We start from the raw sequence: 72089 nt of genomic DNA, 5'->3' as shown, positions 1-72089 counted from the left end.
CCAGTCAACCTTGCGATATGGATCGGTTTATCAGGAAAGCAGCGGCTGCTGCTGTGAACAGAGAGCCCAAGATGGCGCCCGGCACTCCTAGGAGCGGCAACAACAGAGCAGCCAGAGAGGCGGCCGAATCTGATGGGGTAAGAGATGATTCTCCTGACCACGATAGCCTCCCCATATCCCGCTCCTATCTTAAAGAAGCCTTACTAGACGCCCTGGGCCCCATCAGCCTGGATTTAGCCTCCATCAAGGAGGACATCCGCCACATAGGCAGAAGAGTGGAGGGCCTAGAAGAAAATCAGGCGGTCATCATCAGTCACCAATCGGAGGCAGCAAATAGCCTCACGATATGCCAGAACCACCTCAACTCCCTATATGCAGCCATTGAGGATCAGGAAAACAGAGGGAGGAGGAACAACCTGCGATTTCGTGGGATCCCTGAGTCTGTGTCCCCAGTAGATGTGCCACACACAGTCATCCAAATTTGCCTGCAAATCCTGGGCCCAGACTCGGTCCATGAAGTGATTATAGAGAGAGCCCACAGAGCCCTGCGTCCCAAGCCACAAGCCTCTGAGCCTCCCCGAGACGTCATTTGCAAATTTCTGCACTTTCCTGTCAAGGAGGCCATCTTATCCGGAGCCAGGCAAGCTGAACCTCTGAGGTGGGAAAATAACCATATATCAGTCTTTCAAGACCTATCACAGTCTACCTTGAAGAAAAGTCGTTCCCTGAAGCCACTAACGGAATGGCTCCGTCAACATAACACCATATACAGATGGACCTTTCCATTTGGTCTGTCTTTTGCATACGAAGCACGACGGGTCAACATCTCCTCCTATGGGGACTTAGAAAAGGTCTATGCCCATTTGAAAATTCCTCCTCTGGAAATAGAAAATTGGGAGATGGTCCAGAGCCTTCCACCTTTAACCTCACTACCTGTGATATCTTCCTGGGAGACCTTGCGCACCCCAAGAGCGCATAAGACCAAGAAGAACTATCCTGCTTCTACCCCCAAGAGACTCTCTCTGCCAGATAAATAATTACCTGTCCTCCCCCTATTACCTAGCTATCCAGTACTATTGGCCCTCTAAGGGTATTATCTACATAATTACATGATGTTTAGTCTAATTCCCCCCCTGACGTCAATGTCTCTGTTAAAATTACTGTATTTTGCTCTATTATGCGTTAACAGTAATCTCAGGTTTAGGCTTGATCTCAGGCTTTTGTTGTGTTTTCTGTTATTTGTTCTCAATTTTTTATTTTCTGACAGGTACTCCTTCTCTAATCACAGGATAGCCCGGTGCTGCCTTGTAGATGCAAGGTTCCAGAACACTGCTGCATACCCAGGGACTTCTTTCCTCTTCAAACAGGTCGTTTTTGTTTTATTTGCTGGTCCTTGGCCCCTCGCCTTGACAGGCAGCACCCTTATTGGGGGAACCAGGTTGGCGTCCTTTAATCTTTCCCTTACCTCGCTTTATAAATGATGATGTCGGACGTCCACCTGATTTCCTACAATGTCAAGGGACTGAGATCCCCCTCTAAGAGATGTAGAATATTCTCACTATTGAAAAAAGCTAATGGCTCTATTATTTTCCTCCAGGAGACCCATTTTAAACACGGCCACTATCCCAATCTCTCCTATGCCAAATATCCTACTTGGTTCCATTGTGGGGCCGGTGGTGCTGCCTCGAGGGGTGTGAGCATAGGTTTCCGTAAAAATTTTCCTTTCACCCTCCTTTCACAAATTTTGGACCCAGAAGGTAGATACCTTATCCTGAAGGGCACAATTGGGCAGCAAACTGTCACCCTGGTGAATGTCTACGCCCCAAATTCAGGACAGGTGGAGTGGCTTCTCTCCCTTATTAACCTAATAGAGGTCCATGTTGAGGGCTCTTTAATCTTGGGAGGAGATTTTAACCTTACCCTAAATCCACTTTTGGATTCCTCTTCTAAAAAGTCCTCAATCTCTCATAAAAGCCTTAGATCCCTTCAAGTCAAAATATTTAATTTGGGCCTGGTAGATGTCTGGAGGTGTTTACACCCAGACGAATTGGACTTCTCCTTCTACTCGGCAGCAAATGACACCTACACCAGGATTGATTATATCTTCCTACCTAAAGAAAAACTGCAACTATGCAAGCTAGCCAAGATTGGTGACATTACATTATCTGACCATGCCCCAATCTCATGTGAACTGCATCTTCTATCCTTCCCTCCTAGATCCCCAGTCTGGCGATTTAATGAATCGCTACTTAGCAATACCTCTCATAAAAACCAGATAGCCTCCCATCTTGAAGAGTACTTCTCCATTAATAACACCCCGGATATATCGCCCCAAACGTTATGGGATGCCCACAAGCCCTATATCAGGGGCAAACTCATAAGCCTCTGCTCATTCCTCAAAAAAGAAACAGAGAAAAAATTGAATCTCCTTCTGTCTCAGATCCACACTATTGAGAAGAAACACAAACAATCTCACCTTGCCTTGCACCTATCGGAACTCCTTTCTCTAAGGACTGAGCTTAAGAACCTCCTGAATGAACGCTCTGCTAAATACTTCTTATCATCCCAGCAGAAGTTTTACGCTCATGGCGATAAAGCTTCTAAGTACATGATGAGGAGGATTAAACAGAGGAGGGAGTCTCGATTTGTTCAATGCATTAAAAACCCCCAGGGCTCGTCCTTGTTTAAATCTGAGGAAATCGCGGACCAATTTAAGCTCTTTTATGAGTCACTATATAATCTCCCCTCCCAAGAGCTAAAATATTCCCCTGAGGAGAAAATACCCCATATCAACCACTTTTTGGAGTCCCTCACTCTCCCAACCCTAACCCCCTCCCAGAAAGAGTCTCTCACTAGGCCCTTCTCGACCCAGGAATTAGAATCAGCCATAAAATCTACCCCCAATGGGAAATGCCCAGGTCCGGATGGCCTCCCGATTCCATACTATTCCGCTTTTCAGAGCATTATGACCCCCTTCCTTCTCCCAATCTACAATTCCTCTCTGGAGGGTAAGCCAGTATCCTCCGACATGACTAGGGCCACCATCACTATAATCCCTAAGGACGGGAAGGATCCCTCCTCCTGTTCCAACTATCGTCCCATTTCCCTACTTAATGTGGATTTGAAGCTTTTAGCCAAAATGCTCGCCCTTCGTTTGAACAACTACCTTCCCTTACTGATCCATCCGGACCAGGTTGGTTTTGTTAAGGGCCGAGAGGGCAAGGACAATACTGCCAAGGTCCTGAATTCCCTTTTCTAAGCCTCTTACAGATCCTCGCCCTTAACCTTGATCGGCACGGACGCTGAGAATGCTTTTGACAGGGTGGACTGGTCATATATCCGTCTCACTCTGCAAAAATTTCAATTCTCAGACTCTTTTGTCAACTCAGTCTTCTCGATGTATACCCACTCCTCGGCGTCCGTGTCGGTCAATGGAATCCTCTCATCTAACTTCCCAATTAGCAATGGGACTAGGCAGGGATGCCCTCTTTCCCCTCTTATCTTTGTCCTTATTATGGAGACACTTCTGCAGGCTTTGAGGCAGGAGAGAGACATCCGAGGCCTTCATGTAGGGGGACTGGAGTTTAAGTTGGCTGCCTTCGCGGACGACCTCTTGATTATCACTACTAACCCCTTGAAACCCATGCCCATAATTCTCTCGCTTTTGAGCAGATTTGGGTCCATATCCAACTTTAAAGTTAACCCCACTAAATCCCAGGTGATTCACATGGGCCTGCCCCGCGCGACTCTCTCCTCCATCAAAGCTTCCACCCCCTTTAACTGGAATACCCAGCAATTAACATACTTGGGTGTTAAACTTACCCCTTTTTTAACCGACCTTTGCACCTTAAATTTTAAACCCTTATTATCATCCATTTCTGCCCAATTAGACTCACTTGACTTCCCCTTTCTATCTTGGTTTGGGAGAAAAAACCTTCTAATGTCCCTCATTATGCCACGGCTTACATATCTAATGCAGACTCTCCCTATAGAATTGCCTAGGTCATTCTTTAATCTCCTGAACAAACTAATACGTAAGTTTATTTGGCATGGCAAGGCTCCCCGTATCTCCTTATCTACCCTTTCCAAACCAAAAAAAGCTGGAGGAATAGGGTTGCCTGACCCTGAAATATACATGAGATCTATTCTCCTCTGTAGGATTATAGATTGGATTAGATCCCCCCCCCTCCAAAACATGGGTTACACTGGAAAACTCATACCTAACCACTCCTTTAAGGGCCCTATTATTATCAGGAAAACCTCTCCCTGGCCTGCGCTCTATTCCTAATAGTGTGATTAGGAATACTTTAAAAACCTGGAACTGGTTTATAACTAATAAAAGTTCCATGTCCCTCCCCTCCCCCTTGCTACTTATTAAAGACATAATCTCCCTTGCTCCGAAAGAACTTAGAGATAGCTTTCCCCCCTCCCTGCGCGCCTCTGATTCCCCTATAGAGACACTGGTGGACACAGAGGGGACCTTGCTACCTGACCAAAAGTTATGTGACCTCCTAAAAGTTAAGCTCAGCAACACCATCACACTGAGCTTCTTGAAAGCAGAAACTCTCTCTTTACTCAAAAGCACTCCGACCCATACCGAACTCTCCTGGTTTGAAAAACTTTTAAATACTAAGCTATACCCTCCCAAGACTATCTCCACAATATATAGGAATCTAAAAAGCCCAGTTTCTGATCCCAAACCAGCTATAGTAGGCCTATGGGAGAGAGATCTACAACGCTCCCTATCAGAAGCTGAAATTTCCTCCATGCTGATCTCCCCACATAAAATCTCTAGATGTACCCGAGCCCAAGAAAATAGCTATAAGATTTTATCACGCTGGTATAAAACCCCAGACAAAACCTGCCTATACAGCAAGGACTCTTCAGATCTCTGTTGGAGATGTCAACCAGAGAAGGGTTCTTATTTCCACATGTGGTGGTCTTGTGGTGTAGTCAAGGGATGGTGGGAAGAGATTCTGAGGACCATCAACAAAATATGCCAGACAAATATTTCCTGTACCCCGGAAATAACCCTTCTCTCTCTGGGAGTCCAGAAAATCCCTAAATATAAAGCCTCTCTCTTCTTACTTATGTTAAGCGCAGCTAGACTACTTCTCCCAAAACTATAGCTTACACAAGATAATCCCAGCCACGAGAGTTGGTTTGCTAAGATAGACCAAATATATAGAATGGAGGAAATCTCCCATTGGGAACTGAGAACAAGATCTGTTTTTCTAAAAATCTGGAACCCTTGGAAGGAGTTCAGACATTTCTCATAATGTTCTTCAAATGAGTGTGTGATATCTCTTACCATAGAATTGCCTCCCCTTACCTCCCCCCGTCCCCCTGTCTATTCTTCATACCTCCCCTTTCACCCCCCCCCCTCCTCTTGATCACTATGTCGACCGACTTATACGTATTGTGCTGTTTCTTCAATATCTGACCCACCAGTACTACTGTAGTAGTATACAGATGATAACATCTCTACTTCACTGAATTCTCTTAAAACCATTTTGTGCATGAGATATGTGTACCTGTATTGTTACATGTTATATGTTCTTTCTACATGTATGTTTTTTATGAAAATAAAAATTATTAATAAAAAAAAAAAAAAGAAAAACACCCATTTTGGGCAAAAAAATAAATTTTGTAGTCTTTGCTGCATATGTCATTGTTAGATGCACCCTTTAGATACTGTTGTTCTATTCTGCTATTAGAAAAACACCCATTTTGGCCAAAAATCTTCAATTGCGGCCTAGTCTGCATCTGTACGTGTGAGATACACCATTTAGATACTGTTGTTCTATTTTGCTATTAGAAAAACACCCATTTAGGGCATAAATCTTAATTTTGCAGCCTTTGCTGCATATGTCATTGTGAGATACGCCCTTTAGATACTGTTGTTCTATTCTGCTTTTAGAAAAACACCCATTTTGAACACAAATCTTAAATTGCGGCCTAGTCTGCATCTGTACGTGTGAGATACACCATTTAGATACTGTTGTTATTTTCTGCTATTAGAAAAACACCCATTTTGGGCAAAAATCTTAAATTGCGGCCTAGACTGCATCTGTACGTGTGAGATACACCATTTAGATACTGTTGTTCTATTCTGCTATTAGAAAAAAAACATTTAGGGCAAAAATCTTAATTTGCAGCCTTTGCTGCATATGTCATTGTGAGATACACTCTTTAGATACTATCGTTCTATTCTGCTATTAAAAAAACACACATTTAGGGCAAGATCCTAAATTTGAGAAATATGAGGAGAGCATCAAATAAGGGATGTGGCCCCGGTCGTGGTGCTGCTGGTGGAGCTCCTGTTGCAGTTAGAGGATGTGGTCGATCTGTGCCAGCTACAAGCACAAGTGAAACACCTTCCTCAGGTGCGGGTAGGCGACAGAACCTGCAGCGGTATTTTGTCGGGCCTAATGCGGCTCTACGAATGGTGAGGCCAGAACAAGTACAGGCGATAGTAGATTAGATTGCTGACAGTGCTTCTAGTTCCTTCACATTGTCTCCCACCCAGTCTTCTGCTGAAAGATCAGAGTTGGCACCTGCAGCCGATGTCCATCAGTCTTTCACCTCACCCCCTTGCAAATCAGCCAAGCAGTCTGAGCCCTAAGTCATGCAGCAGTCTCTTCTGCTTTTTGATGACTCTGTTAGCAGGGTTTCCCAGGGCCATCCACCTACCCCTGCCCCAGAAGTGGAAGAGATTGAGTGCACCGATGCCCAACCACTTATGTTTCAAGATGAGTACATGGGAGGACCATCGCAGCACATCCCGGATGATGACGAAACACAGGTGCCAACTGCTGGGGCTTTCGAAAGTGTGCAGACCGACAAGGAGGGCAGGGGTGAAGACTGGGTGGAAGATGATGTGGAGGATGATGAGGTCCTCGACCCCACATGGAATCAAGGTCATGCGAGTGACCTGTGTAGTTCGGAGGAAGTGGAGGTGGTCCCACAGAGCCACCAGCACAGCAGAAGGAGCAGGGTGCAAAAGCGGAGAGGCCGTCCCCTAGACAGTACGCCTGCTACTGCCCACCGCAACAAGGGACCGAGCACACCAAAGCCAGCTCCAAGGAGTTCCCTGGCGTGGCAGTTCTTCAGACAATGTGCTGACGACAAGACACGAGTGGTTTGCACGCTGTGTAGACGAGTCCCTAATACATTTTACCGGGCGCCTTGGCTTCAAACAATACATCCCAAGCAAGCGCGCCCGGTATGGGGTCAAATTGTATAAGCTCTGTGAAAGGGCCACAGGCTATACCCACAAATTTCGGATCTATGAGGGAAAAAATCAGACCCTGGAGCCGGTCGGTTGCCCTGACTACCTGGGGAGCAGTGGGAAGACAGTCTGGGACTTGGTGTCACCCTTATTTGGCAAGGGGTACCATCTTTATGTGGACAATTTTTACACAAGTGTGCCCCTCTTCAGGCATTTGTTCCTAGAACAGATTGGCTGCCGTGGCACCTTGCGACCTAGTCGCGCGGGCTTCCCCCAATGGCTCGTTACCACCCGTCTTGCAAGGGGGGAGAGGGCTGCCTTGTGTAACGAAGAACTGCTCGCAGTGAAATGGAGAGACAAGCGTGACGTTTACATGCTCTCCTCCATTCACGCAGACACGACAATACAAATTGAAAGGGCAACCCGTGTCATTGAAAAGCCCCTCTCAGTCCACGACTATAATGCGCTCATGGGAGGAAGGACTTCAATGACCAGATGTTGGCTCCCTATTTAGTTTCCCGACGTACCAGACGCTGGTATAAGAAGGTGTCTGTATATTTGATTCAATTGGCTGCATATAATAGTTTTGTTCTCTACAGTAAGGCTGGGAGAACAGGATCCTTCCTCAAATTTCAGGAAGAGATCATCGAGAACCTTCTGTATCCAGGAGGTTCCGTGGCCCCATCCACCAGTGTAGTTAGCCGTCTACACGAGCGACATTTCCCCAATGTCGTTGCTGGTACCTCAAACCAACCGTCACCCCGAAAAAAATGTTGTGTCTGTAGCAGGAGTGGAATAAGGCGTGACACCCGCTATTTCTGTCCTGACTGCCCTGACCACCCTGCCCTATGCTTAGGAGAGTGTTTCCGGAAGTACCACACACAGGTACACTTAGCATAGGGATTGCATCTCACAGGACAGGCACACAGGGCTATTAGGGCCCTTTTACTCACAGCTGCTGCAAACCTCTCCTTTCACCTGGGATAAAGTGCATAATGTACTTCGCCACATCTTTGGGCGATTTGCGCTTTGCACATTGTCCCATGGGGAAGGAGAGGTTTGTCCTATAAAGGTAAAAAAAAAATAAAAAAATCACGGGTAAGTAAAAAAGTTAACGTTCAGTTCAAAAAGTTAAATAAAGTTTCTATGTTCTGTTCAAAAGTTATTATAAAGTTAATAAATTTATTGCGTTGCGGCCTGTTTTTTTCTTTTTTGTTTTGCTTTTTTTACCTTCCAGGTGGACCAACCGATGAACCAGCTGCAGCACTGATGTGCATTCGGACAGAAGCATTGCGCTGCTGTCAGATTACACAAAAGTCGGTGTATGCGGCGCTGCAAGACGAGATTTCTCCTCTGCAGTAAAAGATACGTTTGCCGAGGCATATGAGCTGAGGAGGTGGCGGTGTTCATATGCTTTGGCAAACACTTTGTATATATAAAAAAAAAAATCCCGGCACTGATTTATTCATCCACATCGATTGATGTGAATGGAGAAATCTGGTTTGCCAGTGCATACGAGCTAAGTGGGTATGGATGTTGGGCGGAGCTCCTATGTCCTGGCAGACGCCTTTCCCCTTCTTTTTTTTTTTTTGGCAGAGATTTTTTCATCCACATTGATCGATGCGAATGAAGAAATCTGTGCCGTTCATTTTTTCTTTCAGCCCAGCGGCTGAACGGAAAAAAAATAATCTCATTACCCGTATGCTCAATATAAGGAGAATAGCATAAACTCCTAATGCTGGCCATACATGTAATGATTGCGGAGACCCTCAAATGCCAGGGCTGTACAAACACCCCACAAATGACCCCATTTTGGAAAGAAGACACCCCAAGGTATTCACTGAGGGGCATATTGAGTCCATGAAAGATTGAAATTTTTGTCCCAAGTTAGCGGAAAGGGAGACTTTGTGAGAAAAAAAATATATATATCAATTTCCGCTAACTTGTGGCAAAAAAAAATAAAATTCTATGAACTCGCTATGCCCCTCATTGAATACCTTGGGGTGTCTTCTTTCCAAAATGGGGTCACATGTGGGGTATTTATACTGCCCTGGCATTTTAGGGGCCCTAAAGCGTGAGAAGAAGTCTGGGATCCAAATGTCTAAAAATGCCCTCCTAAAAGGAATGTGGGCCCCTTTGAGCATCTAGGCTGCAAAAAAGTGTCACACATGTGGTATCTCCGTACTCAGGAGAAGTTGGGCAATGTGTTTTGTGGTGTCATTTTACATATACACATGCTGGGTGAGATAAATATATTCCACTAACTTGTGACAAAAAATAAAAAATTATATGAACTCGCTATGCCCCTCATTGAATACCTTGGGGTGTCTTCTTTCCAAAATGGGGTCACTTGTGGGGTAGTTATACTGCCCTGGAGTTCTAGGCGCCCTAATGTGTGGTAAGTAGTTTGAAATCAAAATCTGTAAAAAATGGCCGGGGAAATCCGAAAGGTGCTCTTTGGAATGTGGGCCTTTTTGCCTACCTAGGCTACAAAAAAGTGTCACACATGTGGTATCTCCGTACTCAGGAGAAGTTGGGCAATGTGTTTTGGGGTGTCATTTTACATATACCCATGCTGGGTGAGAGAAATATATTGGCAAAAGACAACTTTTCCCATTTTTTTATACAAAGTTGGCATTTGACCAAGATATTTCTCTCACCCAGCATGGGTATATGTAAAATGACACCCCAAAACACATTTCCCAACTTCTCCTGAGTACAGAGATACCACATGTGTGACACTTTTTTGCAGCCTAGGTTGGCAAAGGGGCCCACATTCCAAAGAGCACCTTTCGGATTTCACAGGCCATTTTTTACAGATTTTGATTTCAAACTACTTACCACACATTAGGGCCCCTAGAATGCCAGGGCAGTATAACTATCCCACAAGTGACCCCAATTTGGAAAGAAGACACCCCCAAGGTATTCAATGAGGGGCATAGCGAGTTCATAGAATTTTTTATTTTTTGTCACAAGTTAGTGGAATATGAGACTTTGTAAGAAAAAAATAAAAAATCATCATTTTCCGCTAACTTGTGACAAAAAATAAAAAGTTCTATGAACTCATTATGCCCATCAGCGAATACCTTAGGGTGTCTACTTTCCGAAATGGTGTCATTTGTGGGGTGTTTGTACTGTCTGTCTATTGTAGAACCTCAGGAAACATGACAGGTGCTCAGAAAGTCAGAGCTGCTTCAAAAAGCGGAAATTCACATTTTTGTACCATAGTTTGTAAACGCTATAACTTTTACCCAAACCATTTTTTTTTTTTACCCAACCATTTTTTTTTTATCAAAGACATGTAGAACAATCAATTTAGAGAAAAAATTATATATGGATGTCGTTTTTTTTGCAAAATTTTACAACTGAAAGTGAAAAATGTCATTTTTTTGCAAAAAAAATCGTTAAATTTTGATTAATAACAAAAAATGTCAGCAGCAATGAAATACCACCAAATGAAAGCTCTATTAGTGATAAGAAAAGGAGGTAAAATTCATTTGGGTGGTAAGTTGCATGACCGAGCAATAAACAAGTCAAAGTAGTGTAGGTCAGAAGTGTAAAAAATGGCCTAGTCATTAAGGGTGTTTAAGCTAAGGGGGCTGAAGTGGTTAAGCTAGAAATACAGCTATAATTTTCAGGGTTTTAAAAAAACTCCATTTTTGGGCGAAATACACAATTTTACAGCCCTTGCTGCATCTGCACGTGTGAAATTCAAGCGTTATATACAGCTGTCATATTCTGTTAGTAAAAAAACACCTTTTTGGGAAAAATACTTAATATTGCTTCCTTTGCTGCATCTGTCATTGTGAGATACACCCTTTACATACTGTTGTTCTACTCTGCTATTAAAAAAAACACCCATTTTTGGAAATAACCCTTATCTTTGGCCTCAACCGCATTAGTCAGTGGGCAATTTAAGCTAGAAATACAGCTATAATTTTCAGGGTTTTAAAAAAACTCCCTTTTTGGGCGAAATACACAATTTTACAGCCCTTGCTGCATCTGCACGTGTGAAATTCAAGCGTTATATACAGCTGTAATATTCTGTTAGTAAAAAAACACCTTTTTGGGCAAAATACTTATTATTGCTTCCTTTGCTGCATCTGTCATTGTGAGATACACCCTTTACATACTTTTGTTCTACTCTGCTATTAAAAAAAACACCCATTTTGGGCAAAAAAATAAAATTTGCAGTCTTTGCTGCATATGTCATTGTTAGATGCACCCTTTAGATACTGTTGTTCTATTCTGCTATTAGAAAAACACCCATTTTGGGCAAAAATCTTCAATTGCGGCCTAGTCTGCATCTGTACGTGTGAGATACACCATTTAGATACTGTTGTTCTATTTTGCTATTAGAAAAACACCCATTTAGGGCATAAATCTTAATTTTGCAGCCTTTGCTGCATATGTCATTGTGAGATACGCCCTTTAGATACTGTTGTTCTATTCTGCTTTTAGAAAAACACCCATTTTGGGCAAAAATCTTAAATTGCGGCCTAGACTGCATCTGTACGTGTGAGATACACCATTTAGATACTGTTGTTCTATTCTGCTATTAGAAAAAAAACATTTAGGGCAAAAATCTTAATTTGCAGCCTAGACTGCATCTGTACGTGTGAGATACACCATTTAGATACTGTTGTTCTATTCTGCTATTAGAAAAAAAACATTTAGGGCAAAAATCTTAATTTGCAGCCTTTGCTGCATATGTCATTGTGAGATACACTCTTTAGATACTATCGTTCTATTCTGCTATTAAAAAAACACACATTTAGGGCAAGATCCTAAATTTGAGAAATATGAGGAGAGCATCAAATAAGGGACGTGGCCCCGGTCGTGGTGCTGCTGGTGGAGCTCCTGTTGCAGTTAGAGGATGTGGTCGATCTGTGCCAGCTACACGCACAAGTGAAACACCTTCCTCAGGTGCGAGTAGGCGACAGAACCTGCAGCGGTATTTGGTCGGGCCTAATGCGGCTCTACGAATGGTGAGGCCAGAACAAGTACAGGCGATAGTAGATTGAGTTGCTGACAGTGCTTCTAGTTCCTTCACATTGTCTCCCACCCAGTCTTCTGCTGAAAGATCAGAGTTGGCACCTGCAGCCGATGTTCATCAGTCTTTCACCTCACCCCCTTGCAAATCAGCCAAGCAGTCTGAGCCCTAAGTCATGCAGCAGTCTCTTCTGCTTTTTGATGACTCTGTTAGCAGGGTTTCCCAGGGCCATCCAACTATCCCTGCCCCAGAAGTGGAAGAGATTGAGTGCACCGATGCCCAACCACTTATGTTTCAAGATGAGTACATGGGAGGACCATCGCAGCACATCCCGGATGATGACAAAACACAGGTGCCAACTGCTGGGGCTTTCGAAAGTGTGCAGACCGACAAGGAGGGCAGGGGTGAAGACTGGGTGGAAGATGATGTGGAGGATGATGAGGTCCTCGACCCCACATGGAATCAAGGTCATGCGAGTGACCTGTGTAGTTCGGAGGAAGTGGAGGTGGTCCCACAGAGCCACCAGCACAGCAGAAGGAGCAGGGTGCAAAAGCGGAGCGGCCGTCCCCTAGACAGTACGCCTGCTACTGCCCACCGCAGCAAGGGACCGAGCACACCAAAGCCAGCTCCAAGGAGTTCCCTGCGTGGCAGTTCTTCAGACAATGTGCTGACGACAAGACACGAGTGGTTTGCACGCTGTGCAATCAGAGCCTGAAGCAAGGCATAAACGTGAGCACAACCTGCATGACCAAGCATCTAAGTGCAAAGCATGAGCTGCAGTGGAGTAGACACCTCAAAAACAAAGAAAGGTCTCTGGCTCCTCCTGCTTCCTCTTCTGCTGCAGTCTCGGCTTCTTCATCCACCTCTGGAGTGACAGTGGCACCTGCCACCCTGCAAACAGAGGATTTGTCAGCAACACCACCACCTGGGTCAGCAAGCATCTCCACAATATCCCACTGAAGCGTTCAGCTCTCCATCCTCCAAACACTGGAGCGGAAGAGGAAGTACCCCCCTACGCACCCACGATACCTGGCCCTGAATGAAAAAATTTCAAAATGACTGGCCTTTGAAATGCTGTTATTCCGTTTGGTGGAGACGGAGAGCTTTAAAAGCCTTATGGCGGTGACTGTCCCACATTAAGTCGTGCCCAGCCATCCCTTCCCTGCACAACCAAGTGGGGGACAAAATCAGGTGTGCACTGCGCAACGCCATCTGTGGCAAGGTGAACCTTACTACGGATACGTGGACCAGTAAGCACGGTCAGGGAGGTTATATCTCCCTAACAACACACTGGGTAAATGCAGTGGCGGCTGGGCCTGAGCCAGATAGCAGTTTGGCGCATGTCCTTCCACCATGAGGATTGCAGGGCGCTTCAGTTTGCCTCCTGTTGCTTCCTCCTCCAACTCCGCTTCCTCATCCTTTACCGGCTCCTCATCCGGTCAGCGTAACACCTTCACCACCAACTTCAGCACAGCCAGTGGTAAACGACAGTGGGCAGTTTTAAAATTATCTGTTTGGGGGACAAACCCCACACTGCGCAGGAGCTGTGGACGGGCCTTGAACAACAGACCGATGAGTGGTTTGTGCCAGTGAGCCTCAAGCCCAGCCTGGTGGTGTGCGATAACGGGCGAAATCTCGTAGCAGCTCTGGGACTAGCCGATTTGATGAATATCCCTTGCCTGGCGCATGTGCTGAATTTGGTGGTGCAGAGATTCCTTAAAAATTACCCCGATATGTCAGAGCTGCTGCATAAAGTGCGGGCAGTCTGTGTGCGCTTTCAGCGTTCTCACCCTGCTGCTGCTCGCCTGTCAGAGCTGCAGCGTAACTTTGGCCTTCCCGCTCACCGCCTCATATGCGACATGCCCACAAGGTGGAACTCCACCTTGCACATGCTGGCCCGACTGTGCAAGCAGCAGCAGGCGATAGTAAAGTTTTTAGCTGCAGCACGCACACGTGAGTCGCTCTGCGGAACAGCACCACTTCACCACCAATGACTGGGCCTCCATGCGAGACTTGTGTTCCTTGTTGCGCTGTTTCAAGTACTCCACCAACATGGCCAGTGCCGATAACGCCGTTCTCAGCATTACTATCCTACTTCTATGCCAACTTGAACAAACGCTGCTGACGATGATGGAAGAGGATGTGGCACAGGAGGAGGAGGAGGAGGAAGAGGGATCATTTCATAGGGTTTCTGGCCAGTCATTCACAAGTGGCTCCGAGGGTGGGTTCCTGCACCCACAAACGCCAGGTACACAATTGTCCAGCCAGGGCACAGTTCTAATGGATGACAAAGTGGAGGATGAGGAGGAGGAGATGGAGTAGGGGGAACCATGTTCACAGCAGGGTGGCACCCAGACCAGCGCATGGCCATCACTGGTGCGTGGCTGGGGGGAAACAGAGGACACAGACGATAAACCTCCCACAGAGGACAGCTTTTCGTTGCCTCTGGGCAGCCTGGTACACATAAGCGATTTCATGCTGCAGTGTCTCCGCAATGACCGCCGAGTTGCCCACATTCTAACTTGTGCTGATTACTGGGTGGCCACGCTGCTGAATCCCCGTTACAAGGACAATGTACCTTCCTTATTCCCTCACTGGAGTGTGATCGTAAGATGCGCGAGTACAAGCGCACGCTGGTAGACGCGCTGCTGGTGGCATTCCCACCTGACAGCGAGGGCACAGTGAAAGCACAAGGCGAAGGCAGAGTATGAGGAAGAGGTCGCCAACGCAGCTGGGGCACTGCCAGCACCTCAGAATGCAGGGTTTGCATGGCCGAAATGTGGAAAAGCTTTATCAGCACGCCACAACAACCAGCACCACCAGCTGATATGGAACGTCTTAGCAGGAGGCAGCATTTCACCAACATGGTGGAGCAGTATGTGTGCACACGCCTACACGGACTGAATGACGGGTCTGCCCCTTCAACTTCTGGGTCTCCAAATTGGGCATATGGCCTGAACTTGCCCTTTACGCCTTGGAGGTGCTGGCCTGCCCTGCAGCCAGTGTATTATCTGAACGTGTGTTTAGCACGGCAGGGGGCGTCATCAGTGGCGTACACACATTCTATGGGGCCCTAGTGCAAAACTGATCTATGGGGCCCCCTCCATCCCCCAACCCGCCGCTGCCCCCCCTCACTACCTCCCCTACCAATTACCCAACATGCCTCCCAACAGTACCGCTTTGTGCGGGACAGGCCGATTTTGGATGGCAATCCTTCTGTACTGTGATCTGTGGATGACGCACTGTTATGGGGGGGATCTGTGGATGACGCACTGTTATGGGGGGATCTGTGGATGACGCACTGTTATGGGGGATATCTGTGGATGACGCACTGTTATGGGGGATATCTGTGGAGGGCACTTATGGGGGATATATGTGGAGGGCACTTATGGGGGATATCTGTGGATGACACTTATGGGGGATATCTGTGGATGACACATATATAGCATCTTATGCTATATATGTGTCATCCACAGATATCTCCATAACAGTGCCATCCACAGATCCCCCCACAACAGTGCCCTCCACAGATCCCCCCCACAAAAGTGCCCTCCACAGATCCCCCCACAACAGTGCCCTCCACAGATATCCCCATAAGTGCCTTCTAGTAAAGTAATGTACAGGGTGGGCCATTTATATGGATACACCTTAATAAAATGGGAATGGTTGGTGATATTAACTTGTTTGTGGCACATTAGTATATGTGAGGGGGGAAACTTTTCAAGATGGGTGGTGACCGTGGTGGCCATTTTGAAGTTGGCCATTTTGAATCCAACTTTTGTTTTTACAATAGGAAGAGGGTCATGTGACACATCAAACTTATTGGGAATTTCACACGAAAAACGGTGTGCTTGGTTTTAACGTAACTTTATTCTTTCATGAGTTATTTACAAGTTTCTCTTTGTTTACAGCCATTGACATGTCGCCGAGGTTAACACGTAAGGAGCGGATAGAAATTGTGTTGATGTCTGGTGAACGCAGTAACCGGGTCATTGCAGCAGATTTCAATGCAAGACACCCTAGTAGTGGGGCCATTCTTCATCAATGGAAACCTCAAGGCCTCTGGATATTCAAAATTGCTACATGATGATGTGTTTCCCTCTTTATGCACTGAAGCTGGCACATTCCCTGAGTTTTTCCAGCAAGATGATGCACCACCACATTATGGGTGTCAGGTCCGAGCATTCCTAGATGAACAGTTTCCTGGAAAGTGGATTGGTTGTCGTGGGCCAGTTGAATGGCCCCCAAGGTCTCCTGATCTGACCCCCTTAGACTTTTATCTTTGGGGTCATCTGAAGGCAATTGTCTATGCTGTGAAGATACGAGATGTGCAGCACCTGAAACTACGGATACTGGAAGCCTGTGCTAGCATTTCTCCTGCGGTGTTGCTATCAGTGTGTGAAGAGTGGGAGAAGAGGGTTATATTGACAATCCAACACAATGGGCAGCACATTGAACACATTTTATAAGTGGTCAGAAACTTGTAAATAACTCATGAAAGAATAAAGTTACGTTAAAACCAAGCACACCATTGTTTTTCTTGTCAAAATGGCCGACTTCAAAATGGCCGCCATGGTCACCACCCATCTTGAAAAGTTTCCCCCCTCACATATACTAATGTGCCACAAACAGATAGTTAATATCACCAACCATTCTAATTTTATTAAGGTGTATCCATATAAATGGCCCACCCTGTATTAGTGGGGGGAAGTGAGGAGGCAGGGACACTTGCGGCGGGGCCGGTGCAGTGCCCGGCGCTGTGCACACACCGGGGGCAGCTCCTACCTTCTGGGAGTTAATTCTGCTGCAGGACATTTTGCTCCACAAGTCTCCTGAGCGGCGGCCGCTTCAGCACTCCACTACTACTCACATGGCTGGCAGTGGGCAGCCGAACTAGAGCGCCGCTGCCCGCCCTTCTGCTTCTGTGCTGCCTGTGCGTGACATCTCTCCCTCCGTCATGCGCCTCCTGCCCCGCCTGCCTGCTTCATTCATAAAGTGGAAGGAGCAGACAGACGGGGCAGGAGGCGCATGACAGACATTTTGCAAGCAGCTTGAGCGGCGCGATATGGCTGCGCGGCCGTTCACCCGCGCCACTTAGACGTAAGGGAACACTGACTGCAGGGGCCAGGGGGGTCGACAGGCGACTGGGCCCAGGGCCCCTGGAGTGCCGGGCAACTGCGACCCCTGCATGTATGCCACTGGGCATCATCACAGACAAGCGCAGCCGCCTGTCCACAGCCAATATGGACAATCTCACGTTCATTAAAATGAACCAGGCATGGATCCCACAGGACTTGTCCGTACCTTGTGCAGAATAGACATCTATACCGGCCTTAACCAGCCATTGTTATACTACAGCACAATTGCTCATTCTTGTATTTTGGATATTTCACACTCTTTTGGAGTGTACCCTAATTTAAAAAAATATATAAAATTTTAAAAATTTTAACCAAAAACCTGTGTTGGCTACCTCGTCCTCCTCCACCGCCGCTTCCACCTACGCCGCTACGTCCACCCCCTCCTCAAACTCCTACTCCATATGGACCTCCACATCATAAATCTATATTTATTTTTTTTGTACGTATTTCACTAATTTGTCTGTTACATATTCGGGTGAAATTTGCCAATTTTTGGGTGTGATATACCTAGTAGACAGGTAAAAAAAAAAATCACAAATTTTTCTGTTACATTTTAGGGTGAAATTCAAAAATTTTTGGGTGTGATATACCACTGCTATACCTAGTAGACAGGTAAAAAGAAAATCACTAATTTGTCTGTTACATTTTAGGGTGAAATTCTAAAATTTTTGGGTGTGATATACCACTGCTCTACCTAGTAGACAGGTAAAAAGAATTCACTAATTTGTCTGTTACATTTTTGGGTGAAATTCACCTATTTTTGGGTGTGATATACCACTGCTATACCTAGTAGACAGGTTAAAAAAACACAAATTTTTCAGTTACATTTTAGGGTGAAATTTACAAACTTTTGGGTGTGATATACCACTGCTCTACCTAGTAGACAGGTAAAAAAATAAATCATTAATTTGTCGGATACATATTTGGGTGAAATTGAACAATTTTTGGGTGTGATATACCCTTGCTCTACCTAGTAGACAGGTAACATTTCACTAATTTGTCTGTTACATATTCGGATGAAATTCACCAATTTTTAGGTGTGATATACCACTGTTATACCTAGTAGACAGGTAAAAAAATTCACAAATTTTTCTGTTACATTCTTGGGTGACATTTGACAATTTTTGCCATGATTAAACCCCTGCTCTGCATAGCTGATAGGGACCTAAATTTAAAAAAATCGTCTGTTACAAGGTGACATTTTACCAATTTTGCCGTATACTGTACAAGACCTCTGCTCTGCATAGGTGACATGGAATTAAATTTCAAAAATTCTTCTTTAATTGATGCGCGCCCCCCTCCATTCATTCAATGCTTAAACTTTAAGAACTTGTCCCACATTTGCGCTTCAATAATTTGTCCCACTTTTATGCTTGATCATATTTAATTTAAAAAAAATTACCTCCCTTTGATGTGGTCTCTTTTTCTCACGCTCCCTCTCCGGCGTGAAACCCTGATTCGCCGATAACCGTGATCAACATAGGCTCAGAAAAGAACATCGAAAGTTGATAGAGAAGATATCCAAATGCAACGTGGACGTCACGTGGACGTCACGGTGACATGCGATCAGGCAGAAGTTATCTAGAGTCAACAAAGCGGCAGCAGGGCCTCTCCTGTCTAATGTTTCCAAATCCTAAATACCCCAGTGACATTCCCTATAATTTTTTATTAATCATTCCAATAACAGGGCATCTTAAGAGTCCTGTATTGTTATTTATCATCACTACCTCCCCAAGTCGGGAGTGGGTAATTGCCGCGCGCCCCCTCCTTTCCTTTCCTTTGATTTTTCTGCTTTAATAACTTTTCCCATATTTCCGCTCGATCACAATAAAATTTCATCCATTGATCTCCCTTGGATGTGGTTTCTCTTTCTCACGCTCGCTCTCCGGAGGGGAACCCTGATTCGCTGATAACCGTGATCAACATGGTAGGCTCAGAAAAGAACATCGAAAGCTGATAGAGAAGATATGCAAATGAATCGTGGACGTCACGGTGACGTGCGACATGGTGGGGCAGTATGTGTGCACACGCCTACACAAACTGACTGATTGGTCTCTAAATTGGGCACATGGCCTGATCTTGCACTTTACGCCTTGGAGGTGCTGGCTTGCCATGCAGCCAGTGTATTGTCTGAACGTGTGTTTAGCATGATTGGAGGGGGTTATATCACAGGTTATATTTCCCAATGTTTTGGGGTGTACCCTAATTTTGTTTTTAAATAAAAAATTTAAAACCAAAAAGCAGTGTAGGCCACCTCCTCCTCCACCGCCGCTTACACCTACACCGCCACATCCACCTACACCGCCACATCCACCGCCTCCTCAACCTCCTACTCCATATGGACCTCGTCCTCCTAGATCAAGAATATTATTTTATATTTTTAAGTATTTTATGTTATTTGAAGTCATTTCCCTATCCACATTTGTTTGCAGAGCACTTGCCATGCTCTTAACCACATTTTGATGGCATTTGCAGCCCTCTAGCCCTTTCCATTACATTTTTACAGCCATTTTAGTGCTCAAAAGTTCGGGTCCCCATTGACTTCAATGGGGTTCGGGTTTAAGTTCAGGTCAAGTTCGGGTCCCAAACTCGAACTTTTTTGTGAAGTTAGGCTGAACCCGTTGAACCCGAACATCCAGGTGTCCGCTCAACTCTAACTACAACGACAGCCGCCCCTCTGTCCAGGCTACTACTCACCTCCTCATAAAAACAAATCAAGTTAGTCTGACAACTTCTGTCCTTAGTGAACCTATGTTGGTTATCACTTATAATATTATTTACAGTCACATACTCTTGTATTCAGTCCCTTAACAGTCCTTCAAACAGTTTTCCGTCAACAGAAGTTAAACTAACTAGTTTATAATTACCTGTGGAGGACCTAGATCCTTTTTTGAATATGGGCACAACATTTGCCTTGCACCAATATACACATACAGTATCTATACCACAAAAGCAAAAAGGGACAACTCCGCGACAAAAGAATAGCCCACATTTACCAAGTACACATGCCTATGGTATAAGACTTATATAACTACCTACAAAGAACTACCAGACCACATAAAAATTGATATATATATAATATTTATTGACAAAATTCATGAAAAATTTAACAATAAAACAAGTGCAGGGATAAGGCGACATCTACCAGAGGGAGACACAATGGTACTAATTCATACTGCTCCAAAGTGTAATATTGATTAAAGTGCAAGTGCGTTTCGGCCAACCTTCGTCTGGGGTTGGTGCCATCCCGGAGGAGGCACATTATGGGTAATTGATTCTGCCTTTTGTAATTTATGCGTTGTTTGCACTTGTATTTGCACTTTAATCAATATTACACTTCGGAGTATGAATTAGTTACCATTGTGTCTCCCTCTGGTAGATTTCGCCTTATCCCTGCACTTGTTTTATTGTTACTTTTTTCATGAATTTTGACAATAAATATATATATATTTGTTCATGTGGTCTGGTAGTTCTTTGTAGGTATTTATACACATACAGTATACATACACATATGCAGACAGTACACATACACATATACATACAGTATACATACACATATACATACAGTATACATACATATATACAGACAGTATTCATACACATATACATACAGTATATGTAAACATATACAATGTATTCAGAACGTCTTCAGGCACTTTCACTTTTTACACATTTTGTTATCTTTCAGCTTTCTGCACTCAATACCTCATAATGAGTAGTGATGAGCAGCATAGGCAATATTCGTTGTCGCGATATTTCGCAAATTTTTGGCCTAATATTCGCCAGAAATTCTTAAATTCTAGAATTCGTGATCTCCAGTCATTATTTTCTTGATTGCGAAAATCGACAATGTGATATGTGCATATTGCAATGTGGCAAAAATCTAATAAAATAGGGATTCAGAAAAACAGACAGCAAATGACTTTTTTTTTTCTCCAAAGACAAAGACACTAATCCCTATCACAGCACAGTAATTCCTATCACACTACCTAACACCCCGCACTGGAACCGATCAGCTACACTATATCACTATCAAACCTACACTGACTATTTCCCACTAACTATATATATATATATAGAAATGGAAAATCAGCCAGCAGCACTCCAGATTAGCAAAGAAAACGTGTAGTTTATTGACCCAAAGTCAAGCTTGACTTTGGGTCAATAAACTACACGTTTTCTTTGCTAATCTGGAGTGCTGCTGGCTGATTTTCCATTTCTAGTTAATCGGACCTAGGTGCTGGTCCTCACTGGCCGGACGTGCACCCCTCGCATTTATAGTGTGCTGCATCCTCGTTTTTCAAGGTTTATATATATATATTAATGTAATTGGATAAGGAATAGGATCCAGATGAAAGCAAAGAGCACAACAATGTCACTGCTCTCTCTCTCTCAGAAATGCAAAAAAAAATGCAGAAAATGGCTGCTGGGGAGTTTCTTATATAGTAAGGGGTAGGCAACTTTTCTATTGGTTGCTAGGGATGTCGCAAAGCTCAGACAAAGATATTGAAGCCTTCTCATTGGCCCACAAGCAAGAAACGAATCGAAGCTGACGAAGTGGAGTTCGATCCGAATTTCTGGAAAAATTTGATTTGCACCGAATGCGAATTTCCTCGTGCTTCGTGGTAACAAATCACATTTTTTCCTAAAATGGCTGGGGGACATGGAGCAAGGAACTCTGGGAAGGCGGGATCACTCATACTGACAAGCATGCAGCCAATCAGCAGCCAGCCCTGTGATGTCACAGCCCTATAAATACGGCAGCCATCTTAGATACTGCCATTCACCAGCGTACTTGGTGAAGGGAGAGACTTATCTGCAGGCGCTAGGGACAGTGATAGGAAAGACTTGATTGTTGTTTTTTTTTTAAAAAGACTTCATTTGTGCTAAAAAAAAGATTTAAAAGTGCAGGAAAAGATTATTCAAGGTGTAGGGAAAGGATAGGGAGGAATCATTCAAAAGCGTTTCTGTTGAACAGGGTTCAGTAGGGGAGGTTACAGCCTGGGTAATAGGAACAATCCTATTACACCTTGCTGCACTGACTGGGGATCTAAATTGCCATTATACAGCTCTGTAATTCCAGCAAACCGTTCTTATTGGGGTGCAAGTGTTGTTTGATACAGGCTTCAACAGGGTTTATTACAAGGAAATATTTCTACGATTTATTTGCCCTTGTGCAGTGCAGTTATATGTTCTAAAGCATTTTTTGGTTTGTATTAGTGGTTAAAAAGCGCTTATTAGCCATTGTGTGGTGAAGAGCGAAAATTACAGTCCTTTTTGTTGTGTATTAGTGGCAAAAGTAAAATATATTTGCCGTTCAGCGGTGCAGTTATCTGTTTTAAAGCCCTTTTTTTCGTGATTTAGTGGAAAGAGAAAATATATATTTGCTGCTCAGCGGTGCAGTGATACATTCTGAAGCTCTGTTTGCCATGTATTAGTGGCGAAATAAAAATATATTTGCCGTTCAGCGTTGTACTCCTCTGTTGAAAAAATTCTGCTGCACAGAAACCTCTCAAGATCACAGTGGCCTCCATAATTATTGAATTGAAGAAGTCTGGAACAACCAATCTTCCTAGAGATGGGTGCCGAACCAAACTATGTAATCGAGGGAGAACAGCATTAAAGAGGACCTTTCACCATAATAAAACCTCTAAACTAACTATACAGCCATGTAGAGCAGTGCACAGGGATCCCCCTGCACTTACTGTTATCCCCGGGCGCCGCTCCGTTCTCCGGTTATAGCCTCCGGTATCTTCATAGTTAGGCTCCACCCAGGGGAACCTGCCGCCGTCTCTTTCTCCTATGCTGTAGCGCTGGCCAATCGCAGCGCTCAGCTCATAGCCTGAGAGGTTTTTTTTCTCTCAGGCTATGAGCTGAGCGCTGTGATTGGCCAGCGCTACAGCATAGGAGAAAGAGACGGCGGCAGGTTCCCCTGGGTGGAGCCTAACTATGAAGATACCGGAGGCTATAACCGGAGAACGGAGCGGCGCCCAGGTATAACAGTAAGTGCAGGGGGATCCCTGGGCGCCGCTCTACATGGCTGTATAGTTAGTTTAGAGGTTTTATTATGGTGAAAGGTCCTCTTTAATAAGAGAGATGACCAATGGTCACTCTGGCCGCAAAGAGCCCTGACCTCAGTGAAGTAACATGTGTTACCAGCACCCTGGGCATGTATTGCTCCCACTAACCTGTGACACGTGACCTTTGATTCAACTGGGCAAAGTTGCACAACAACTTTCTCCGTTGCCCACAACAACTTTCTCCGTTGCCCTATGCACCGAGCAAAAAAGACGGCAGAAGCGGTAATAAACCATGGACAGTCATATATTATGGTCACTGTGTGAGGTACATGAGGTATTGGGGGTTGTAGTTTGGCTTAAAGTTAGGTTTACTATTAATGTTAGGGCTGCTTCACACGACAATGTGCAGTCCAGAAAACACGCTCTATGTGTAAGCGTGATCCTCCATTCTACACATTGCCCATCGGGAGAACACGGCATTATACTGATTTATAATGCTGTGTACCTCTGCATGACTTTACTGCTAAAGAATCATGGTAACAGCTTTATGTCAGTATGATCCTGTAGAAGGAGGGTCATGCAGAGGCACACAGTATTATAAGTCAGAATAATGCCGTGTGCTGCTGCAAGACAAGCAGTGTCCAGAACAAAGGATCACACTCCTACACGGAGCGTGATTTTCAGACTGCACGCGCTCATCTGAAAGAGGCCTTATGGATACTTTTAGGGTTAAGGCACATTGAGAGAAAAAGGGAGGACCTCCTTGTATCCACTCCATTCTAGTCTCAACCCTGCAGTTCTATAATCAGGGGGTGAAGGACCTTTAATGATGTCATCACAGGTCCTGCAGCTGCACCTGCTGTACCTAGGAACTACACCATTGTCAATGCAGTACCTTTACTCCTATACAGTTCAGAACCTGTGATGATTTCATCACAGTTCCTTTAGCTTTCTAAGGCTTGGAACTGCACTAAGGATACAGGGTTTGTGTCATCAGTGCAGTTAATGTGAAGTCATTTCAGGCTGCTGAGAGTCCCCCGGCAGTTTGGGTCCCTGGGCAACTACCCCCCTGCCACCCCCCTCCCCACCCAAGGCCACTGCTGAACTAGCATGAAGATTGTGAGCTAGTCCCTCTCCTCCAACATCAGTGTCTGACTGTCACGGCGGACAGGATACAAGATACACAGAAAATCAACAAACAAGTGTCTAGGCAAGAAGCTGGGGATAAGGTCACCTCCTGACAAATCCCTACCAGCTCTCCCTAGACTTCTATGCCCACGTTCAGACCCTGAAGGTGGGAATAAACGTGTCCTAGTGCCTAGGCTGAAGATTCCCTAAAATACCTAAGATGGTGAAAGGGGAAAAGAGGCAGCCTGCATCCTCAGACCTGGAGGGGGCAGGTGTCTCTCTAACAGTCTAGACAGACAACCACAAGATAAACAAAACCAACTTATCTTCTACTGAGCAGGAACAGCAGATCCTTCCTTCCTCTGAGCCAGACAGAAGCTATAACCCGCACAGGACACTGGGAGTGGGCGTAATCTAAACTCAAACCAATGACCCCACCCAGTGCACCTGAAGGGAGGCGGATATAGCTCACTTCCAAAACAAAAACAAAAGGCTACACAGTTGCTGCTAACCTGGCAGACCTCCGCACTTAGCCTGAGCAGGGCATGACACTGACCTTACCAATGCTCTCCTGGATAAATGGACAAAAATTCCCACATACACCCCCTAAAACCTTGTAGAAAGTCTTCCTAGAAGACTAAAGGGGCGACCAACTCCATATTAGAGGAGGGCTTGGGTGTAAGTTCTATGGACAATCCGCCCTTGCGTATACATGCATATATACAGACCTATACATTGCACATACATTTCAATGTGTACCTACACTGATATCTACAGGGGCTGGTCAGATTTATATGCCATAAGATCACTTAATAACTTGGCATGTCATTACTTCATGTCTTCCACCTGCTCCTTCTACCTCGGCTTCACTCACGCGTAGCGACGGCAGTGGTAATGAACAACCTGTAAATCCAAGGGTTCCTCGTAAAATATTGTTAAGAACAGACGTCATCGACCAATCCAGGTCCGCAACTTTTTGGATTATTTTTTTATCTGATTTTTTTTTTCTTTTTCTCTCTCCTAATATTTTTTATTTATATCAGTTTCCTTGGAGTTTCCTTTACCTCTTCTTTGTAAGTCCTTTTGGTCCCGTACCCCTCCCATGTGTAACATTCTCAGTGACTGCGGCATGTGTCTAGCTACACCTGTTCTTCAGGTATGCAGCCTCTAACCCATTGGCTTCTGCCCTCACAGGAAAGTATATAAGCCACGGGATGTGTGAATGTGACATATCCAGGGCAGCCAGCAGGTATGTTATCATCTGCACCATGTCAGTTGACTGTACATTGCTGTCACTTAGTATACAGATGTAGCAGAGCTGAGTTTGACCAATGCATTAGAGCCCGACCTTGACTGTCATTTAGCACATGGCGATATCATCTGCTTCCAGTAAGGACAACACTACATTATCTGTCACAAAAGAAACAATTCAGTTACAATCCCAACTCTGCTACATCTTTGTGTAATGCTTTTGCTTTCCATTATTACTAAAGCTAGAATCTCGTCTAAAGATTGTTCTGTTATGCTGTTATATAGACCCTATTATATGTGATTGTTACCCTTTTTTATTTAAAATTATTTAGTAGATAAATTATCTAATTTTGGTTTCCTTCTTGCAGCTTTTTGCAGGTTTTTGTCTCATAAAAACTGCATTAATTTAGTGTATAATTTTATGGTGTTTTTCATCTATGACACATTTTTGGGGTGTGTTTTTCTTGCCACGAAAATTGCTAGAAATATTCCAAAACTGTTCTGTATGTAGAGTTTTCAGTAATTTACTATAGAAATTTGACCCCAAGGGGTTTTGACCACAAAAACTACTGTTAGACTGGGTTCACACGTAGCTTTTTGCTGGTGTTTTTCTGCACATTTGCGTTTTTAGTGGCTTTTTTTGCACCTGCATTTTTTGCTGTAAAAACGCCAGCTCCAGAAGTTAGTTGGAGGTCTGTAGGAAATATAAATAGGGCAGGGCACACAAGCGTTTTTATTTTATTTTTTATACTAGTGTTCTTATTCATAAGGCACCGTTTTTTTTCTTGAGTCTTTTCCAAAATGCAGCATGCTGGATCTCTTTTACTATAGAGGAAAAATGCCATAAAGGGAACACTGGTGGTAAGAAAAAAAAAAAAAAGACCTGCAAAAAAACACCACAAAAATCCCTGCAAAAAACACCACAAAAAAATAAACATGTGTAGTTATTCTGACATTTTTACAAAATAAAAAACAAAACTGCAAATTTGTGTATAGGGAGGGGCCTTTAATTTTTTTTTACAAAAATGCAGTGTGTGAATCCAGTCTTATAGGGGTTGTTCAGGCTTTTAATATTGATGACTTAACCTCAGGATAGGTCATCAATATCAGATCGGCAGGGGTCTAACTCTGACACCCCCGCCGATCAGCTGTATGCGGAGATGGAGCGCGCAGTGCACACGTGCCGTCTCTCTTCTTTCTTCTTGTCCGCTGCGAAGCCCATGCCTGTGCTGTAGATCGCAAATGGCGGTCCGCAATGCATGGGCACCGACCGTGGCCCAGCCGCATGGGGATCACGGACCCATTCACTTGAATGGGTCCGCGATCCGTCCGTTCCGCAACAAGATAGAGCAAGTTCTATCTTTTTGCGGTATGGAGGCACAGGACGGAACCCCAGGAAGCACTCCGTAGTGCTTCCGTAGTGTTCTGTTCCGTGCTTCCGTTCCGCACTGTTCCGCATCTCCAGATTTGCGGACCCATTGAAGTGAATAGGTCCGCATCCGTGATGCGGAATGTACACCGAACGGTGCCCGTGTACTGCAGATCCGCAAATGCGGTCCGCAATACGGCAACGGGCAGCACACGTTCGTGTGAATGAGCCCTAAGGCTGTATTATACTGGCCGATGGTTTGGCAGATTATCGCTAAGAAGCATTTGTAGGAACGCTCGTTAGCAATGATCTAGCAGTGTAAGGGCAGGTTCTCACCAGCGCTAGGAATTCCGTTATATGGTTCCATTATAAGAGAGTTATAACAGAATATAACAGAATTTTAGGACGGAATGCAAAATGGAACCCTTTAAGAGGCATTCTGTTTTGCTTTGTCCTAATATATTTCTATGAGCTCAAATAACGATTCCGTTTTTCTCCATTATGCATAACGGAAAAACCGTAAACGTCATATGTGCCCATAAAAATATATTAGGACGAAGCAAAACGGAATGTCTCTTAAAGGGTTCCATTTTGCATTCCGTCCTAAAATTCTGTTATATTCAATTATCACCCTTTTATAACAAAACACTATAACGGAATTTATAACGTTGGTGAGAACCCGCCCTAATACTGCCGCGAATTAGGGTGGGTTCACATCTGCGTTCTGGATTCCGTTATGGCTTTCCGTTATAACGGAAAAAAACGGAATCCATAAGACGGAAGGACGGATCCGTTCTGCTGCCCATAGACTTGTATTATGACGGAATGCAAAACGGAAGCCTTTAAAAGGCATACCGTCTTAATAGAAGTCTATGGGAATCATAACAGATCCGTCTGGTTTCCGTTATGCAGAACGGAGAAAAAAGTCCTGTCGACAGGACTTTGTTTTCCGTCTTGCATGACGGGAACCAGATGGATACATTATGATTTCCATAGACTTCTATTAAGACGGATCAAAACGGAATGCCTCTAAAGGCTTCCGTTTTTACTTCTGTCTTATGGATTCCGTTATTTTCCGTTATAACCATGTTATAACGGAAAACCATAATGGAATCCAGAACACAGATGCGAACCACCCTCATCAGGCAATCAGGATTTTTAGCCAGGCTTTGAAAAACACCAAAAAAAAAAGAAGAGATATTTAAAGTGTTAGATGGAAAGAAAAAGCTGTGAAAAATGCAATATTTGGCTTCCTTTATACATATTTTTTTGGGTGCTTTTTTTTTTACCATCATTTGTTTGGTTTTTTTTAGCTTTTTTTTATCAGTATTTTTTTTCAAACACCTTAAAGCTACGTTTACAGTATTTGGGAGCCTGATCCGACGGGTTGTGTCGGCATAAAAGCCAGCATGTAGCGGTATTTGTTTGGCGAAAACCTTGCATTTATCCTGGAAAAGAGTCTGGATCACTGCCAGATTATAGTCAATGGGTATCTGGAGGTACCGCAGTGTAATACAGTACCAGCAAAATGTATGAGATTAGACAAATCTGATGTACACTTTACTTTTTTTCTTAGGTGCGGAAATTGACCTGCTGTGCGGATTTTGAAATCTGCCATCATGTCAACTGGTGTTGCGTTTTTCCTGCGCAGATTTCACCCTTTTCAATGACAGGGTGAGATCTGCTGCAAAACGACATCAAATCCGCACCACAAACATAAAAAATGCATAAAAAGAGCGATAAATAGTGCAGGTTTATGTGCATTTTTCTGTGTGGTTTTGCAGATTTTCTGCATACAAATCGTTACTAAAAACTTTAAAGAGGACCTTTCACTAGAATAAAACATCTAAACTCACTATACAGACATGGAGAGCGGCGCCCAGGGATCTCCCTGCACTTACTGTTATCCCCGGGCGCCGCTCCGTTCTCCGGTTATAGCCTCCGGTATCTTCATAGTTAGGCTCCACCCAGGGGAACCTGCTGGCGTCTCATTCTCCCATGCTGTAGCGCTGGCCAATCGCAGCGCTCAGCTCATAGCCTGAGAGGCTCTTTTTTCTCTCAGGCTATGAGCTGAGCGCTGCGATTGGCCAGCGCTACAGCATGGGAGAATGAGACGCCAGCAGGTTCCCCTGGGTGGAGCCTAACTATGAAGATACCGGAGGCTATAACCGGAGAACGGAGCGGCGCCCGGGGATAACAGTAAGTGCAGGGAGATCCCTGGGCGCCGCTCTCCATGTCTGTATAGTGAGTTTAGATGCTTTATTCTAGTGAAAGGTCCTCTTTAAGTATTGCATTTGATAATGTACTATACACTTTACAGTAACATCTGGTCCCATAAAAAAAGATGAAAAGCCATAAAAAGTAAAGGAAAAACACTGTGCAGATTTTAGAGCATATTCTTTCTCAAAATCTGCAGGATATCTACAGGATAAGGGAAAACTGTAAGATTGTGGGGGTCCTAATGTTCGGACCTCCACTCATCCAGAGACCTGCTCTATTCAAAGCCCATTAGACTGTCAGAGATAGCCAAGCCAACGTTCCCATAGGGATGAATGGAGCAGAGGTGCGCTTGTTCAGCTATCCCCCATGGAAACAGGGTCAGGACTCCCCCATTCTTGTGATTATGGAGAGTCTATATAGTCTGTATACATACAGTATAGACAACTGGGTGACCCGCCCTTCCCCATGGACACTGTCATGGCAGCCATTAGTGGTGGTCACCAAGCATCTGTTAGAACATTATAAGACACAGAGGAGGGAAATAAAGTTGAATTGTGTACTGAAAATGCTTGCTGTCAGTGAGTGCAAATAATATTTACATCCAGAGGCTGAAAACCCATTCTGACCTGATGCTTTTTCACAGCTGAGGGGTTGCCACAATATAACAGTGCAGCCATTCCAAGTTCACACAAGATGTGTGAAGCAAATTCAAAACAATATTGCATTGTGCTACATGCTGATAGTCCTTCCATGGGAGCTAGACTTCTTTATGTGTTACAATGGCATATAATAATTCCAGGGAGTACGTGTAAGAGATTAGATAGGAGAGCTCCGAAGCCGATGTGACGTCTAGGAATTTCCATTGATCGGCAATAATGAAGTGAGTCACCAGTAAATATGACTTTCTACTATTCTGTAAGAGAGCCAACTGAATGAGGTAGCCATACATAATAGACAGAAGTTGGTGGAAGAGCAGTTGAACAAACAACGATCGTTTCGCAAACACGGCCATACACATTTTAGTCCATGTTGGCCGGTACAGTTGTCCAAACTGCCCATACATATCCAATGTCACCAGGCAATGGACAGAAGATCTTTCTGGGAAGCTCTTTCCCTTAAAGATCTTTTGTCCGTGAATGATCTTTCTTTGAACAAAAGATTTTTATTTTAACTTTTATTCAACTTTCATAAGAAAGGCGCGGCTTCTTTTCAGCCGATAAAGGATCGGTCAGCTGAAATGTTAGTTTGTTGCTAAATTTCATTGTTGATTATTTTTGTCGAAATTGATCGTTTTGAATAACTTGAGATTAATGTGTATGGCCATCCTGAGAAATAAATGCAAAGAAGTCAGACTGAAAAAGATTAAACTATAGGACAGCTCCACCACAAATAGAAAAGTTCAGTTTTGGCCGGTAGAACTCCGAGCATCGATTACTTGATTTAGCAATTCTAGAAGTGATGATATAGAAGAAGAAGAAGAAGAAAGAAGAAGAGGAAGAAAATCCCTTTATTGTCCCTCAGTGGGGAAATGTTGACATAACAGCAGCAATCACATTCACAACAGGAGCAAAAATAAGAGTAATTAGAAATTAAAGAGTAAAAATACAAGAAAAACATAACACAGAATTTACTTAAAAAATTCACTACTGGGTTTCTGGGAACAGTGGTGGTTATAAATCCTAACCGCTGCTGAGAGGAAGGACCTCCGATCACGTTCCTTCGTGCACCTAGGATGCAGCAGTCTGTCACTGAAGGAGGACATTGTCTAAGGCCTCATGCACACGACCGTTGTGTGCACCCGTGGCCGTTGTTCCGTTTTCCGTGATTTTCTGCGGACCCATTGACTTTCAATGGGTCCGTTGAAGACTCGGAAAATGCACCGTTTGTCATCCGCCTACGTGATCCGTGTATCCTGTTCGTCAAAAAAATATGACCTGTCCTATTTTTTTGACGGACAACGGTTCACGGACCCATTCAAGTCAATGGGACCGTGAAAAAACAAGGATGCACACAAGATTGGCATCCGTGTCCGTGATCTGTGTCCGTTGGCTATTTTCATACAGACGGATCCGAAGATCCGTCTGCATAAAAGCTTTTTCAGAGCTGAGTTTTCACTTCGTGAAAACTCAAATCCGACAGTATATTCTAACACAGAGGCGTTTCCATAGTGATGGGGACGCTTCTAGTTAGAATATACTACGAACTGTGTACATGACTGCCCCCTGCTGCCTGGCAGCACCCGATTTCTTACAGGGGGCTTTGATCCGCACAATTAACCTCTCAGGTGCCGCACCTGAAGGGATTAATTGTGCGTATCATAGCCCTTTGTAAGAGATCAGGGGCTTCCAGGCAGCAGGGGGCAGACCCCCCTCCCTCTAGCAGTGCGGCCCCCCCGGCCCCCCTCCCTCTATTGTATTAATATCATTGGTGGCCAGTGCGCCCCCCCCCCGGCCCCCCTCCCTCCCTTTATTGTATTATCATTGGTGGCCAGTGTGCGCCCCTGTCCCCCTCTATTGTATTAATATCATTGGTGGCCAGTGTGCGGCCTCCCCTCTCCCCCCCCCCCCCCCCGATCATTGGTGGCAGCGGAGAGTTCCGATCGGAGTCCCAGTTTAATCGCTGGGGCTCTGATCGGTAACCATGGCAACCAGGATGCTACTGCAGTCCTGGTTGCCATGGTTACTTTGCAATATTAGACGCATCATACTTACCTGCTGCGCTGTCTGTGACCGGCCGGGAGCTCCTCCTACTCGTAAGTGACAGGTCTGTGCGGCGCATTGCTTAATGATCTGTCACTTACCAGTAGGAGGAGCTCCCACACACTGACCACCAATGATAATACAATAGAGGGAGGGAGGGGGGGCCGGGGGGGCGCACACTGGCCACCAATGATAATACAATAGAGGGAGGGAGGGGGGGCGCACACTGGCCACCAATGATAATACAATAGAGGGAGGGAGGGAGTGGGGGCCGGGGGGGGGGGGGCGCACACTGGCCACCAATGATATTCAAACTGGGGAGGGAGGGGGGTCTGCCCCCTGCTGCCTGGCAGCCCCTGATCTCTTACAGGGGGCTATGATACGCACAATTAACCCCTTCAGGTGCAGCACCTGAGGGGTTAATTGTGCTGATCACAGCCCCCTGTAAGAGATCGGGTGCTGCCAGGCAACAGGGGGCAGTCATGTACACAGTTCGTAGTATATTCTAACTTGAAGCGTCCCAATCACTATGAGAATGCCTCTGTGTTAGAATATACTGTCGGATATGAGTTTTCATGCTGTAACTCAAATCCGATGGTATATTCTAACATAGAGGTGTTCCCATGGTGATGGGGACGCTTCAAGTTAAAATATACCATCGGATTTGAGAAAACTCTGATCCTATGGTATATTAACTCCTGACTTTACATTGAAAGTCAATGGGGGACGGATCCGTTTGCAATTGCACCATATTGTGTCAACGTCAAACGGATCCGTCCACATTGACTTGCATTGTAAGTCAGGACGGATCCGTTTGGCTCCGCACGGCCAGGCGGACACCAAAACAACTTTTTTTTCCATGTCCGTGGATCCTCCAAAAATCAAGGAAGACCCACGGACGAAAAAACGGTCACGGATCATGGACCAACGGAACCCCATTTTGCGGACTGTGAAAAAATACTGTCGTGTGCATGAGGCCTAACAGTGATGTTAATTTTGCTTGAGGTCTTCTGTCACCCACCTCCTGCACTGGATCAAGGGAACAACCTAGGACAGAGCTGGCCTCGTTAATGAGCTTAACTAATCTCTGTCTCTCAGCCACAGATAAGCTGCTCCCCCAACAAACCACACCATAGAATATGGCTGATGCCACCACTGAGTCAAAGATATACCAGCAGAGGAGGATATTCCTACCAACTTCCCAGTGTAGAATGCCTTTAGAGACTTTTTTTTTTAACCCAAGATGGGGCTCGCCTCATTCTTCTATGGGGAATAGGCAAGTATGTCCAAAACACTTCCTAAATTGAAGAGATTCCCCCTTTGGCAGAAGAAGTCAGTGAATAAAAAAGGTAAGCTGTTTTTGGAAAAGGGCGAGATTGAGGTTAGATTCCCCAGAGGGCATGTGCAATCCTTTACAAGAATTGGCCTATCTTTGGGACAGGTCATCACTGATTGCCACCCCTGTCAAACAGCTGTAACACTGGAACTAATCATCTCCATCCGTTGTGCAATGAATGGAGCTGGTTGCGTCATCAAAGTGGTATCCAGCTCCGTCTACTGCACAATGGATGGTTCCAGCATTGGAGCTACTGCAGAACAACCGCTTGGTGGGGGGTATGGTGTATCACACTCCCACCGATCAGATAGTGATGGCCAATCCTGAGAACTTATGCAAACAGGGCTATCAAGTTTATCCAAGCAAAAAAAAAGGAACTGGATCAAGGGAGTAAAAATCTAAAATCTTCTGTATTCCATATCAAATATTAGAAAATCACAGAGAGTCAGTGTCCAGCAAGCTGACGTGTTTCGGTCAAAAGACCTTACTGACCTTAGTCTATGAGTAAGGTCTTTCAATCGAAACGCATCAGACTGCTGGTCACTGACTATGTACGTTATTTTAATATTTAATATGGAATACAGAAAATTTTTGATTTTTACTCACTGGATCCAGTTCCTTTTTTTTGCGAACTCACCGCGTATCCGTGCTGGAGTGTGCGGCATTGCCTTGCCATCTCTGAGCTGGATTTTAGTCGCATCTTATCTAGTTTATCTCTGATTTTCTGCATGCCTTCATGTTCCCGTGTAGAACGATTTATCCCTGGGATAATGAAGCTTAGCTAGTATATAGGAAGAGGCGAAAATGGAACTATACCCATGAGGTAGAGAATATCTCTAGTAAGCTTAAAGGGCTTATCATGTACACAAAGTTAATACAAGCCACTTATATTGCTTCCGTTTGCTGGCTGGATTCATTTTTCCATTATATTATACACTGCGCGTTTCCAGGATTACGACCACTCTGCAATCCTGCATTGGTGGCCGTGCTTGCACCCTATAGGAAAAAGCACTGGCCTATGTGCACTCCTATGGTCCCGGCCACCAGAAAGGCTGGCGCTTTTTTCTATAGTGTGAAAGCACGGTCACCAATGCTGTATTGCAGAGTGGTCATAACCATGGAAATGAGAAGTGTATAATGTGATGGAAAAATTAATCCCACCAGCAGAGGAAGTAATATGGGCAATAACAATACATTAGTAAGTGCCTGGTATTAACTTTTTCTACATGATAAATGCTACTTGCTGAAGTAGTAGATTTAAAGCTATCCAAATTTAGAGGATGGTTTTGGGGTGTAGAAGGAAGATCAAAGGAGTTCCTAGAACGGCACATTCAATGGAGTCCTATAATTTACCACCACCAATATTTAGTTTGAGCTTAGCATGCTGCAAAGTTATACCTTTTATATAGGGGAATAACAGGGTTTAGGTGGTGAATGTAATCCTAGCTCTAGCTCCATCAAGCAGTGTCCTGCACCTGCGGCGGGGTGTCCCCGAAGCGGAGGACGCTCCCCCTGCCACTTGATGACAGGGCCAAACATCTCCAGTAGGTCTTGTGTAACACCCCAGAGTTGTGTTAGTACACGCCTCTACCCCGCTACTATCTCCTAAGAGCCTTTATACTGTCATCAGATGTAATTTATATTATGTCTTCCACAAATGTGCATATAAATCTATGTTAAAAGTAATTGTTCATGTAATTTTCCTGGTTACCAGTAGGTGGCAGCAACACATTGACAGGTACAAGTCACAGTCTAGTGTATCTGAGCTGGAATTGATTATTCCAGGTTAGCTCCCCCTCTGTGGAGAGGTGGGCTGGTCCCACATCCTGCAGCATGGGTGGAGAAGGAAGTTAGGGTCAGTGTACCAGCCACCCCTGTTGGGGAAAGCTGTGTGATAGTATTCAGGAGAACCCCTTCTTAGGGAAGACAGCAAGGAACTAGTCTCGGCTGAGACTTTGCCATATACCCAGCTTGAGCACCTTCAGCTCAGCTGGATAAAGAAAGCAGAAAACTACAGACAACCTCCAGAGTTCCAGGAAGAAAGCATCCCCTGAGAATCCATCTGTGAGAGAAGTTCAGTGCCTAGGAGAAGCTGTCCCCATACAGCAAAAGGTACCAGATAAGTGCAGAAGCTAACCCTGCCTCAATTACAGAGCTACCAAGCAGACGTTTTATCCTGCAAGCTCCACATTTAAAGCAGAAGCATTCATTTCTGCCAATGATTGCCAAAACCTGCTGGGACCAAGAGACCAAAGCTGTATACTGCTTGGATGAAAGTTAGCCCAAGTAAAGAAATGTTTGAACTTCATCTAAAGGTCTGGACATCATTTCTTTTGCAAAATTCCTCTATTGGTCCAACTATGACTACACTTAAATTTATTGCAAGTGAGCCAGGAGTCCAGCCGTACCCAGGTAGGAGACACCATGACACAATTATCACTATCCTACAGAGACATTATAGGCTATTACACCACTCTGGCATTCCTAATGTGGGACGTGCACCTATAACACCTTTGAAGGGCCCTGGTATAGTACCATGCGCACGCTGCAATTGGTGTCACAAACAAATTCAGGATATATTATCCATCTGACCCTGTCACTGCATTAAAGTGGCATCAGTGAACCCGTTTCTGGTCACCTGCATGATCAGTGCAGTTTCATTTAAGTCATGTAAGTGAACAGACTAGGCCACCAGTCCAGGCCTGCTGGGAGGTCTATGAGGCAGGCAAAGTGACATTGCTGACTCTTCAACAGTGGTGGCAGTGCAGACAAGTTATCTGCTGTCTGTGTGATCCCCTGCTGTGGACGCTGGCAAAGATATTCTAATACCAGTGCTTTTTGGGTTTTCTGGCCCTCCCCCAAGCAACTTGGAAAGCATGGTCTAGAGCAGGTGCTCCAACTGCACCAGTGTTAATATGGCCCTGGTTGGATCCACAGGATATGCCATAAATGTCCATCCAATATGACTGTAGCAAAAATTCCCAGCGGACGCTCTTTGTCTTCAAAACATCTCTTTCTTTATTTCATCAGTGCAGATACATATTGAGGTTGCGTATCGGCCCGTCCAGCCTTCATCAGCTCATTACAAACAGAGTAATGTGTAGCCTTAAAAACCTATCCAAATGTCTCCTCTCTGACATAAAACACCCACAGCTGACTGTGATAATGAGTTGCTATGGTAGTGAACCACTCCATTGATGTAGTATACATGATCAAGTGCCCGTGTGGCTTGGCTTACATAGGGGAAACGATACAATCGATGTAAACACAAGTCAAACATACGTACTGACAACTTGCTGTTACCATTGTCAGCTCACTTCCATAAATCACCTAATTCGATCTCTCAACTTAGGTTCCAGGTCTTGGAACAAGTTAGACAACATAGAAGAGGAGGTGATATTAAAACACAACTGTTGCGCAGAGAGGCGTTCTGGATTCATACCCTGGGGACATTGCAACCCAGGGGATTGAATCAAGAATACGAAATTTCTCATCTGATATAAGATCTATGTTCATATGCTTATGAGTTAGGACTCTTGCACACGACCGTATGGCTTTTTCAGTATTTTGCGGTCCGCAAAAAAACGAATCCGCACAAAATACGGAACAGCTGGCCCCCTATAGAACAGTACTATCCTTGTCCGTTATGCGGACAATAATAGGACACGTTCTATCTTGGAACGGAAATACGGAAACAGAAGGCATACGGAGTACCTTCCGTTTTTTTGCGGATCCATTGAACTGAATGGTTCCATATGCAGTCCGTATACGGACCGCAAAAAACTGAACGTAAACTGGAAAAAAAAAACGTTAGTTTGCAAGAGGCCTTAAAGGGAACCTGTCACCGGGATTTTGGGTATACAGTAGAGCTGAGGACATGGGCTTCTAGATCGCCGCCAGCACATATGCAATATCCAGTCCCCATAGCTCTGTGCTTTTATTGTGTAAAAAAAATGATTTTATACATATGCAAATTAACCTGAGATGAGTCCTGTACGTGAGATCAGCGTCCGCTGTTTTTTTTTGCTACATTTCCATTGGAGTGATTCCTTTCCCGTGCCGACGAACTGGAAGTCAGGTGCTGACCATTTTTGCAATTCATCCAATAGGACTGGGAGCTACACTCATCTTAAGATTGGGGCCCGTTCTCATGGTTTTTCGGGCATTTGAGACCTCCCCTAGGCAATTTGGAAAGCAGGGCCTAGAGCAGGTGCTCCAACTGCACTAATAAGGCTCTTGGTGATCCACAGGATATGCCATAAATGGTCATCCAATAAGACTGGGGCCTACACCCATCTCAAGAATGGGACACATTCTCATGGTTTTTGGGTATTTGAGCCCGAAATTTGGAAAACAAGGCCTGGGGCAGTTACTCTAATTGCCCCAGTGTTAATACAGCCCTGGGTGTATCCATAGGATATGCCATAAATGTACATTCCATAGGACTGAGACCCACACCCATCCCAAGATCGGGGCCCCATCTCATAGTTGCTGTAAATGGAGAGGTGGCCGTGCATGGTCAGCTCTCTCCTTTCACTTCTATGGTGGTTCCAAAGATAGCCAACCATGCCCGGATGCCCCTTTAAAGAGGACCTTTCACTTGTAAAAACAATGTGAACTAAGTATGCTGACATATAGAGCGGCGCCCGGGGATCTCACTGCACTTACTATTATCCCCGGGCGCCGCTCCGTTCTCCCGTTATGCCCTCCGGTACCTTTGCTCTGTAAGTTATAGTAGGCGGTGTCTTCCCTTGTCCTGTGGGCGTCTCCTTCTCCTAGGCTGCAACGCTGGCCAATCGCAGCGCACAGCTCACAGCCTGGGAGAAAAAAAACTCCCAGGCTGTGAGCTGTGCGCTGCGATTGGCCAGCGCTGCAGCCTAGGAGAAGGAGACGCCCACAGGATAAGGGAAGACACCGCCTACTATAACTTACAGAGCAAAGGTACCGGAGGGCATAACGGGAGAACGGAGCGGCGCCCGCTGATAATAGTAAGTGCAGTGAGATCCCCGGGCGCCGCTCTATATGTCAGCATACTTAGTTCACATTGTTTTTACAAGTGAAAGGTCCTCTTTAAGTAAAATTCTTCCATGTCTCATCTTACAGGGGTTATCTCATGAACTTCATAGAGGAAGGATGTTCCCCACTCCCAATTATGTTCTATAAAAGGGAGCAGAAAGCCTTTAAATAAAAGTGCCTCCTGCTCTCGTGGACTCTCCATGCCATTATTCACTGTCATGGAATGCTACATTGGTTTGTATAGTTTGGTTTGTTATTAGGCTCTTCTTTGTGTTGGTTTCCTTGAGGTGTTGGGAATTATGGGATTAGGATTAAGGCACTGTATCTGACACCCTGAGCTGTAATTTTATACTTCAGCCTAAATCTCTGCTAATATTGCAAGGTTGCGTCCAGAATATCCAGGGATTTTCATGAATAATCCAGTAATCCATAGGTTCATTGTTCCCAGACCCTCCCCATCCCTTAAAGGAAGATTACAACCAAGCAAGATACTGCTAAGTTCTGTGGACTTGGGCCACTGCCTGGTCAGACGAAAGGGGTTCAGGTGCTTTAGAGAATCCCATCTGCACCATTCATTACAAAAGTTCTCACATGCTATAAAGGAAACTTATCAGTGCAAGTGAAGCGTGATAAATACAGGTGACAAACAATCAAATTCTAGCTCTTTTTAAAAATGCAAGAAAGAAAGAATCTTATTGGTTGCTGTGGACATCTCCTCTTTTTCCCTTGTATTAGTTTTAAAAATCTCCTTCTATTATTCTAAGCAAATTATGTTGATCCCAGTGGCTTTTTGCCTAGAATTTAGAGATGGAAATCTTGTTTTGTCAATCTACGGAGTTGGAAATCAGAAGGGCTTGAATTATTTGTGGGTGCACTTGCCCTTTAAACCCTTACCATGAACATTATATTAGGCCTTGAGGTCACTGCAAATTTTGCACCACTGTGTAAGGTTTTAATTCTTCAGTCAGCAGAAGAGGGGCTTGTTTTTTTTTCTGGAACTAGTATTTTTTTTAATAACAATCGACTGAAAAAACTTCTATCAGGGCAGAGCTACAGAGAGACACCGGTTACAACAGCTGTCGTGGCCAGGATCGCCGGCCATCGCAGTGTGGCGGAAGCCCCAAATAAATGAGTAGGGTCACAGCGTGAGTCGCACGTGTGCTGCGAGTGGGACTCTTGAATTGCAAAAAATCCAGCAGTTGCGATTGCCCTGTGATCCTTGCCAAGACAGCTATTGCGCGATTAGTGTGACTACATATCTATCAGTGGAACTGGAAAAAAATATAGTGATTCTACAATTAGTTGGGATTTGTTTTTAAGGTTTTGTTTTTACGACATTTACCTTGTGGTCTCAAAAATACGTTCATTTTATTTTACTGATCAATGCGGTAACAGTGATAAAAAATTTCTCTAGTTTTTATGGCTTTATTATTTTTTTATATTTTTGCACTATACTTTTTTTAAAACAAAACTTTTTTTTTTGCACTTAACCTTTTTTTAAAACCTTTTGGGGGTCATTTGCGCCACCATCTGTGACTTCTTCCCACTCAAGCCAGGTCTAAAATTGTGGTTGTGGGGTGGGTGGGGAAGGGGACATTTTATTTCAGTTTTAGGACTCATGCACATGAACGTATTTTCTTTCCATGTCTGTTCTGTATTTATTTTTTTGCGGAACCTGTATGCGGAACCATTCTCTTCAATGGGTCCGCCCAAAAAAACGGAAGTTACTCCGTGTGCATTCCATTTCCGTATGTCCGTAGGTCTGTTCCGTAAAAAATAGAATATGTACTATTATTGTCCGCATTATGGACAATGAAAGGACTGTTCTATTTGGGGCAGCTGTTCTGTTCCGCAAAACACGGAATGCACACAGAAGCCATCCGTATTTTTTGCGGATCCATTTTTGCAGACCGCAAAATATATACGGTCGTGTGCATGAGCCCTTGGGCATAGAAAATGGTCTAAAGGTAAAACAGCTCGGAAGTTGTTTTACATTAAGAACTGGCACTGGATGCGCCGAAGTTATGGAGAGGCCGGCGCCTCTTCATAATTTCAGCGGATCCACCGCCAGCTATAGAGGTTATTAAGACCCGCGTCTAAAATGCTGGTCTTAATAAATGTGCTCCTTTTTTTAATCCCTGTAGGGAACTAGAACATGCAATCCACTAAAATAATCCTATAGTGCAGTACATTATACCTGTTAGTGTAATACTGACAAGCAGCCTCTTAGGCCCATAGAAACTCATTGGCATCTCATGATCATCCTTCAGGGGGGCTGACAGGGTGACAGAGGCTGCCCCACTATCTTTAGGTTTAGATGAACCTAATGATATATCATAAGCAATATTCCTTATATTTTGTCACTGGGATCACCAGCTATGTCCATGACTTCTTAAAGTGTAACTGTCAGTTTTTATTTATTTTTTTGTAATGTATAGGCGCAGTGATGCTGACCATTTTTGTAATATATATTAATTACTAAAATCTTACATTTCTATTAGAAAAATAGCTCTAAAGTGGCCCATTTTGAGCCTTAGCAGCGCTCCTCTCTCTTCTGTTTACATAACTGTGGAGACTTTCTCATCACTGTCTGTGTTATGTAAACAGAAGAGAGAGGAGCGTTGCTAAGGCTCAAAATGGGCCACTTTAGAGCTATTTTTCTAATAGAAATGTAAGATTTTAGTAATTAAGGTATATTACAAAAATGTTCAGCATCACTGCACCTATACGTTACAAAAATAAAAAAAAAGAATGACAGTTACACTTTAAGGCAGTGCAGCATCAGTACCTTACTGCTTCCACTAGGGGCGCTGTTTGTAATGAGTTTTTAGCTGAGAAGAGTGGGGGGCTGGGGCTCCACCATCAGAACAAAATTTTACGACTTAATAAATGACACATTGACTTTCCTTTAATGATTTACCTGATGTTTGCCATAGAAAGTGAAGTTTTGTTGGATTTTCTGTACATTTACAATCAATGGTCGCTCCTCAGGTAACGATTATCCTGAGTAATCATCATAAAGCCTTCAGATCTGCAAGATTGAGATTATGAGAGTCAACAATCTGATTAAAAGGGGTTGTCCATTATTATTGGAGATGGGGGGGGGGTCATCATCAGGACCCCTTCTATTAGCCAGTTTGGCAAGTAACATTGCAAGCTGGTGTCTACGCATTACCCAACTCCAGGCATCAGCAACCTCCAGCACGCCAGCTGTTCTGAAACTACAACTCCCAGAATGCTTCATTCACTTCTATGGGAGTTAGAAGAGCAGCCGGATCAGTTTGCATGCTGGGAGTTGTAGTTTCACAGCAGCTGGAGTGCCGGAGGTTGCCGATCCCTGGCCTAGTCTTTGGGTAATATAGCCAGCCTAGGGATGCAGCAGAGCTGAGTTAACCATTGTAGCAGAACAGAGTCTGTCAATGCCGTGACACCATTGCAAACTCAGCTCTGCGGCCTAAAACTGTAAACAGAGCTTCATTACTATGCAAGGAGTCCTTCAAATCTAAATGATGAGTTGGGGGCCACTGGGGGCCCAAGGTCTGGAAGCTGCACCTTTGACAGGTAAACCTACTACTATGTTATTACTCTTAACAAAGGAAAACACAAGTTGACATATTTTGTTTTACTTCTTTTGCCCTGGTCTTCTTCTCCATTCACATCCAGAGCAGCTGTTTTACTATTGCCATAGAGGAGAGCACGGTTGGAGCCGCAGGACTGGAGATCAGCTGTCACATCAATGTCTGACAGCAGGTTGAAGCAAAACTGCTGACTATTTCCAAAGGCAACTAGCCACATTAATGAAAGCAGCTTTGGATGTGAATGGAGACAACAAATGAATGAACTCCCAATTATATTTTTATTTATTAGCTGCACTGTGTAGTTCATATTTCTCCTACAGCAGAGGTATTAACAAGCGCCTTGCCTTCCTCTCTCCACAGTCATGGGTAGGGTGACGGTTCTGCTGCTGTGGGCCTTCCTGGCGTTTCAGTGTGGTGAGTACACAGACTAAGGCCTAGTTCCCACGAAAGTTTTTTTTGCGAGTGTACAGGCCGTTTTTTTGTGTTCCATATACGGTCCGTATACGGAACCATTCATTTCAATGGTTCCGCAAAAAAAACGGAATGTGTTCCGTATGCATTCCGTTTCCGTATTTCCGTTTTTCCGTTCCGTTAAAAGATAGAACATGTCCTATTATTGCCCGCAAATCACGTTCCATTCAAGTCAATGGGTCCGCAAAAAAAAACGGAACACATACGGAAATGCATCCGTATGTCTTCCGTATCCGTTCCGCTTTTGCTGAACCATCTATTGAAAACGTTATTACTGTATACTGTATATGCCATACGGAAAAACGGAACGGAAAAACGGAACAGAAACGGAAACACAACGGAAACAAAATACGGAACAAGGGATCCGTGAAAAACGGACCGCAAAAAAACTATAAAAGCCATACGTTCGTGTGAACTAGGCCTAATTACTACTCAATATCTGCCTGCCGATAATAAATCTGTTATCTGGTGTATGTCAAATATTAGTCTTTACCATAAACCTCCTTCTGTCTATAAACACTGCTTCCCCCCCCCCCCCCCCCCCCAGTATTCAAGAAAAATGCTTGTTCTCTTATTATGATTTCTAAGGATAAGAGCCACAGCTAGTATAAAATAGTACCAGTCATATCAGTGCCAGTACACTGGTACCATCCAGTTTAGTACTGGTGCAATAGTACCAGACATACAACTGCCTATACAATAGTATTATATATTACTGACTATACTATCGCATCATTATACATATGCAGCAGTTAACAGTCATAAAGCGTTAACTAGATGTGATAACTCACCAAGTGTGTGTGTTAACTCTGCTACGTCTGTATAATATCATGTAATTTTAAATACGTTATGGGATCCTTCGTCTTCTGTGTGTGTCCAGTACTAAAATATAAAGTTATCTACCTCCTGTTAATTACCTGTATTTCTAGGACTCATATGGGCTTTACTAGATTTCTATGTATCATGATCAAGCACGAGCGCAACGTGCTCCCCGGCCCTACTGCAAAATCAGTAATTGGCAAGCTCCCACCATGCTTGTGTCTTGTGTGTCAGATGCTCCTTTAGGCTCCTTTGAGTATCATGGTTTGGCTTCAATGGCTCCCTCTACAACCCCTATAGCCAGGGACTGGGAACTTAAAGTGGCCCTGGAAAAAATACTAGAAGTGGCCCCGTTTTAGAGTCGGGTGCAAATTGATGGAAGACAGGGCCAGCAATACCATATTATGGCACATTATACCACCCAAACAGGCAATATACCACAGTTCATCACAAAATACTACCAACAGCACAAAATACATCCCCAAAAACATCCACTGGCCGGCAGTGAGGAGGGCTCAGGCAGCCCAATGGGCATCGACCTACTGTAAAGTCTATGGCCAATCCACCCCTGCTTATAGCTATGTCTCCGGTCTAGGCAGGTAGATATTGATCACACAGGCTTTTTGTTATGGTAGGTGTAATCGGACGCTCTATTGCTTCTGAATACTAGTTTTCCAACATTTGCCAGTGGATAAACCTCAAGATTTGCTGTGCTAAGCCTTTTCAATCATTGTGATAGAAATCTCGAGAAATGAATTTACGATCTTAAGTTGCATGTAGCTTTAAAAGGCATGGAATTTAACTTATCTCACATCGTGTTTGTATAATGCACACACCCTTCATTCCACTGTATATAAGAATATACTACTTTTAACTTCCCTTGTGTTTTCTTAGTATGTATACTTAGGGTTGTCCCTCAAAGCCAAATCCCTCTGGTAAACTATGTGAAACACTTAGTCCAAGCTTAAATTATATTTATTGTACCCTTAGCCTCAAAGAAAATCACACAAACACGCCTCAGTAGACCCAGGTCTTAGATCGCTTTCCATGTTTTCAATAAATCCTACTCAACCCATAATTTCTATAGTAAATTATGTCATTGAGGAATTTAGATGAAGAAGGCCGAGATGTAGTGATGCCAATGGTCACTTATAAAATGTGGATTAAAAAGTGTAACAGTTTAGCTCACCTATGTAAAGAGCTTTTCCCAGGATATAAACGTATCCACTTTGTGGGATAAGCATCTGGTGGTAGGGGTCTGGCCCCTATCAATCACAAGAATGGGGGGTCCCAAGTCCACCAAATTATTGGAGTGGAGGTTGAGCAAGTGTATTATCGCTCCATCTATTCTCTATGGGCCAGCTGTAGATATTCGAGTGCTATACTTGGCTTTCTCCAGCAGTCCTATAAACGAAGAATGGAACACCAGTTACTGGTTCTCAATTCTTTGTCATATTTTTCATCGGGTCAAGGCAATAGAATCAACCCAATGTTTGGGGCTCAAAATTAGTACTGAAAAAAAAAACCTCTTTGTTAAGTCATCTCTAAAGTAATGTGTTCATAAACCATGTAATAATAGGTCCTAAAATTGTTCATCTATGACGGCAATTAGGGATGAGAGAACTTCATATTTTGAAGTTCGGGTCAGGATATAAGCTGAATTGCGTTATGGATTCTGTTACCACGGACCATAATGCAATTCCGTGACGGAATGCATAACAGAATGGCCTGCATAACGGATCCTTCCGGTTTCCGTTATGCAGGAGAGGTCCATGGTAACAGAATCCATAACGCAATTCAGCATATACCCCAACCTGAACACAAACTCGAACTTCAAAATATGAAGTTCGCTCATCCCTAGTGCCAATAATAAAATTGTATACATTTAGAAAGACAAGTATTCCCCGGCTAGTAGCTTGGGAGTCACATGTGGCTCTCAGGCCCCTGCCTGTGGTTCCACTGTTGTTGGCAGCCCCAGATACCATTGGGCCCAAGGTACACCAGGGGGGTAACTTGGCATTAAAAGAACTTAATACCAGGGTCATAAACTGTATCTGGCAGCTAAGGGAATTGTCCAGAATTTTCAAAACATTGGCAAAGAGCAGAAAAGATGATCAAACGAAGAAACCTATATTCAATATACCTGCACTGCACCCCCAACACAAATGCTCTGGTGGTCCCCGCAGGTCTATTTACAACTCTGCAGTGATGATATGCCATGCAAGCACATGACCGCTACAGCAAAACAGTTTCCTCAGTGGTCATATACATGCTGAGTCCAGAGATTGACTTCAGCACTTCAGCTATCACGGGCATGTACAGCAGGTCATCACTGCAGGACAAGTAAACAGTTACAGCCAGGGACCACCGGAACCATGACACATGAGAGGCATGAGATTGTACAAGTGACAAATGATTACTTTTATAACATTCTCAACTCTTTGCCAAACTTTGTAAATCCTGAACAACTCGTTACTATTATAAGAGCCATTCCATGTGGTCATTAATTTTGTAGGCTTTAACAACCTACAAAATATTAACGGCCTGTAACCTAGACTTTCCTCGCAAAAATAGCAAAGGGCCTACTGAATTTTGTCCCTTCCCAAGTAAATATCATAAAAACTTTCATTGGGTTGTAATTGCTTGTGATTTTTTGTGCTCTCTTTATAGGAATCAGTTCAGCTGGCCCACTAGGCACGGAATTTGTCACCGTCTTTATGCAGAACTATCAGGTATCTTACAGCAAAGGTGATTTCAGGCTCTTCATCACTGGGTACAATCCCTCCACAACTGTAACAATATGGATAAACAAGTCCAGTTTCAAAACAGTCATGACAGTGAATGAGAGGTCAACCCTCATGGTCCAGATTCCTAACAATGCAGAGTTACCTGGTACTTCTAAGTCATGCAATGTGGTTTGCATCAAAGCTGATAAACCTGTCTCAGTTATGTCTCTCAATTCCAAGTTGCAAAGTGCTGATACTAGCATTGTGTATCCCATTGAAGATCTTGGTATGGACTACTATATAGTGACACCTTTAGATGGCCCTTCTGATTCATTTAAAGAGTTCTCTGTGGTGAGTTATGAAGAACCTACCAATGTTGAAATCTTCTTGACTGGATCAGTTTCTTACCAAGAGAAGACCTATGCAGCTGGTAGCAAGCTCACTGTCCCCCTAGATCCATACAATGCCCTTCAGCTTCTCAGTAGAGATGACTTGTCTGGTACTCGTGTGGTATCTCAAAAACCTGTGGCAGTACTGAGTGGTCACACATGTACAAGGAAAAACACAATGTGCAATCATGTATATGAGCAGCTCAGACCGGTCCCCAGCTGGGGTACCAGTTTTATCATACCACCAATATCTGTGCAGTTAAAATCTGATGTCATATTTGTGGTGGCTGCTGAGAAAACAAAAATTGAATATCAAGTTGAAACCAGGAAATCAAGCCAGAACTTAAATGCAGGTCAAGTAATTCAGCTGGACATCCTTGTCAAAACCCCTCTTTATCTCACTGCCAATGCTGGAATCCAAGTCATCTACTACTGTACTGGTTGGCAAGACAGAAGTAGGACATCATATGACCCTCTTCTCATGACCATTCCTCCAGTGAGCAGTTACTGTTCCTCTTACTACATCTATGGTCAGCAAGATTTTGAAAACTACGGCTCCCTAGTAGCAAGGACCAAAGACGTCAAAAGTGTCACCTATAATAAAAATCCAACTGCAGACCTGACATGGAGTGCAATACCAGGTACAGATTACTCCTGGGCCACTAAGAGTTTAGGTAAAGGATTTAGTTTTCAACTTCTGGAAAATCCATCTTCACCCTTCCTGTTGTTGTCCTATGGATTTGCATACATGAACGCCTACGGATCCCCAGCCATATGCACTAATGGTAAGTTTCTCAGTTGTTTCAATGAGGGGGGGGGAGTGGATGAAGTATTGAGGGATAGTTTGTTCCAATCAATGTATTTTCCACGATCATCTCATTTTCTAAATTGCTTAATTTGTTTTGTTCTTCAGTCAATTCAGGTCCATCTTGTAGCACCATTAAATGCAGAGCTAAAGAGAAGTGTCAGATGTCCAATGGAAAGCCGATATGCGTTCCTGACTCGGAAGCCTACTGTCATGCAGTTGGTGACCCCCACTACCGCACGTTTGATGGTCGCTTTTACGACTTCCAAGGAACTTGCACTTACACAATTGCCAAGACCTCTGGCAGTGATAGCAGCCTCCCAGCTTTTAACATTGAAGCTAAGAATGAAAATCGGGGAAATACTCGTGTGGCTTATGTCAGCTATGTTTCCATGCAAGTCTATGATTATTCTATATCTCTTGTTAGATATGAGCATGGATTTGTGAGGGTAAGTTTTCTGTGGTGTAAGTATAGATGCCATTTGTTCTATAAATACCTTCCATAATGAATAGATATTATATCCAATAACCTTTTTCATCTCCTCAGGTGAACAACCAACAACAACGTCTTCCTATTAGTCTGAATGATGGCCAGGTCCGCTTGTATCAATCTGGTGGCTTTGTCAACATTGAAACTGACTTTAGCTTAAAGGTATACTATGACTGGAACTCAGTCCTAAAAATATCCATATCCAGTAGCTTTTTCGGAAGTGTTTATGGATTGTGTGGAAACTATAATGGAAACCCTTCCGATGACCAAATGACACCAGATGGTACCCAAGTGCCTAATTTAGTTGACTTTGGCAAAAGTTGGAAGGTCGAAGATGGAGACAGGTTCTGCTGGCACAACTGTAATGGGGAATGCAAGACATGCCCTCTTGAAACTCAAAAAGCATACTCAAGTGAACAAAGCTGTGGCTTGATCTCAAAGGTCTTAGATGGTCCATTCCGCCAGTGTCACTCTGTCATAGATCCCAAACCATACCTGGATAACTGTGTATATGATCTATGCATGAATGGAGGCTCCAAGCAGATTCTGTGCCAGAGCTTAAAAACGTATGCCGATGTCTGCCAAAGAAACAAGGTCTCAATTGGAGAATGGCGTCAACTTTCTGGATGTCGTAAGTTGAAGACTTATTTGTCTTAATGTAAATGCATTCAATTAAGTGTGTTTATGAGAGTTAAAAAAATATTTTTTTTTTACACAAAGACCACTACCCCTGTCAATAGGATGCTTCTGATGTTGACATTCCAGAAATAGCATGAACCATGTTCATGAGCTGTGTCTGATGTCCATATTTTAGAGAGGACCACTCTTTTCCATGGTCCAGGTCTGGTGTTGATATTTCAGAAAAACTGTACCCTTATCCAGGGGCTGCTTTTAGTATTGATATTCCATGAAGAGCTCCACCTTTTCCCTTGAGCTGTGTCTGGTGTTCATATTTCAGAAAGGGCACCAAGTTTGTCCAAACGCTGTGACTGATATCATGAAAGCAAAGCAAATATATTCTAATCTCAGTGCTAGATTACATATTTTTACAATGTTTAAACATTTATATAATTTCTTCTTCTCTAGAATACCTAAAACACAAACATAAAATTGTACAAGATATTTTTTATAACTATAAAATGTTGTGTCCTCAGCAATGCAATGTCCCGAGAACAGCGAGTACAAGCTATGTGCACAAGCATGCCCTGCCACTTGCAATGATGATGCAATACCTTCCATATGCTCGGATTCATGTGTAGAGTCATGTCAATGTAAGGCTGGCTATGTCCTTGATGAAGGAAAATGTATACTAAAGACTGGATGTGGATGTGTCTACCAAGGCAAATTATACGCTCCAAATGAAAAGTTTTGGGATGATAATAAGTGTCAGAAGCAGTGCATTTGTAATCCTTCAACCAGGAAAGTTGAATGCAAGGCCACCAAGTGTAAGCCTTCAGAGCAATGTTCTGTTGTAAATGGAATCCAGAATTGTTACCCTGTATCATATGGCACTTGCTCAGCATCAGGAGATCCTCACTACATCACCTTTGATGGTGTGAAATATGACTTCCAGGGGACATGCATCTACCAGTTTGCAGGACTTTGCAAGAAGTCAGATGATCTGGTGGACTTCCAGGTTAATGTAATAAATGAAAATAGAGGCAGAAAAGTTGTTTCCTATACCTCAGCCGTCCAAATTAAGATCTCTACGTTTGATATAGTCATCGACAACAAGTACAAGGACAGGATTGTGGTGAGTTTTTATGGCCATAAATGTCCAAAATATACACCATGTGGTACTTGTTTTGTATAGGTCAAATTAATGTCTCTCTCTTTCCAGCTTAATGGAGTCCTAACAAACCTCCCATTTATTGTTGAAAATGGCAAACTCTCAGTCTACAAGCAAGGCTTTTTTGCCATACTTCAGACAAACTTTGGTATACGTGTCTCCTTCAACTGGGAAAGTCGGGTTGCTGTCACCCTTCCAAGCACCTATGCTGGAGTGGTCTGTGGTCTTTGTGGTAACTTTGATAATGACAAGAATAATGATTTCCTTATGAAAAACAACCAGTTGGCTACAAAACCAACCATCTTTGGAAACAGTTGGAAGGTGCAAAATGTACCTGGCTGTTATGAGGAAGACAAGGGAGATTGCTCAAAGTTAGCAGAGCTGGAACTTCGCCACAATAACAACAAACAAGGATGCGGAATCATAAAGGATAAGAACGGACCTTTCCGTGAGTGCCATGCTAAGATAGATCCAGAAGGGCACTTTAAGAGTTGTGTATATGATGCTTGCTTCTATGAAGGTAGAGAGGATGCACTTTGCAAGATAATTGCCAGCTATGCCACCTTATGCCAAGAGACTGGAGTCACCGTATACCAATGGAGAACCTCGAAGTTCTGCAGTAAGTTTAATTGACACTTTTCAAGTATATTGCACTACTTAGTACCATCTATGTGATTTTTTTACATGGTTATGTATTTCCAGAAAGAATTTAAACTTTTTCAATTTATTTTTAACTACAGGTCCAGTTTGCCCAAAGAACAGCCACTATGAAGTATGTGCCTCTGGCTGTGCTCCAACATGCCTTTCACTTTCTCCTCCATTGGGATGCAAACCTGGGTGTTCAGAGGGATGCGAATGTGATGATGGCTTCATTCTGAGTGGTGGAGATTGCGTTCCAATCTCCCAGTGTGGCTGCCAATACAATGATAAATATTACAAGAGTGGTGAAGTATTTTTCCCCAATAGTTTATGCAACCAGCAGTGTGTATGCACAGCCAGTGGAGTTGTTGAATGTAAAGCTTTCAGTTGTGGACCCAATGAAGAGTGCAAAATCACAAATGGAGTCCAGAAATGTTTCCCAGTCGGTTCTGCCCAGTGTTCTGCTGCGGGTGATCCTCACTACCTGACGTTTGATGGGCTGGCCTTTGATTTCCAAGGCACCTGCACCTACACCCTCACTAAAACCATTACAAAGAAGGACAACTTGGTACCTTTTGCCATTAATGTTAAAAATGAGAAGTGGGGTAATGGAAGAGTTGCAGTCACTAAACTGGTCTCTTTTGATGTCTATGGATACAACCTCATTCTTGCGTATGAAGTTCGAGGTACAATCTTGGTAAGTGATAATTTTTCATATTATCTTGGATAACAGAGGTTTTGTTTGCAGGGAAAAGGAAAAGTCTACACAAGTACTTGAAATAGTTACTAATTTAAAGTACTGCAAAAATGCAATAACTTATAAATGAGTAAAATGTCCTATTTCAAAGAGAACTTTCAGGCACTTGAATTTTTTTTAAGAAACAAGAGGATAACTCCCTGAAGCCTTCTTCTACCCCATCTGAACTATTTTAGCTATAAGGAATTGCCCTTACATAGCACTCCCCTGTTTTGAGTGCATTTTAAACAATCAAGCCTTCAGACGTATCCACCATAATCCCATTCAAAACATTGGGATGGGCCCCAATGCAAAATCTGTAATTGGAACCCTCACCTACCATGTGCATTATTAGTACTGGTGCCTTCTTATGGAGCAGAGGGGCCTTTGGGTAAACTCAGGCTCCAGGACCATGTAGAAAATAGAATGGATCCTTCCATGGTCTTCCGGACATTATTTACCAATGGGTTACACTATTAGATCTAATTCATAGTGATTTCAGTTTAGAATTTAGAATATCTTCACCTATGATCAGATTTAGAAGGTGAGATCCAAAGAGAATCTTTTTGAGTAAGTTTACAGCTTGTTACTCTTACACAGTGTATTCTGGTGTGACTATAGGCCTGTCAGAGTTAATTATCATATACAGGTATGTTTTCCAATTCCCACATAGGTTAATGGCGAAAACTTTAACCTCCCAGTAAACTTGGAAGATGGAAAGATCCGCGCTTATCAGCATGGCATAAGAGTCATTATTGAAACCGACTTAGGTATTCAAGTCAATTACGATCTTAGCTATCATGTAATGGTCACCGTTCCTGGAAACTACAAGGAACAGTTGGGTGGCCTGTGTGGTAATTATAATGGTAATGGAAAAGATGAGTTCCAGCTACCTGACAAGACACTGACCACAGATGCCACCAAATTTGGCGCTTCCTGGAAGGTCCAGATCCCTGGTGTACCTTGTGATGATGGCTGTGGTGGAAGTGGAAATGCTTGTCCAACATGTGATAAAAAAAAGGAAGAAATCTTCAAAACAGAGAACTATTGTGGATTCTTGAAGAAACCTGGTGGTCCACTGAGTGCTTGTTATGCCACCATAAAACCTGATCCCTACTTCAACAACTGCATCTATGACCTGTGCGCTGGTGTTGGTGATGGAAACATTCTATGCCAAAGCATTCAAAGCTACGTGGCTGCTTGCCAGGCAGCTGGGGTCACTATCCAACCATGGAGGACTGATGCTTTCTGCCGTGAGTTAATTTATTTGTATTGAATTTGAAAAACTTCACATATTCTTTAGTACAAAATTAGGCAAATCAATAAAATTCTATTTTTGACATTGCAGAGGGTCTAGATCTAGAAAACTCACATGATCAACAATGAGTTTCTTTCAACAATAGAATTGTTGTATGCTGACACAGTATTATACAAAGTAACAATCCAATGTAAGAAGAAAATGTATGTTCTTCTGGACCAGCTGTTTGTGCTCCAGTGCTGCTGTTCACACTACATTTTGCAATTATAGTCAGCAATTTTGGTAACACAAAACCTCCCTTCTATCTATTAGTCTTGCTCATGGCTGAGTCTAGGTGTATGAGGGCCCTTGGGCAAAAGTCACAATAGGCCTCAAACCTTATTTTGAAAGCATAGATGGGACATGTCTTCTGCCAGGTTTGTAAAAAAAAAAAAACACTCCTGCACTAAGGAAGGAACACCTACTTGACAGTTAACATGTACCAAGGGGTCCTGCACTGCAAACATAAACTCCAAAGAGTTTTCAAATCAAAGGAGCCTAGAAATGGAAAATACTCTTTGAGATGTACATTCATTATTTACTTTTTTTAATTTTTTTACCCATAATTAGCAATGACGTGTCCGGCAAACAGCAATTATAAAGTGTTTGCAGATGTCTGCTCTTCAACATGCGCTGGCATCACCGACCCAGTCAAGTGTCCCGAAACTTCTTCTGAGGGATGTGAGTGCAACGACGGCTTCTTCTTTGATGGACAAGGCTGTGTGTCCATGGATAAGTGTGGCTGCTTTGAAGATGGAAGATACTACCAGGTGGGTGAGACTATTTGGGCACGAGTTCTCAATCCTTTAAATGGGTCTCTCAATTCTCTTGTAGTTTTCCAGCATCTGTAGTACAGTTATGGAAAACGTGTGAACTTAGTGAACAGCCTAACATTAAAATATCATTATAAAAAAAAAAAAAGTTGTAGCCAAGAAAAATGGGGAAAAGGTTGGCATTGCCCAATGCCAATCAGATTTTCTAATTTTCAAAAACCTGTGGATATTAATGACACAAATTTGAGAATTTTTTCAGATTTTTATAAATGTTCATCTTTCCACATAGGATTCACTTTTGAAATGTATGTACCATTTGTTTGAATATTTCAACAGCCCAATGAAAAAGTTTTATCCAGTGACTGTAAAGAAGCTTGCACCTGTAGCCCAACGGGTGGACTCATGTGTGAGGATACCGGGTGCGCGGATGATGAGAAGTGCCAAATTAAAGATGGCGTTATCGCTTGTGTAAATAAAGGTAATACTTAGAGGGTGGGATAAATAATAAGTGACTTCACTGTGCTTTAGTGCAACAATCTTTTTGAAATTCTTGGAAATGGTTGACTTTGGAAATGTCTACACTTTACTTGTGCTATGGTTTCCTTGATTATATTTTTTATAGTTAGTTTTGTTATATATAGGCATTACCTGTAACATCTCCTTATCTAATTACAGATCCATGCAAGTCAATGAACTGTAGGATCAAGGAAACTTGCAAGATACAAGATGGAAAACCAGTCTGTGTCCCAGATTTCACAGGCACCTGCTGGGCATGGGGTGACCCCCATTATCACACTTTTGATGGATACAACTACGACTTCCAGGGAACTTGCACATATGTCCTGTCCAAATATGAAGGCGGAGATGCTGGTCTAGTTCCATTTAAAATTGAAGAGAAGAATGACAATCGAGGAACTCAGGCCGTGTCATATGTCAGAACAGTGACCATCTATATATATGGATACAAGATCGCCATTATGAAGGGTGAATTTGGAAAAGTTAGGGTGAGTTTAAAGGATTCTGTCCTTTAATTATCCTGAATTACATCCTGTGTTATACTCCAGAACTGCCACTGTCACGGTGTAAATACATTACTTATCCAATAGTTGTCCTGTATAATACCCCAGAGCTGCACTCACTATTCTGCTGGTAGAATCACTGTGTACATACATTACTTATCCTGTACTGATCCTGAGTTACATCCTGTATTATACTCCAGAGCTGCACTCACTATTCTGCTGGTGGAGTCACTGTGTACATACATTACATTACTTATCCTGTACTGATCCTGAGTTACATCCTGTATTATACTCCAGAGCTGCACTCACTATTCTGCTGGTAGAATCACTGTGTACATACATTACTTATCCTGTACTGATCCTGAGTTACATCCTGTATTATACTCCAGAGCTGCAATCACTATTCTGCTGGTGCAGTCAGTCACTAAGTACATACATTACATTACTTATCTGTACTGATCCTGACTTACATCCTGTATTATACTCCAGAGCTGCACTCACTATTCTGCTGGTGCAGTCACTGTGTACATTACATTACTTATCCTGTACTGATCCTGATTTATATCCTGTATTATACTCCAGAGCTGCACTCACTATTCTTCTGGTGGAGTCACTATGTACATACATTGCTTAATCTGTACTGATCCCGAGTTACATCCTGTATTATACTCCAGAGCAGTGAGTCACTGTGTACATGCATTACATTACTTATCCTGTACTGATAATGTGTTATTCTGTATTATACTTCAGAGCTGCACTCACTACTCTGCTGGTTGTTATTAGAAGTAGCTGGCAAGCATGTACAGACTGCCTGCTAACAGCTTAGCTCTGCTCCTTTAATGCAGCAAGTTTTTAGACCAGAGAGATGCAAATCCCTTGACTTAGCTCTGTGCAGATGCTGGTCTTCAGTGAGAAGTGAAGATTTAGGGAAGGAATTAGGATGGACTTGAGGAAGAACAGTACACTCTTCAAATGTATAGTCCAATAAGAGGGTTTTCTGGTCCTCGAGATAGGCCAACAACATCTGATCGGTGGGGGATCAAACACACAATACCCCAAAGAACAACTGCATTAACTTTGCCCATTGTGTGTAGTAGAAGGAGCTGATTACTGCAGCGATAATGCCATTGAAGTGCTGTCAGCAGCATTGTCCACTGCAGGATAGGCCATAAATATGAAAGAACTGAAAAACCCTTTTAAGTGTCATAAAAAAGCTCTGGCAACTGGCATCTTGCATCCATGAGGCTAGACAAAACCACATAACCGGGAGTTTATCAAAAAATCACCAACTAAAAACACTGACATGTCAACTAGGCCTTCTATAACCAAAGGGGAAGATGGAAGGCTTATAGTGGTACAAATATACAGTCCTAGTGGAGCCCTGCTTTTTTCTTTAGATTGTCCAGACACGTAATAAAATGGAGATGTAATTGCAGCTCTGGAATATACAGACTTTAAAATAAATTATTTTAATAATCTAATTTCCTTATTTACATCCAAAACAGGTCAATGATGTCATTACCAATCTGCCAGTGACACTGTTAGATGGAAAGATCTCAGCCGGTATCAGTGGTCTTAATGCTGTGATACGAACAGACTTTGGCCTCCAGGTGACCTATGAATATAACTGGCACGTGGTGGTCACACTCTCCAGCAGCTACTACGGCCTTACACAGGGTCTCTGTGGAAACTTCAACCAAAAAATAGGAGATGAGTTGATAACGGCAGACAACAAACCTGTCACCTCTGTTATAGACTGGGCCAAGAGTTGGAAAGTCAATGATAGAGATCCCTTCTGCTTTGACTACTGTCCTGGACACAACTGTCCAACCTGTGATGATGCCAAGAAGAACCAGTATGGAGATGACAAGAAATGTGGTCTTATTAGCAAAGTTGCAGATGGACCCTTCAGGGAGTGTCACCAGAAAGTTAACCCAGACAATTTCTTTGATAGCTGTTTGTACGATGTTTGCATTAATGGTGGTGCTAACCAGTTCTTGTGCCAAGCCCTCAATGCTTACGCCAACACCTGCAGGAAACAAGGTGCTAAAATATATGATTGGAGAACACCATCAGGATGTGGTGAGTAAGGAACACAATATAAAGCAAAGATGTATCTCAGTTTTGTAAGCCTACATGGTTTAATAGAAACAGGGAAAAAGAGCTGGGATGAAGGAGGGAGATGCAGCTGCAGGTTATTGCTCGGTCTAAGAGACTATATGAAAAAGGAAGACGCAGAGCAGAAATGGATGCAGTTGTAGACTCTTTCGTTGTCTCTAGGACTATGTGGTGTGAGTGGGAGTTGAGGAGAAGGGTGCACCTGCAGTTTATTTAATTCTCTTCCTGCCTCACATTTCATGCTATAAAATAGAAGGAAGAGTAGAAGTGGGGATGAAGGAGGGAGGTGCAGCTCCAGTTTATCTCTCTCTCTTAGGCTCCATTCAGATGTCCGTATGAATGGTCCGGATCCATTCCGCAATTATGCGAAACTGTTGTTGACCCATTCATTTTCAATGGGGCCAGAAAAGATGCAGGCAGCACACAGTGTGCTGTCCGCATCCGCACTTCCGTTCTGACGCCCCGAACTTCCGTTCCGCGGCTCCGCAAAAAAAATAGAACATGTCCTATTCTTGTCCGCAATAGCGGACAAGAATAGGCATTTTCTATTATAGTGCTGGCCATGTGCACATGGCCGGTGTCAGAGTTTTGCAGATCCGCAAAACACTTACGGACATGTGAATGGACCCCTAGACTGCATGCTGTGAGTAGAAGAGGAGGCAAAAAGATGGGAACAGAGGATATGTTTGCATGGGTGCACTCTGTGAGATGGGATGAGGGTCAGAAGTAGGCATACACTATTCAGATCAATGTTTTTTTCACATCACTATGGGATGTATGGGCAGCTATCTACTATATCACAATAAGGACAAACATTATAGAAGCCACATGAAGAAATAAAAAACATATACCAAAAATGTAAAGATTACATATATTTCTGACTCCTGTGTATACTACATACATCTACAATTGAATAAGAATGGAATGGACATGGTGCCCCTGGAATTCTTGCTCATCAGGAGAATGTGGTTCTGTGAGCATTTTCAGTGCGTCTATCTCCATAGAAGTCAGTGAAACTTTGAAGTCTATAGGAGTGATGGAATAAGTTGAATAAGCAGCACACCTTTCCATCTAATTCAATGGAGACAGTAACTTCACTGGTGTGGAAAATACTCTTTAGGCTATCATGCTGAGGTTATGACTATGTATTTACCCCAATGTTATTTTCCTTACAGTTTTGCCCTGTCCTCCAAACAGTCATTATGAGTTCTGTGGAAATGCCTGCCCGGCTACTTGTACTGATCGCTCTTCTCCATCACGATGCATCGATGACTGTGTGGAGACCTGCCAGTGTAATGACGGCTTTGTCCTTAGTGGTGACAAATGTGTTCCCACATCAGGTTGTGGCTGCTTATACAATGGTGCCTACTACCAAGCAAACCAAGAATTCTGGGCTGATGACAACTGCCGCACGCTATGTAAATGTGATCCAAGTGTTGGCATGGTGGTCTGCAAGGAGAGCAACTGTCAAGCCAGTGAAAGGTGCATGCTAAATAATGGTGTTAGAAGCTGTGAACCCGTTAGCTTCTCCACATGTACAGGCTCTGGAGATCCACACTATACAACATTTGATGGCAAACGATATGACTTTATGGGTACCTGCGTATACCAATTAGTTGGTGTAACCTCCTCTAACCCATCAATACCTCGTTTTAAGGTCACAGTGCAGAATAACAACCGTGGTGGAAACAAAGCAGTATCCTACACCAAAGTGGTTACACTGGAGGTTTATGATATAGTATTGACTCTAAACATGGACTACCCTCGTCGTGTTTTGGTGCGTATGGAGTCAATATTCTCATTTTATTAATATTATTCCATAATTTCCTGATATTTGGGTTTTCTAAAGCAGAGTATGGTGGGATCTTATTTGAAGTGTTTATGCTCATAATTTATGAGAGACTAGACATATACAGATATACTGTAGCAGAGTTAACAGTCACACACGTTAACTACATGTGATAACTTACCAAGTGTGACTGTTAACTCTGCACCATCTTTAAGTAAAGGTCCATTAAAGACATCACACCTGTTCTAACCCCTATGATCATGACTAAAGTTTTGTTTTGTTTTTTGTTTTTTGCTTTGGCTTTATTTTTCAGATCGATGGAGTGGTTACTTCTCTTCCATTTTACCACCAAACTAACAAAGTTTTAGCCTACAACAGTGGCAGCCAAGGAATCATAAAAACAGACTTTGAGGTCACCATCACATTTGACTGGAACAGCTATGTGGCAGTGACCGTACCCAGTACCTATCAAAATGCTCTTGGTGGTTTGTGTGGCAATTATAACAAAAATTTAAATGATGACTTCAACATGCAGGATGGAAGACCAGCTTCGAATGCCGTTCAGTTTGGTAACAGTTGGAAAGTAGGTGATGTCCCTGGCTGTTCACCAGAGTGTACAGGAAGCTGTCCTCTATGTTCTGAAGCCCAAAAACAACAGTACAAGACAGAGAAATACTGTGGGTTAATTAATAAGCCCAATGGGCCATTCAGTCAATGCTACCCAATTGTTGACCCAAACCCATTCTTTAATGATTGCATTTTTGATGCCTGCCAATACCAAGGACACCCATCATCCTTTTGTAGTGCAATTGGTCTCTATGTGGCTGCTTGTCAGGCAGCTGGTGTCAAGTTACAGGAATGGAGATCACCATCTTTCTGCTGTAAGTTCTTTCCAAATATCAAATGTTTTTGCTATTTTTGCCATAGACTTGTCTTTGTTGCTGGCACACCGTTCCTGGTAGAGATACTGACTTCCATTCACTTTCCTTCTAGGTTTATCCTGCCCAGCAAATAGCCACTATGAATTGTGTGGAAATTCCTGTCCCATCACTTGCCATGGGTTGTCCTCACCAACTGGTTGTGACTCACCATGTAAGGAAGGTTGCTACTGTGATGATGGATACATCATGAGTGGTCACAAATGTGTTCCTATTGCTGACTGTGGTTGTGTATATCAAGATAAATATTATCAAAAGAATGAGATCTTCTATCCCAAGGGTCAGTGCAGTGAGAAGTGCCAGTGCGGTGCTGATGGCATTGTCAGATGTAAATCAGAAGCCTGTGGACCTGAGGAAGAATGCAAATTAGTCAATGGAGTTTGGGGATGCCAAGCAAAAGAGTGTGGCAAGTGTGTGGCTTCAGGAGATCCACACTACACATCTTTTGACGGCCTCAAATTTGACTTCCAAGGTACTTGCACATACACTTTTGCAAAGGTTGTTGAGGATGACCCTCATCTGGTGAAGTTCTCTATTGCTGTTGAGAATGAAAGCTATGGAAACGGTAAAGTTGCTGTGACAAGGCTTGTGGTGGTGTCTGTATATGGTTACACGATAGCCATTGAAAGAAACATTAGATCGAAAGTCAAGGTCAGTATCATCGTTTACATAAGAGTTCTGATACCTACATACTTATTCTTGAACATCATATTCATCATATTTTCTGTATGTTCGTCTTAGGTTGATGGAGAGCTCATCAAACTTCCACTGGTGTTAGGCGATGACGATATTCTAGTCAATCAAGAAGGAAACAATGTTGTCTTGCAAACAGACTTTGGTCTGAAGATTCTTTATGATACCATTTACCAAGTGGTCCTCAGTATTCCAAGCACTTACCGTAGCAAGATGGGTGGCCTCTGTGGCAACTTCAATGGTAACAAAAATGATGAATTCCAGCTTCCCAATAAACAGATTGTCAAGAATGTGAATGAGTTTGGGTTCTCCTGGAAGGTTGACATTGCCGGAGCAAAGTGCAGTGATGGATGTGATGAAGGAGAGTGTCCAGTATGTGCAGAGGCCAAGCTTCAGCCATTCAAGGTCATATCTTCTTGCGGTATGATCACAAACCCATCTGGGCCATTTAGATCATGTCATTCAAAGATCAACCCAGATGCATATTTCAGTGACTGCATCTATGACTCCTGTGCTGTTGATGGAAAAGATGAAATTCTGTGCAAGAGCCTCCAGGCCTATGCAGCTGCTTGTCAAGCTGTTGGGGTTACTATTGGCTCTTGGAGAACCCCAGCATTCTGTCGTAAGTATTTAGTGAAATATATTGTAATTTTGTCCATCATTTGGAGTTGACTCTTTCTTCTCAGAATTATGGATCTAAATTGCACTATTTGTACTTCTAGCAATGTCCTGTCCAGCAAACAGTCATTATGAAATTTGCACCAGAACTTGTGAACAAACTTGCTTGGGACTCACTGCACCAACGAGATGTACAGACAGATGCTTTGAAGGCTGTGAATGTAACGCTGAATATGTGCTGGATGGAGATAAATGTGTCACAAGGGGCACATGTGGTTGTGCATTTAATGGAAGATACATGAGTGTAAGTATTATAGTACAAAGATGTATTATCAGGGTATGATAAGTCATACAAGGAGAACTATATATTGGACCTCCTTTAGATATGGGAAAAGAAGCAAATCCTAGATCTGGGACCTCCACCAGTCACTTGGATAAAGGGGCCCATTGTTCTTTTTTAATGGAAATCTATGGATCTCTTCAAATCATAACATATGTCAACATGCCATATTAGGGGATAAGGACATCGTAGAAGGGAATCACTTCTCTGGATCCTGATCTTTGTGTAGTCTAGAGAAACCATTGTGTCAATACATTGCATGGATGTCCATTCATTTTATCAGCCTGCATGTAATGCCACATGTGATGAGGTCAAATTGATGGGGGCAGAAGGAGTAGAGAGGGCCGACCTGTGGCAACTGGTTCCTCCTTATAGGTTGCCTTGATGAGATAACCCCTTTAAACAAGTTGGGCTAAGTTACCCATCACAGCAAATTAGTACATTTTTATGATTACCTGTTCCCTTGCTGTCTTTGAGAAAATGGTTTCCTCCAGGTATATTACAAAAATCATTAGCAATTTACAAAAACTTTCAGTTTCTCGCACAATACATTTTACTTTAGGTACAAAATATCCTTAGGAACCTGTGACTTTACTATTAGTATCATGCAACACCTATTGTTTATTTTTTTTTCTCTTTAGGAGGGTGAGTCCTTTATCACAGCAGATTGTACCAGACAATGTAAATGCCAGGCTGGAGGTGTAACCTGCACCAAGATAAAATGTGGTGACAAGGAACGATGCGGTCTAGTGAATGGAGTTCGTGGTTGCTACAAGGTGGAAGGTGTATGCTCCATGAGCTCACAGAAGTTTGTTACTTTTGATGGTCTCACTAGTGGACCTATTGGAAATGGTCCTGTAGAGGTGGCATCTCTATGTAATGACAAGGCTCCTGGATGGTTCAGAGTTATCGCAGATATCCAGAATTGTGTAAAGGCAGCATCAGTGGCTAGGCTTCATATCTTCCTTGGCAATTCCCTGGTGACCATCTCTAAAGACAAGGAAGCATGGGTGAGTAAATGTGTATGCTGGAACTCTGGTGCTCAGTCCTGGATTTCTTTTTATTAATAGAAAAAGATTCTTATAAAACCTTGACATTCTCTGCATAGGTGAATGGACATTTGGACCGTCTCCCTGTTACGTCTGGTATTCTGTCAACCAATGTCGGGGAGAACTCTGTTTTTATCCAGATTGGTGCTGATTTGAAGATTGAGTTGACCAACAGTGGTAGTCTTGTTCTCCGTGTCTCTGAAAGATTGTCTGAGGTTGTTTGTGGAGCTTGTGGAAACTTCAATGGAGACATTTCTGATGACCTTAAGACTCCAGGAGGACAGGCAGCCGCTGATATTTTACAACTTGTATCATCATGGAGAGCTCGGGACTTTAGCAGTTGGTGAGTGAATTTAATATACATATTGATCGTTATGAAGGCATCCACTCAAAGAGAGTATATATATATATATATATATATATATTAAAAAACCAAAAAAGTCTGCATTGAGACGGTTGAAACGTTGCACAGAGGGGAATAAAGGATCCACTTTTTTCTATTTACCTGGAGTGCTGCCTCATTCTTTGGATACTATATATATATATATATATATATAGACAGGAAACTGGACAGCACTCCAGGTAAAAATAAGTGGTTTATTCACCCATGGGGTATAGGCAACGTTTCAGCTCATACAAAGAGCCTTTTTCAAGCTTGAAAAGGGCTCTTTGTATGAGCTGAAACTTTGCCTATACCACATGGGTGAATAAACAACTTATTTTTACCTGGAGTGCTGTCCGGTTTCCTGTCTATTTTACTGCGTAAGCAGCTATACCCTTGGACCTAGCACCCGCAACCTCTTTTTGTCCAGTGCCGCCATCGTGTTCCATTGTATATATTTATATATATATTTACAGTCCAAATTAGGGCCTATGGTCATCATAAAATGGGGAGTCAATATAAAGATGAGCCTTAGCTCCAGCATACTCAACACTAGCATGTATTATATTGCGTGTACTACTACATTTCATCTTCATGAATTGTGTTTCTACCCATAGCACAGCTGGTCACTAAAGGTTGTAGCAGCTAAAACAGTGGGGACCAGCTAATCTTGGTGGTGCCAAGTCTAAAAAGTTACTCTAGTTCGAACAGACTTTTAGTATGCAATGTTTACATACTGAGAAATAATCTATGCAAACATGACTAGAATATAACTAAGCACATATGGAGCCAAGCCAGAAGTGCACTAAGGCTCATCATAGGTGCGCAAACACACTAACCTGCAGTCCAGGGGTGTTGGAAAGCTTTAAATGTAACTGGGGTACTATGAGATACTGGACTTATGATACGTGCCAGCATGTGCTAGCAATGCTCCGCTTGCAGTCTGTTGGTCTCTGATACCACCTTATGTATCAACAATCAGGGCAAAAAATAACAAAAAGACAAAAACCCTAGTAATTGTAATACCACAAATTGCCTATTCTTTTCAAGTTTTAAAGAAAAAAACTATTACGTAGCTACTTCTTAGTTATTTCTGGAAGGGATATATGACAACTAATAAGCCTGTCCTTGTCTTCCAGCTGACTATTTGGGATTCTGTAATAGAACTTTTTCCAGATTTCATCATCTGTAATTATTGATCAGTTATTCACCTTTTCTATTTTAGTAATGCCTAAACTAATGGAGAAATCCAGAAACTTTGGGAACCGATGCAGATTTTGTTTTTCGTAGAATGACGTAGAATTACTGCTAAAAACTTTGGATACAGCACTGCCAAACTAGAAAATACACATGGTTTCTATGAGCTATTGAAACCGAACTGGACAATGTGCAAGAAAAGAGAAACTGGAGCAAAAATGTTTCCAATACATCGAGACCTTAAGATACACATATATACTGTATATTAATTTGGTGGATTAGTGGAATAGCCTGCTTTAGAAGAATTGTCCACTATTATTGGGATTCTAATGGTTTTTGAAGGTCAATAAAGCTTTTTCTTATACCTGTATTATATTTGTACTGATTTCATGTTTCTCATTGCAGATTGTGTGGATGCAATGAGTGTCTAGTAGAACCAGGGCAAGCAAAACGTGGAGCAATTCATGGAAACTAATCTGATTTCAGAGGACATATTTTTTTAGGGGGAGAAGTTCACAATTTTTTCATCTTCTCTGCAATTCCTGCTCTAAGTTTAAAGTGATGGCAGGAGATTCTGCTAACTTTGCAGTTGTAGGGCCAACTATATCCCTCTAGTTGGCTCTATCTATGGCTGTTGTGCGGTTACCTAAACAACTATACCTCCCAGTCACTCAGCTGTAGATGGATATTAAATGTAGCACAGTAAGGCATTCTATGTACATCCTGTGCTTCCCTCTACCTTTTTATAAATGCATACAGTATTTTCTCTGTCCATTCTTTCTTAGTCAGTTGACATGATCTGATAATAAGGATTTGGAAACCGCGCTGCTTGAGATTATACCATCCTGTTCACAGGTGAATGAAACTGGGCACCTGCCTCTATCCTCCTCACCCAAAGGATCCGATCCTCCACAGACCACCTCCTCTACAGGGTTAAGAAAAATCGGCAAATAGTGTAGCACCCTCTTAAAAGTTGGTATAAAAGGTTTTATTCTACTTACGAAACAGCAGTAGACAAAAAGCATATAACAAAGGTAAAACCATCACGTTCCTGCCCGACCAGGGTTTCGCTCACTGGCTTCCTCAGGGGCGACAACTGCGCATGCCCACAGTGGGGCCCTTTAAATAGCCCAGCCTCCCAGATTATAGGAGCCGATGTTCATCCATATCATAATAAAATATCGCTTTAACGAACAGTGATATCACAGAGTTCCCAAAGCATATATAATACACATAATAACAATAATCATCAGATATATTTGAAAAATAAAGGAAGGTTCTCTTCCAATCAAAACCCACCTATTTTACATACTTCCCTTTCGGGTTACCGCAGTTCTATGGCACAAAACAAACTTCATTATTCATACCACCCTACACTTCTGTCTCGTGACACTTCTTCTCTTATTAGTAGTTTCCTTTTTATTTATACAGCCTATATCATAGGTCCCTCAAAATAACCACATTTTCCTATACCGTTCATAGTCAATCATCAAGGCACCGCCCACTCCTGGTCTCGTCATTCGGGAGCTCTCAACCCCCCCTCCTCCTCATGACGTCCACATCACGTGATGCGACCGCCCAATTCAGCGGTCACTCCCCCATGACGTCGCCCAAGGTCCTCAAGAGAAAAGGTAAAGAACTCACCGAATAGCGCTACCCACAGAAATCCTTTACACAAGGCACGGTTTTAAATCAAATTCTATGTTTAAACCACCTGGCTGCAGGGTCCCCAGCTGGTAAATCCACTGAACTTCTCTTTTATTGATTTGCGCCAGCGAGTCCCCTCCACGCCAGTGTGGCTTAACCACTTCTACTCCGGCAAACTTCAAGCCCCGCGGATTTTTTCCGTGCACAAGTTTGAAGTGAGCTGATACACTATGGCTCATCAGACCTTTCCTGATGTTCCGTAGGTGTTCCTGGATCCTGATTTTCAGTTTTCTCACTGTCCTACCAACGTACTGGAGCCCACAAGGGCACTCCAGCACGTATATGATCCCCTCATTCTCACAAGAGCAGTTTCCCTTTATACGGAACTCTTCTCCATTTTTTTTTGGATACCATACAGTTGACAGTTCTCAATCTTCCTTTGGTGTTTCGGTTTTTGCACCCTGTGCAGAACCCACACCATGTGAATTTTCCTCCCTCCTTGATTGGCTTCACACCCACTGGAGTGATAGCACTGTGCACAAGCTTCGTTCTAATATTAGCCGCTTTCCTAAAAATAAAGGAAGGATTATCAGGTATTACTTTTCCTAAAATTGGGTCATTCTTTAATATACCCCAGTTCTTTTTCACCACTTTTTTGATGTTATCCGACATTGAGCAATATTTTGTCACAAAGGAGAATCTATAATCCCTCTCATTCTTTTTCTCTTTTTCTTTTTTCTTTTTCTTTTTATTTTCATCTTCTTTCTTTTTTTCCTCCTCTACAGTTTGGATACATGTATCCAGACTGTCCTCATCATACCCCCTTTCCAGGAATCTATCCTTTAGCACCTTACATTGTGTCCTATAGTCTTCCACTATTGTGCAGTTCCGGGCCATTCTTTTAAACTGTCCTTTAGGTATGTTTTTAAGCCATGGGCCGTAGTGACAACTCTTCATGTCAATATATGAGTTTACGTCAGTCTCTTTAAAATGTGAACTAGTTTTAAATCGGCCATCCTCTATCTGTATACACAAATCCAAAAAGTTGATGGAAATGTTGCTGATCTCCCCCACAAACCGTAAATTCCACTCGTTATTATTCAACTGGTGTATGAAGGTCTCAAGTCCTTCTCTCTCTCCTTCCCACACTAGGAGACAGTCATCAATATATCTCTTCCAGAGGGTCAACCTACCCCCTGGGATGTCCGCTCCTAGCGTGGGAAGGATGGTACTCTCCTCCCATGCCCCCATAAAGATGTTGGCGAAACTGGGGGCGAATTTCGCCCCCATCGCCGTGCCAATGCACTGGACATAGTGCGAATCCCTAAACCAGAAATAGTTGTTGTAACGGTCGCGTACACACACACACACACAGGGGGGAGGGAAGTGACCACTGCGCTCCACCCTTACCCCTGGCCCTGCCTACTTGCCGCGCGAGTCCTAATGACAGGGGACAACTGGACGGCAATCCCTAACTTGGAGTAAGTGCAGGGATGACAGACAGACAAACAACAGGATGTGAACGGACCGAGTCAATACCAGGAAAGCTGCAAAGTACAAATGGAGCAAGCAGAGAATTGTCAGGAGAAGCCGGGGTCATAAATACCATGAGAGCAGAGAAGTACAAGAGGAGTCCTAAGAGAGTAGTCAGGTGGGAGCCGAGGTCACAATACCAGGACGGATGCGCAGTACAGGAGGATCAGGCAAAAGGATGGTCAAGGAACAGGATCAGGTAAGTATTCAGCAGTCCAACAAATACCAGGAACCTAGAAATTAACAGGCAACCTGTAGCCAGCAGGCTGCCTGTATTTATAGTGGGGAGTGAGGGTCATGTGACGTGGCCAGCGTCACATGACCGACAGACCAACCAGTCGAGCACCGAGTGATCAGCTCGGCGCTCAAGGCAGACTTAGGAGCAAGGAGCCACCCAGCTAGTAAAGCCGCCCTGGGAATGAGGTCAAACACAGAACCTCATTCCAAAAGCTAAGCAACAGTTCTGCGGGCAATGGGGGACCGAGTGCACCTTCGGAACCCCGTGACAGTTGTACTCAAGACAGTAATTCAGACATTCCAGGATGAAGTTCCCCTGCAGGTCTCCCATTTTGGGGTCTTTTTCGATCCTTCTTCTTACCGCTTCCATGCCCAATTCTTTAGGGATAACTGTATACAGGGATGCCACATCAACTGTGGCCATCCATGTATTAATAGTAGGTAGACTCAGATTATTAATAAGGTGTATCACCGCCCCTGTATCTTTCAAATGCGAGGGATTTTGCATCACATATCCCTGTAAGTGAAAATCAATATATTCTGTGACTTTACACGTCAGGGAGTTTAGGCCCGAAATAATAGGCCTCCCTGGGGGGTCAGTCAAACTTTTGTGCACCTTCGGCAGGTGATATATCACCGGCACTATAGGGAATGGAACGGTCAGATATTCAAACTCTTTTTTATTTAGTATTCCCTTTTTGAAACCCTCCGCTAGTATGCCGTCAAGAATCTTTTTGTATTCAAGGGTGGGGTTACTTTTCAGCTTCTTATAGGTTACTTCATCCGATACCAATCTCGACATTTCTAACTCATATTTCTCCTTATTCATCACGACCACCCCTCCCCCTTTATCAGCAGGCTTAATTATTATTTCTGGGTTCTGTTCCAAATCCTTTAGGGCCTTCCTTTCATTATAATTGAGATTTTGTGTCACCTTACTTATATCCATCTCCTCTAGTTCTTTCAATAAACCTATTTTGAATGCTTCCACACACTCGTTGTTCCGATTTTTTGGAAAGAATTTGGATTTTTCCCTCAGGTGTGTATGTATAATAATATCCTCCCCTTCATCTACCTTTTTGCTTTGTGGTGCTGGGTTATTAATCCAATACTTTGCCATATTAATCTTCCGAATATATTTATGGATATCTAGGAACATCTCAAATTTGTTTAACTTCTGACTAGGCGCATATTTTAAACCCTTACTAAGGACACTCTTTTCTCCTTCCGTTAAAGTATGACTACTCAAGTTAAAGATTCCTCTTATGTTTCCTTGCTCTTTTTGGTCTTTGGGCTTATTCTTCCCTTTTCCCCGTCTTCCTCTGCAAGACTTCTTTTTAGTGGCGTCCTCACTATCTGCTCTTTTGTCTCTCCTTCCCTTTGTACTCCTTTGATGCTCTGGTGGGAAAAATTTTGTTCACCTTGTTGTCTAAATCTTGGTTTATCTCCCTCTCTGCTTCCTCTTGTACTATTCTCTACATGACCATTCCCCTCATAATAGGTCCCTTTTTCATACTGGTTCATACCATAATTACCCTGCGGTCTCCATTTGGGTTTTCCTTTATAACCTCCTCCTTGATATGGCTGCCTATATTGTTGTCTGTACTGATATCCTCTGTATTCACTATTCGGCCCATAGTTGCCGTTATTATGGCCTCCATAATTATGCTGGTATATGTGGTTTTGCTGGTACATATAATCATTGTCTCTCCCAAAATTGGGCTCATATATGCGTTCATGATCTCTATTTGGCTGATATGCACGATCATAGTTTCTATTATAATACCCATAGTTGCGCTGCGGTACATAATCATTAGGTTGGTGGTTCTTGACATAATTACTTTTAAAACCTTTTTGTCTCCCATTCCCATTTCCTGTGTTCCTAAAACCTTCAGTGTGGTATCCTTGATTAAGATTATTTACACTGGGTTCATCCACATTTGTCACATCCGATATAATCTCCTCCGTGTTTTTATTCTTATTTTTCCACTTATAGACCATATCCACCTTATAGTCATTGCAAATCTTTACATATTTTTTCTGCTTTTTACTCCTTATTTCTTTTTCGCATTTGAGTACTGCTTCCTGACATTGTTTGCTACATTTTTCATATACCTCTCTATTGGCACTTTTTGCTGGTTTTATCACTTCTTGTAATTCATCAATAGCTTGATTGATCTTTCTCAACTTATTTTTCCGAACATTAATAATATACTGCATCACTTTCCATGCACATTCATTCAAAACTTTTTCCCATCCCACTAGGTCCTCCTCCTCCTCAGTGATCAGAGGGAGTTGCCACCTCAAACCCTCTGGGATCCATGATCTGTCTGGTATGATGTACGATCTTTTCTCTCACTCTCAGACAATAAGATAACTTCATACTGATGCTCCCTCTCCCCTCTCACAGCATGCAGTTTCACAAACAGAGAGAGAAAATCTGCAGTAGCATCCCCCTCCTGCTTCATCTTCTCTACCTAAAATATAACATGTGGCCTCATGAATTGGATCTAAGTTTATAGGTGAATTACCCCATATGAAATAGACCAATTAAAGGGGCAATTAAAGGGGTTGTCCCACAAAAAATATTCTACAGTTTTGAAACCAACACCTGACTATGAATTATTTTGTAATTGCATGTAATTAAAAATTTAGCATAGCCATTGAGTTATTCAATGAAGTGTATATGTGTCACGGATGTAGTAGGGGAGAACACCAAAAGACAATCAAGAAGGAAGGGGAAAGACACTAGGCCTCACCGCTAGGGAAGGAAAAGGGTCGCCACCTATAAAACCCTGCTACTGGCCCTAACTCCTATCCGTATGGGCACCTCTCGATGGTAGAGATACCTATATACTAGAAAACCCTGGTGACCCTCAGATGCCCTAAAGATAATGACAGAGCAGAGACCACCCGTTCCTTCCCTGGTGAAGGAACTAGTGTCTCACTGAGGCCTAGTAAACAACCGGGTGGGGGGGGGAATACAAAACACGACAAGAGGAACACTTAACTTCAGAGGATGAAGGATGAACAGGACTTCAACACGAACCACACTCCAGCTCTTTCAAGACCAAATGAAGCTATCCCAAGCAAGGAGTGATGGGAAAAGTCAGACTAAATAGGGCGAGGTAAAGGTCACATGATCCACACCTGAACAGGAGGTGTGGACATACCACCAACACACAGACAAAGTGAAGCCAAAAGAGGCTTTCACATCACTAATGCGTAGATAATCTTTCAGACCTTCTGAGACCTGTCACAGATGTGACAATATGTATAGCGCCACTTGCTCTTTGTTCTTTTCTTATTTCTTTGTCCGGCTCACTGGGATGGCCGCAAATGCTCAGTTTCATCTTTCAGCTGTCTCTTGAGCTGTGAAACAGAGAGAGCTGCAGCAGAAAAGACACTCCCCTAGAGCTGCCTGCTTGATAAATCTAGCAGAGCAATGAATTAGGAGATCTCTGGATCTATATGAGGTTTAGGGCTGGTTCAAGTTTTGAAAGACAAGATTGTCATTTACTACTAGAGATGGCCTTGCAGTTCGCCCAGCGGTTGTTTCGCAACGAACTTTGATCGTTCGCGATTTGCCAAACTTGCAAACATATGGCGATATTCACACGCGCCATATTTTTTTGCATAGCGACAAAATTTTACCCATGACACATCCTTTAGGTGGGACAGGACAGCCAATTGAGATGTTTCAGCACATGGACATACCCCTTACCTTATAAATAAACCTGATCTGGCAGCCATTTTCTATTCTGTTTTTTGCCAGTGTAGGGAGAGGTTGCTGTGTGGAGCAGGAACAGACTGTTAGGGACACAAAACGCTAGCTAATAGGGCCACAAAAGTCATTTTAAGGACTGGTATAGGTGTGCTATCGATAGGTGTGACATACAGAGGGGTGTGATATACCTATAATACTGTATACCTTCTAACATAGAAAGTATATTATATTGCATTTGTATTGTGCAGCAGTTGTGTGCAGTTCTGCTGAGATACCGCAGCTATATAGAGGGACAAATGCTATTTGAATAACTAATTGCAACTGGTGTGATATACCTGTTTCCCCCCAAAAAATGATTACGGGGTTTGATATACCTGCTTCCACAAAATACTGATTGAGGGGTGTGATACACTGGCTTCCAAAAAATATTGATTGAGGCCTGCGATACACCAGCTTCCACCAAATATTGATTAAGGGGTTTGATATACCGGCATCCAGCAAATACTCATTATTGGGTTCTATATACCTGTTTCCACAAAATACTGATAGAGGGTATTGATATACCGGCTTCCATCAAATATTGGTTGAGGCCTGCGATACACCGGCTTCCACCAAATATTGATTAAGGGGTTTGATATCCCGGCTTCCAGCAAATACTTATTATTGGGTTCTATATACCTGTTTCCACAAAATACTGATACAAGGTATCGATATACCGGCTTCCACCAAATATTGATTAAAGGGTTTGATATACCGGCTTCCAGCAAATACTCATTATTGGGTTCTATATACCAGCTTCCACAAAATATTAATCGAGGCCTGCGATATACCAGCTTCCATAAATACTGCTCTTCTATAGGGACTTTGTCACAGGGTCATTTTGAAAATTACAGGCAGAGGAAGAGGCAGGACATTCCGCAGGGGTGGTAGGGGTCGGGCAGGTGCACCAGGCCAGAGACTAAGTGGGAAGTTGGAGAAGGTGCGTGCGATTACGTCAAAGGACGCCTTCCACTTCTGCACCCTCCTCATCCTCTGTATCTACACCCTCCTCACTCTCTGCTGTCTGCACCCCCAAAGACACCACCACCACCATAGCCCCTCCACTCGAGTCAGAGGAATTATTTTCCTGTCCATTCCCAGACCTTACTGATGCGCAGCCATTCTTGGCATTGGATTAAGAAGAGGAGGTAGCAACAGCCGCAACCCAGTGGTCTGATGACAGTACCCAGATCAGCTCAAGGAGGGTGGTCCCCGCTGTTGCTGCCTACTCCGAGATCTCTAATGTCAGTGGTGGTAAAGGTGACAATGATGATGTGTCAATGGACGTCACGTGGGTGCCCACAAGAGAAGAAGAGGAGAGGAGTTCAGAGGGAGAGACGGACAGCATATAGGAAGGAGGAGGAGAAGCAGGCAGAACTCGCAGTGCACAGGAGGCAAAAAGCAGACTGCAAATGTATCTGGAGCGAGCCATCCACCATGCATGGTCACATCTTGCGCTCCCAGGATGCCGGCAAATGGCTCTGCAGTGTGGGCTTTTTTAACGTGTCCGCTGCTGACAACAGTGTTACCATCTGCAGTCTGTGCTGTCAATGCATAAGTCGCGGTAAGCCCAACACTCACCTAGGGACGACCGCCTTAAGAAGGCACCTGGCCTCCCATCACCGAGCCCAGTGGGAGCAACACCATCATAACCCACAAAGCCACAGTCCCGGCGCTCCACGTCCTGCCTCTTCTCCTTCTCCTCTCTCCTCCCATTTGTCCTCCCCTCCACCTTCCACGGCGCTGTCGTCGCGTTCATCTGGCAAAAGGCAGGCTTCCGTGGCCTAAAAGTTGATGACGCCGGATAACCATCTTGCCCAACGGCTGACCGCTGGCTTGTCGGAACTGCT

At 43.3% G+C, this 72089-nt stretch overlaps 2 protein-coding genes across 2 annotated transcripts; both read left to right on the top strand.

Moving 5' to 3' along the window:
* The first annotated feature begins 33331 nt into the window (after positions 1 to 33331).
* LOC120985575 (IgGFc-binding protein-like) lies at positions 33332 to 49535 on the top strand. The gene is made up of 6 exons (XM_040413626.1): positions 33332 to 33398; positions 45940 to 47169; positions 47298 to 47638; positions 47737 to 48310; positions 48834 to 49413; positions 49520 to 49535. Exons 1-6 carry the CDS (start codon positions 33332 to 33334, stop codon positions 49533 to 49535), a joined length of 2808 nt encoding a protein of 935 aa, XP_040269560.1.
* A 181-nt stretch (positions 49536 to 49716) lies between these two features.
* Positions 49717 to 52410, top strand: LOC120986814 (IgGFc-binding protein-like). Its single transcript, XM_040415519.1, has 3 exons — positions 49717 to 50087; positions 50209 to 50804; positions 51517 to 52410. The coding sequence occupies exons 1-3, from the start codon at positions 49736 to 49738 to the stop codon at positions 52117 to 52119; spliced, it is 1551 nt and encodes a 516-aa protein (XP_040271453.1). The 5' UTR covers positions 49717 to 49735; the 3' UTR covers positions 52120 to 52410.
* Positions 52411 to 72089: the final 19679 nt, after the last annotated feature.

This window comes from Bufo bufo, chromosome 1, assembly GCF_905171765.1.
Source record: "Bufo bufo chromosome 1, aBufBuf1.1, whole genome shotgun sequence".
Classification (NCBI taxonomy): Eukaryota; Metazoa; Chordata; class Amphibia; order Anura; family Bufonidae; genus Bufo; species Bufo bufo.
This window is presented reverse-complemented; position numbering and strand designations above follow the sequence as displayed.

Bases quoted from the DNA above. Each gene is read 5' to 3' on its own strand.
- LOC120985575 (XM_040413626.1), top strand. From the start codon at position 33,332: ATGTCCAAAACACTTCCTAAATTGAAGAGATTCCCCCTTTGGCAGAAG. The intron at 33,399-45,939 runs GTAAGCTGTTTT...CTCTCTTTATAG, and splicing joins GAAGTCAGTGAATAAAAAAG to GAATCAGTTCAGCTGGCCCA. The intron at 47,170-47,297 runs GTAAGTTTCTCA...TTTGTTCTTCAG, and splicing joins CCCAGCCATATGCACTAATG to TCAATTCAGGTCCATCTTGT.
- LOC120986814 (XM_040415519.1), top strand. From the start codon at position 49,736: ATGAAAAACAACCAGTTGGCTACAAAACCAACCATCTTTGGAAACAGT. The intron at 50,088-50,208 runs GTAAGTTTAATT...TTTTAACTACAG, and splicing joins GAGAACCTCGAAGTTCTGCA to GTCCAGTTTGCCCAAAGAAC. The intron at 50,805-51,516 runs GTAAGTGATAAT...ATTCCCACATAG, and splicing joins AAGTTCGAGGTACAATCTTG to GTTAATGGCGAAAACTTTAA.